Here is a 60,948-nt window from a genome sequence, read left to right as displayed (position 1 = left end):
AGTGCAGGTACAAGCTCATGGATTCCACCACCAAAAGACAAGGTTAAACTAAATACGGATGCAACACTTAAGCCCAAAAACAATTTGGGTGGTCTTGGAGCAATGAACCTGTAGTTGTTGTATTAGAATTGGTCCATTTCACTGAAACTTTTCTAAGAGAAGCCTTAGCCATGAGAATGGGAAGGTATTGATCATATCTTGGTGGAATCGGATTGTCTAGAGTTGGTGAAGTGCATTCAATATCCAGATTTGAAGACCCTCCTACTAATGCCAAGGCCATTGTGGATGACATCAAGGAATTATGTAGTACTTTTCTATTATGTAATGTGGTTTATGTATCTAGGAATTCCAATTTTCTTGCGGATTTCCTAGCCCCAGTCTATTTCGAACTTGAGTTTTTGGTTTGTTTCCTCTCCCTGGATGTTAGAGCTCTATGCTCTCTCTACCTCGGCTATAGTTCATCTCAATAAAGTGATTTTGTTAACCCAATTTTTTTTTTTTATAAGGATTGCAACTAAAACCACAAAACTTTATTAAGGTTTGGCTAGAATCATCTCGACATACTTCCCTAAGGTCCCTAAGGGCTTCTTTGCAATATGCACCTCTTCATGGGCAAAGTTGGGCCCTTTTTATGCTACTTTGATAAAGGTAACTTTGTCGGGTGCTCTTCTTTTGAGCAACGTAGTAGTCTGATGGTTTTGGCCCCGTGGTTGTGCGACTTTTTTTTCTTCTTCTTCACTTGTTGTGGTATCCTCATGATTCTTTGCGCTTGATTGAGGAGGATGCTTTACTTAGCGGACTCAAGTGTAGTGGAGATACTCTCCACCAAGGCTGCCCCTCCACCCATACAATTCACACTCACATAAATATGGGACTCACACTACCTGTATCTGTACAACTATTTTATTATTTATAATATGGAGCAAGCTCTTTCTTGTGCAGGTTGGCTAGCCATAGACAGCGAAGTCTCCATTGATTAAGCTTGTGTCAAAGTGTAGTTATTCTTGAAGAAAAAATAATTCTATGTCCTTCGTCAATCATTAGTGACAACCCAAGTGAAGTGTTCTTGGTTGAAATTAAATATGAACTCCATTTTATCTATAACATTTTGGCTTGAAAAAGAAATATTATTCCATTTATGCATAGTACTTGTCCATTACTACTTTTATTTTAACTTTCCACTAATGGTTTGATCATTCATTTGGTTTTTATTCTGATGGGAACTCAACTAGGAGTACTGAGATAGATCAACTAATCATTTTCTCCTCTGATGAAAATGAGGTTGTTAGTGGTATTACAGATTGTCGAGAGCTGCAATTGTCCTCTATAATCGACCTTAATGCTATTGGTTTGGACATATTTTGTGCAATGGAATGCGATGGAGTTTTAATGCTACCCTTGATTCTTTGGACTACTTAATTACCGCTTGTTTTGAAAACTCTTTGCCATTGGACCCTTTAGCTTGTCTATGATGAAGATGAATAAATTGAGGATTTTGTAGGCCAATATGATACTTTTACTAACACAACCAATATTTTCATATGAATGATGTATATTTTATTATGTTAATTAAATAACTATCGACTATATTTTGTTGCTGAAGAAAATATTTGAGTCAAATCTATTGATGGTCAATGAAATATTCTAGTCCTTCGGCTTAAAAGATGACCAAATAGAGTACTTGACTTCTAATAAGAAAATGTTGGAATTTTTCAGTGCTTCTGTTACTCCAAAATTTCTAAACCATAAATATTGTAGTGCCAAGAAGAATAAGAACTTTGATAACAAATTACTCACTTGTTGTAGCATCTTTGTTGAAGTGTTTACAACTTTGTCAACCATAATAATTAAAGTTTAAGATTTGACGCGTTGTCCTCAAATCTAACCCCTTGGATGATCCACGCTTGATTAAGCTTGGTTCTGGTATCCTACAAGCAAAAAGGGTGGGTGCTGGCCGACTGAGGTGGTCAGGAAGCCGCTTCCGAAGGCTAAGTTAGATCCAAATACAACCCCACCTAATTGGGCTTCAATTCTGCTTGAGAAGTAAAATTTAATACAAGTTGTGGGAGTAAATGAGAATTACTATTAAATGTGGTAGGTGGGGTAATTTATACTTGAACCTGAGGCTTGATGTCCATCGTATCATCCATATGGCAGTGATCCCTAACTTGGGGTGCCACATCACAAGAATGGAAGCTTCATCACATCCCATTGAATGTTGACAATAGGCATGGCTTCATAGGCTAGGCTTGACAACTCATTGTGTCACGACCCAAGGTTTTAGGCTAGGTGGGGGCCACTCACCACAACCATACTAGGGCACATGACAATTCACATGTCCTGTTAAACCTATCATCAGAGCATTACGATAACAATACAGAAACATGGGTAGAAAGGGGGAAATTGAAACACTCTTAACTGATGGCACCTGTCCTACTCTTCCACAATAAATACAGAGTGCTAAACTGCTAGCCTAGATTACAACTATCCTTGTACCCTCCTTAAAGCTGGATATAAACACACATCACAAGATGAGTTTTATATACTATTGAACCAAATAAGAAACCACAAAAAAGAAAGCATCACATTCATGTCAACCCCGTTGCCTTTATTCTGAACTTGGGCCTCTGTTAATATTAAAAGCAATGAACTTCACAAGCCCAATAAGCAATGTGCACAACTCGATACAATACTCTCCTCATGCCCTTCAGCTGGTGATCGCCTAGGATATACCCTTGTTCAAATTAGTTCAAGAGACATTCCTTCATTAGTCCCAAGCCAAATCACTCGACATAATCTAGTTGAGAGCCTCTGGGGTTGGTTCACCACCAACCTCCTGATTCTGTTTGCTTCAAGGGTTTATATGGTTCAAGTCCTATTGCGTCAAGGAATCCGGATTCTCACCCCCGTCGGGTTCCCGACCACACAAAACAGTGGGGCCCACGGATGAAATTTTAATTTTTTTTTTTTTTTTTTCCAAAAAATGTTTTTCACCATGGGCCCCACTGTTTTGTGTGGTCGAGAACCCGTCGGGGAGCTGATCCGAACTCTGCGTCAAGAGATTAAAAAATTGTTTTAAGTCTGCCGATTTCTAGTCCGGTTCACCCAATTTTGAACCATGGGCTCGAACCTTGAGAGGTCAACCAGCCAAACCGCCAATATCTGTTGCTCTTTTTCTTCAGACATGATCTATATTCTTATCTATTAGCAACCAATGAAGATGGACCAACTGGGATTCAAGAAATCATTACCCACCTCTTAAAAATCCCTGTTCACGATTTAGAGAGAAAGATAAGAGAGATAACAAGCGCACGGCAGTTAAAGAAAACAAAGAAGAGAAAATCAATGGCGTCCACCACCTTGTTCTCCACCTTGGCGCCGTCATCCTCCGTGCAAAAACACTACCACCACGATGCCCAAGCACATCTGACATCTCAATGTTTTCAGGGTCTGAGACCGATGAAACCCACAGGTGCAGGTCAGTTCGTTTCATCACCTTCAGCCATCAGCAACGGCCGTAAGATTTCCATTTCAAAATCGAAATCTTACAAGAGAGGGACTTGCAGAGCTGAGCTGAACCCATCGCTGGTGATAAGCTTGAGCACTGGGTTATCACTTTTTCTTGGAAGGTTCGTGTTCTTCAACTTCCAGAGGGAGAACGTGGCCAAACAAGGGCTTCCAGAACAGAATGGAATGACCCATTTTGAAGCTGGAGACACCAGAGCCAAGGAGTACGTGAGTCTCCTCAAATCGAACGATCCTGTGGGCTTCAACATCGTCGATGTTCTTGCCTGGGGATCCATCGGCCACATCGTTGCTTATTACATCCTCGCTACCTCCAGCAATGGATATGATCCCAAGTTCTTCGATTAATCTCTGAGTAGAATTGAAATTTCCATTTTAATTCCTTTTACTTTCAAATATTTCTATAGACTGCTGCTCCTGTTTGTGAATGTTAGAAATCAATGTTGGTTATGATGATGCTTTCTGAGTTTGTTGCTCACATTTGTTGCTGGTGTTCATACGTTCAATCAAAAATCCACAAGATATGTTTTTAACTTTGAAGCAAACTTTTTCCAAAAAAAAATTCAAATTCATTCAAAGAAAACTTTTTGTTAGTTAAGCAGGGCTTTTTAGCTCAAGAATTCACTACAAGATTGGGTTCTCTAGAAGTAAGGTAACATTACATTGTTGAAAGCATGATTTCAATTACTTAATTCATCAATTGCTTAGCAGGTCAGAGAATGTGGTAATTAATTTGTTTTTTTTTCCTTTCACTACCTTAATCAAAACCTAACAATACCTTAAGGGCAACTCATTTGAAGCTTAATTAAACCTTTTCCATCTTGAGTTTGTACTAGAGAATCTCAAAAGCTTCTCATGTTTGGCTGAAGAAGGCATATTTTAGGGATTCAAATCATCTGCAGGTATAGATGTGTCAATCATCTTTTAGCTAAGCAAGAATGGTGTGCCAAGTGATTCTAGGTAATCCTACACTATTAGATGATTTAAAATTTTAGATTTGAATTTATACCTTGATTTAATTCTACACCTTTGCAGTTGTATATGGTATGAATCCATATTTTAGCTAGATTTTAGTACATATATAGATCGATGAATGACTTAAATAAGACAATTAATTTTGAACACCAACTTTGATGGAACTTATTTTTTCCATGACACTGAATGTGAAATTGAAGGTTCTTTGTTTTTTTTCCTTTCCCTTTTGCTAAAAGGTCATTTTCATTAGGAAACTCTGATATGCATGCTTAGAGTCACTTAATAGCCAACTCCTACCACAACATTAAAATGAAAAATCATGTGAAATCCAAGCTTCCTACTCCACTAGGTGGTCATCACGACTATCTGTATTGATCATCATCTAAACATGAGTAACCTCCTCAATTAAGTTCGTGATCCAGCTGGTTTAGGTTATGAAAGTGGTGTTTAATCTACCTTTTCAACTTCCTCTTCAATAATTTTAGCCTAGACAACAAGATGTGCATCAGGGATCCGACAACTAGACTTCTCCAAACAATGTGCACCAATGGAAGAAACTTAAGGTGGTCATTCCAATAGTTAAGGAAACAGAACTGATGCCCCCCCCCCCAAGATGGCAGAGAATCAACCAAGGTTACAATCATCGAGCAATGGTCTAAAACATTGGGCCAGAGGAAGCAGTCATGTGAATAGGGAAACTGTGCCAACCAACAAGAATCCACCACCACTTGTCCAACTTAGATATGATTTTGCTCTCGATCTCCACTAGATTTGTCACTCCACATGAAATGAAACCTTGTCCTTCTAAGGTCCACAAGGTCGGCATTTTCCATGCAAGTAGCAAGGGGGAGGACATTTCTAAGAGTAGACTCTGCATTGTCGGTCTTCTCATCTGGATGTTGATGAGCATTGAAATCTCCAAGAAATGCCGAAGGAAAGGCAAAAGAATGAGGTAATGATAGAATATCCAAATGCATCATCTCCCTCTCAGTCTCATAATTAGCTCCATAGACCATAGTGACAAGGAACCTTCTGGAAGAATCGGGAAGCAAGACTTCTAGATGCATTAACTGAGAAATCTTCATAATACACTTCGCATCAACAAAAGTGTGATCTCACAAAACCTAGAGTCTACCCATAGGAGAGCATTCATGGTTGTTATTGCAACGCCAAAAAGGAGAAAAATGGCAAAAAAAGGGGAAAAATCTCCGATTTAACTAGGGTCCTCCATAATCCCAAACAAGCATAGATGATTACTCCTAGCCAAATCCAAGATTACACACTGCTTCCCTATATCATTTTGACCACGGGGATTCCACACTCTAAAACAATTTTCGCCCTAAGATGGATTATTTTACTCAAGTTGTCAAAGAACGTCAGTCTACGTTAGAGAATTCATTTCGGAGAAGGAGAAAGTTGAGAAGATTATCTGGAGAGTGTGTTCTAACTGCAAAATTTAAGGTTAGTTGATTCCTCCTTTCTTCTAATCACCAAAAATAGTAGGAGTGGCCCCCCAAGGATGGCAAGTATGACGATGACAATGATGAGAGTCATGATCGTCGACACCCTTAATGCAACACTTATATAATAGCCAATCATCAATTGGAAGCAGGCAAGATGGTGATGAATTGCGATTGGTCCAAACCTTCGACTAGCATCTTCTTGCGACCATCTCTTTTGATTTTATTGACGGAGGAAACCATGAAGGAAGATCACATTAATTTAGGGAACCCAAACCCTATTTTGATCTAGCAATACGAGTGACTCTTCAATCACTCTATAATGCTGCTTTTTCTTAAGAGATAGGTTTCGGAAAGAACCTAAACTATATATTGTTTGATTTTTGTTTGAATTTAAGTTTTGGATCTATTATTATGATTAGACTTTGTTTGGGGATGAGTTGGGGAACCTAATTGTTTTGGAAGTGATTTGAAACCAGAAAATGAAGTCGATGGGAACCATGTCGGGTTGGTTTCTGAGCACCCGACAGGGTCGCCCCAGCTACCCATCTCATGCCACCCTACCCCACCCCTCCAGGGTCGACTGGCAAGGGTCTCCCTAGGCTACCCACCCCCTGTTGTTTGGGAATTGTTTCTATACTTCGACGCTTGACTTTCTAAATTAATTCTAACATGAACCATCAATTAATTAGGATAATTTGAGACGTATTAGGCCATTGTTTGATTCACTCTTTAAAGGTTATAGACTACTTGTCAAGTGAGGAAATTCAATTATGTATGCTTAAGATTGAAGCTTAAATTATTATTGAAATTTCATATGAATTATATGTTGTTGTCGTGTGATTCTTTTCTTCATATTAGAATCTGAATTTACTTATAATTATGCTCTGAAATGCTGTATTGAATCATGAAGTATTATAGTTGAGTTTGGGATTAAAAATGTTATGCATGGACTTGACCTGGGGTTGTGGCACGACCATTGCCCTTGGAAACTTAGTATGGAAATGTAGTTTTGGTTGCACACCTAGGATATCTACTTGCATATGGTTAAGAATGCCCCCCTAATGTATTATGACCCTATTGGCATAGGAATTAAGGTTGAGTGACCCGTAGCAGTGACATTTGGTTGGTGGGTGCCAAAGATGGTGAGATGCATGGACACAAGAGCTCCCCCCCCCCCCCCCCCCCCCCCAAAAAAAAAAAAAACTATGTGGATGATCAATAGAATTATGGGTGTGTAGTCCGAGTTGATTGGTGCTATAGGATACAACATCCCTAGACTTGGGAGGATACTGGAACTAAGAATGTGAGATGCACGAGGGGAGGTATTTGGACCTTGAGTAATATGTCAAAGTAGAAGGCTATGCATTAGGCTAGGTATTACCCTGACACGCATCAATACTCATGGCAATGGTTGTGGTGAGAGAGCGTGGCCCTAATCCTTAACCATGGTCGATGAGAAGATTGCTATCCCTATACCTCGGTCGGGACACTCAAAATCAGCGAGACTTCGTGAGATGTCTATGTGGACTACCCAGAAGAGGCTAGTGGCATACCTTAATGCATGTCTACGTATATAGAGACTTGCATTGGTTGAAGTATATGAGCGAAGTATATGAGCATCACTACATTGCATTGCACTATCATAATCATACTCTCATATAATTATTTTGTTCATTTTTGATCATGTGGATATCTATACATTGTTGAATTACACGTTGAGTTCTTTGAAACTCATCCCTCGTGGAAATGTTGTTTTAGACTTTGCTGCAGGTCATGATGCCTTGGCACTTTATGCTCACAAGATGTTGGCGACCAATGCGTACGACATACTAGAGTATTGGAGTGATAACGTGCATGGTGACACATGTGCATGTCTGGGCTGTTCATATGGAGCTTAGTCCTACGATTAAAGAAGCCAGAGACCATTAGAGAAATTGAGACATTTGAATTTCATATCTATCCTTTAATTAAGAATTACACAATGTAATCTTTGAAAATATTAAACTCATATTTCATTTCATTCCCAGTTTGACTTTCAATTTTTTTGTAGACATTTCTTCAAGTTTTGATCATGCTTCCATTTTTTTATTTTTTATTTTTTATTTGAGATTCTTTGAATATTTTTTTATACTTAGTAATTAGTATTAAATAATTATTAGATTTATTGTTCCCTTGCTCATGATTATGTTATCATGTGGATTGTGTGTGATTGCATGTGAGCCTGATCTTGTGACTGTGGATCACTCCTTTGGGTGGATCCAATACTGGCTAGGCATAGTTGACAAGTTACTTCTTGTAAGGGAAGTGCCTCCCATCTCTTCAACTATGACCTTCGTTGGCAGCCCCTTGTCTATACTAACTAGGACGCAACACCGTGCAAACGAGAGATGTCCACGGTACATCATTCAACGATCACATAGATTGGTTTTCCAACTAGGCTAGCAACCACCCCTAGTGAATGACTTCCCACAAGTCTAAATGCAATCCAGAAAATCACAACCATAAGAGTAAGAACTTCTCATCTTTCTTCTGAAAGGAGATTCCAGGCGCCCACAGGCAAAGGATCAGTGGTTTTGAATTTATCATCCATGTCCCTTTTGACATGATTTGTTTGCTTAAAAAGTCTCCAGGAATTCAAAGATAAAGATCCAACTATCTAACCCGTATACTCCATAGCACCAACATGAACCAACTTCAATTGCATGAACTTCCTCATTGTAGTGAATGTTGGTTTTTTACTAACACGTACCCCACAAGAGTTGTATTCCACCGAGCATGCTCATTAGCTAGGTAATTAGGATTGCATGCTCATCTCTTCATGCCATCCACCACCACTAGTGGGACATACATCACTGAATCATGCTCATCATCAAGCATCCTTCTTCCCTCAAACAACGCCACCCATGTTTTCAAGTGTTCATCCCTTCCTAGGGATGAATAACGTGGCGATGGCAAAGAAAAATTAAAGACCATTTGTCACATCCCCTTAGCCGGTACTCTATTACCCAAATACCCGAAGGTGTGATCCACAGCCCCAAAGGTCAAGTCTTAAATAGTCATCCAACCATTCCAAATAGTCCAATTATGAGCAAGAATATGCCAATGATGGAATGTTAAAGCGGTTAAAGGCCCAACTTCCCTAGGGGAGGTCTTGGGTTCGCATCCATTTGGCGGCATTAATATAAAAAAGCTCCCCTGAGGATGTAATCAAGGTGAGCGCAAGCTGGCCCGAATGAACCTTAGATCCAAAAAATATATATATATAATAATTATGAGCAAGAATAAATCAATGTGTTAATTCAATTAAAGAATTAAATCAAAGAGCAAGAATAAATCAATGTGTCTTTTCAATTAAAGAATTAAATCAAAGTCTTTTCAATTAAAGAATTAAATCAAAAGTAAGGATCTCAAAACCAATATCAATGTTCTACGAGATGCTACGATTGTAAACGGATCTCAAATATCTCGTAATTGAGGGGGATCTAGTAAAACCTAGCTTGCAAGCCTCATAAGGGTGCGATCAAACTATTCTAAGTGTTACATCAGTGTCTTTAAGTAAAATGTAGTTTCTAAACTCAAAAATCTTTGCATCGAGTACGGGATAGACCAGCTCATGAGTCGAGCTAATCCTGGTATGAGCAGCCAAGACACAAACATTCTTCATCGTGAATGTCATAGTCGCCAACACCTTGTACACCGTACGAATCTTTCGTCGAGGTCTCGTATTTCTGGATCTCGGTATCTCGGTATCATCTGTACCTGCAGCAAAGTCTAAAACAATATTGTCCCTGGGTCTTAACCCTATTGGTCATCCTCACGGGTTGTCTACCAATCTTGAGAGCCCATGAGCCCATGTTTATTATGATGCCACCCTACCAATGAATGGCCTCCACAATGTGGTTATGTCCTCTCACGGGTTGGCTATCGGTCTTGAATGCCCACCCCCCACATTGTTGCCACGATCACTCGGCATCAATACCCACGCCGATAGGGTGTGATATGATGGGGTTTCTAACCAAACCCATCTAGACTTCCTAGTCATGACATCCAATGATCATTAAAAGCGCCAAGGGGCATCATAGGATTGTGTCCCATACCACCTCTACTGATGTCCCAAGATAGAAAAACACCCGAATGGTATTCCCCAATTCAGAAACACAATCTAACATTTGCATTACAATATGATTCCAATCACATTATCATATCACAATTCATTCCAAATTCAAAACAGTCACATATAGATCATATATGAATAGCATCATTACTAAACTATATTTTGAAAATATAGAGTCGTAGTGATCATTTCTAAACCATATAACAGCAATATAAAACATGCCTTTCAAGTCCTATTACGAATAAGAATGTAACTAGGGTTATGTCTAAGTGAACATCCTCACCTTTTTATCGATTCGAAACCTTTGAAGAATAGGTCAAAGGATGAGTTCAAACTTGTCAAAGAGTCCCAACAACACAATGATTCAAAGTTATAAACAACCCTAGAAGTTTAGAGTTGAAAAGAGAACAAAACCTAGCCACCAATCTGCAAACACAAGGCTTGGTCGCTTGGGGCTGCTAGGACAGGCGACCAAGGCTTCTGTGTATGGGCAGAAAGTGCCTAAATCAATAGAAAACTTCACGTTTGGATTCCAAACAACTCCAAAATTAATTAGAAAATTTTGAAATCATGGTAGGACATTATCTAGCGTGGTTTAAGGATCAACCATAGCAAAAGGAAAGAAAACCTAATGAATCCTATATTAGGTTTTTACTGAAATCATACTGCAAGATTCATGGAAGAGCTAGAGTGAATGGATTCACTCTAGAGTGAATGGATTCACTCTAGAGTGAAGAGGATAGAAGACAAATGTCTGAAATCATAATAGATTATGGTCTCACTTGGTTTAGAGATCAAACTAAACAAAAGTATGAAAATGTAATAGATCTTATACTAGGTCTTCTTTGAAATCTTACCGTGAAGTTCACAGCAGAGCTAGAGTGAATGGAACTTCACTATAGAACAAAGGGGAAAGTAGAGATAGGTCATCACAACAAGTATAGATCTTCTTCTAGGTCTATACAGTAGGTAGAAACAAGAAAAAGTGAAGAACTAGAACAAATAAGAGGATTACTAACTTTTAAGAAAGAGAATCAACGAACAAAAACCTTGATGGATACTTCCACACCTTCCTTCACCTTGGAGAGTGTATTTTTGAGAGTCTTTGACGTTCTTTGATAGCTTTATAACATAATGACACGTTTTAGAACGAAAAATAATTAAATAGGGCTTCAAAATATATATTTTCCCAAAACACCCTTTTTGCCCAAGACTAGTCGGTCACCTGAGCTGGTCGCCTGGGGGCTGGGGCAACCAAGGTAGGCTGCCAGATCCTGGTAGTTTTGATCTAAGAGGGGTATTGATGCTCCGAAAGCCCTAGCTTCTTCTTAGGTCTTACCTGGTTTTTCTGGACCTTCTACTTGTGTCATTATTGTACTCTTGATCCATCTACCAAGTTTGTCAATGTTCGAGTTAGTTCTTCTTCCATAATCTAACAAAATTCCTAACTTAGCATCATATCCATCTACTTTCATTGGTTCATAGTTTAATCCAATGGTTTCAATTCGGATGGCCCATAGTTGCCTTCTTCTTGCACTCTGGGTTTTCAGACTTACAATATGGATTTCCTGGTTAAGATTTTGAGGGATTTCACATTTAATGTCTCCTAACCGACAACCATAAGGCCCAAACCAAAAGTCTTAGTAGAAGATCATGACGCCCCCTCAAAGATGCCACCAAGATCCAACCCCTTCTTTCTTCTCGTAGAAGAAGTTTCTCCTTAGTCCAAGTAAGAGAATTTCAAAGGTACCTAAAGGTAATGTGAAAGTTTGAACTTGTAACTTTGAGATACCATTAACTAATCAACTTGACAATAACCAACTATCTACCATCTGTCATTTGTTTTTATGGGAGAAGGGTTTGGTGTGGGGTGGCATGAACTAATTTGGGCAAAGAGGAGCCAACGTAGATACTCTTTTATCCCTTGGCTCATGGTTTTGGGAAGATTCCCTACCAAGGATAGGTTGCTTTCATGGAGCATCTAAGTGGATCACTTATGCACCCTCTATAGATAGGAATCCGAGAACCACAATTATCTATTTTGTCAATGTGGCTTTTCTAGTTCAAAATTTTCTTTTGGGGGAGGGGGTGGGGGAAAGCAGTTCTTTCTCTTAATGGATATCACAAGAAGGCCATTATTATTCATGTGGATGGTGCCTGGAATAATTTAGGTTTGGGTGGGAGGGGTGTCATTATTTGGGAACGTGGTGAGTTGTTTGGGGCCGCCAAATGTAAGTGGAGTCACTCTTTCTCTGCCATGTCTATGGAAGCTGAAGCATGTAGGGATGTTGTCCTCTTCGCCATTGCTCTCTAGTTGAAGAAGGTTACAATCTATTTGGATTGCTTGCCAGTTGTTTTGCAGCTGAATGGCAGCAATGCTCTGTGGATTGGGCATCTTTAGGAATTTTAGCCCATGTGAAGTCTTTTTACTCTCTAGTTTTATTTCTATCCGGTTTAGGTCTTTTTCCATTATGGGAACCTTTTAGCAGATTTTCTAGCTATTGGCTCCTCCCATCTCAGCCTTGCTAAAGTCTGGATCAGAAGCCCTCCTCCTTTTGTTGTAGATACCTCTATCTGTAATGCGAGGTCTTTCTCGCTTTCCTCTTTCATCTAATACAAATCCATGTTTCGGACAAAAAATAAAAAATAAAACTACCAAAAAAAGGAGAAGCTATGTAATTTGTATTCTAAAGCGGAGAGCTTTTGGTGATTTCAATACTTTGTGAATGTGCAATAAATTATTGACAAATGTCCTTCCATCTTGCAACCATCTACATTTTCATGTGTCAGCCATCTACATAGAGTTTCAAATGTTCTTGGGCATGGGGAGGATCTTCCTTCGCTTGTAACTTTGTATGTACATTGTCTATAATTTTATAATATTATATATACATTTTTTTTGTTTAAAAAATATTATATAGAACTTATAAATAGGGGATTTTTCTTTTTCTTTTAGGATCTAAGGTTTGTTTGGGTGAATTTACGTATAAATATATGGCTCAAGACTTTATCCATAGTCTAAAAGATATTCAAACTCTTAAAGGTAATATTATGAGGCATTGGATTTTTTTTTTTTTGGGTAGCAATAAATGATTTGGATGCTCGTCTGCACTTTAGATTTTTATTTGGTGGAATCCACTTTATGATAAATGCTAATAATAAATGCCTTGTCCTATTATAATAAATGCTCATGCATTCATTAATTGCAAGAGTTTTTTTTTCTAAATTAGTTCTTAAAGCTCATAACAAATTTAGATCAGATTCTCTTATATTGCTCTAGATTTCAATCTAAATCTAAAAAAGCGTGAAGAATAGAATTTCATCACTAGAAGTAAAATGATATGTTCTTATTAAAATCTCGGTAAAAAAAAAAGTAGATTCTCTGCATCAAATCTACGCATTTATGGACAGAAGTAAAAAAAATCATCGAACTACCAATTTATCTATACCTAAGTCAATTCCTATTTTCGACATGTATTATTTAGTTTAGAAACTCATTCGAAGTCTAACCTCAAGCTTACATTTTGCAACCCCAATAATTATCATCATTACTAATAAATATTGTTGACAACATAGTTAATAAGTTCTTGTATTAATTGTCGTATCCAACTATTTTAATAGAGGATGACATATTTGTTATATTTCATTCACTATGTCGTTCTCATATATGACTTTGAAATTACATCGTATCGATGCTCTTATGTCATCCAGATCTCGTAATTCATTAACCTACTAATTATTATATGAATTATCATGGTTTGAGTATAACCAAAAGAACTTGACGATTTGATATCAGATTAGTTGAATCGGCCGATTCATATCGGTACAAAATAAAATAATAAAATGTCAAAAAATCACTTCTAAGAAAAAATGGAGTTATATTTTTTTCCCCCTCTTGGTTACTAGGTAGATCCGTAGATATGTCTAGACTATGAACTGAGTCGCTGACCAGGAGTCATGACTCGGAATTTGGAATTTCAAAAACACGTGTCCAAAAAAAATATAATAATAATACGTTATCCGAGTGATTTGTCTTTTTTACCCATAGTATATGTATGTATATTTAACCCTAATATTTAATAATTTATAATATAATAATAAACAATTTTCTCCTACTTCTACTTCTTTCTCTACATATAAATTTATACATCTCCATCACAAATGTATTCCAATCTGTATCCTCTCCTTCTGCGATAGTGTTTTCTTCTCCAACAAAAAAAAAAAAAATAGTGTCTGAGTCTGTTTGTCTTTCTTGGGAATCTACCATATTTTATACAAGAGTCAGCATGGTACGGATTAGAAAAAAATTATTAAAAATGAGGTAATCAAAAATTTATTTTCTGAGTTTACGAATATTTTCATTTTTTATTTTAGATGGTGAGAGATTTTCTCCAATCCCCACCCATGGATTCCATTCTCTGATGTCTCTTCTTTGTCCTCTGTGAAACTGTGATATTTTCTTTTTTTTTGGTAGAAGTGAGACTCTGAATTTTGGACTGGTTTTTTGATTTTGATGAAATTGGAAAATTCACGTTTCTTTTACCCTTTTGACGAAAAAAATAATGTCTACCTCTCTCTCCAGTACTGAGCCAACTCCAACAGCGACTGATGCGGGAAGTACGAGTGAACAAATTCCCAGCACTTCAGGTGGTGCTGCTGCTGCGGCTGCGGCTGCTGCGGCATCGACGACTGCTGCTGATGCTTCAACCATAGCCAAAGCTGGGAATTTAGACGTAGCTAAATCCTATCCTTTGCCGTCTGCTGAATATGAAGAAGTCGTTGAGGATGTTGATATGTTCATGCAAACCCTCCTAGAACTTCATCGTTACTTGGGAACCAAGTTTATGTGAGTTTGTGACTTGTTTACCTAAATTTCTTGGAGTTTATCTGCAAATGAAATGGGTTTTAGTCGTCTTCATTTCTTGCAGTGTTTCTTGATTTCTTGCAAATAGTGCAGGATTTTATGGATTTGATTTCTTGGTTAACGGAATTTATGTGCAGGCTTCTTTTAGATGGTTAGTTTGTTTATATTTACTGTATGTGATCTGTCTTAACTTCGAAGAAAGAGTTTTTAGAGGCGTTGTGTATGATTTGTTATTTCGCCGTGTTTCAGAAATGGGTTTTTATAATTCTTGGATTTTCTCCTTGTTGGTTTGTTGTTAAGGTATACTGATGATTATATTTTTTCTGTATATGATTCTGTTCTAACGTCTAAGGAAGACCCTTGGAGGCAACGTCGTGGACGCTTTTGTATTTCACTGGATTTCAGAAATTGGTTCTATTTTGCTGGACTTCTCCAATCATTGTCTCCGTGCTTGATATATATATATATATATTATTTTTATTCTTGACGATCTGTTATCGTAAGATGAAATGTGGGTTCTTTCAGGTATTTGTATCTAAAATTTGCTCTGAATTCGTAGTAAAGAAAACGGGGTTTTTTATCTAGGGATTTTGTAAATTCCCCATCTCCTCCATATGCTGCTGCTGTTTTTTTTTTCTTCTTCAGTTGGACATTTTTCGTTTTACCTTGCAGTTTGCTTACTTTAACTGCATGCATGTGATACCTGTATCGTTCAGCTTGTGGGATGGGCTGAACATGGCATTTCTTTGCAAATCTTTTTTGTTTTTCTGTTGCTTTGTTTTTTTTTGTTTCTCTGGTGAGGGTGGGGTGGGCGAGAATAAACCTTGTTTGCAAGGTATGATGTGGGGTCATTTGTATTTTATCAAACAGTTTGAACGGTTTTATGCTTTACCTATTCGTGTATTACATTTTGAATTTTCCCTTGTTTTTGTACTTTCTTTTTGTCTTTATAAACAACGATTATTAAATTGGATGCCAGTAAGTGAGCACGTGTTTTTCGGTTCTGACTCTGTCAAAGAATGTGCTTCTTTTTGCAAATACTGGACTTTGATCAATTCAAAAAGAGCAAGTTTTTTAATTGCCACTTTATCGCTGCCCCTCCTGTCTGATGGAGTTATTACTTCTATGTGATTGCTTTTTCATATGGTCAGTGTGCTCCTTGATTATGGGATTTGGAAGTCCTTGGTTGGTAGTTTCAGATTGGGAGTATTTATTATTTAGATCAATACGTTTGTATTTAACGTTGCATGTGAATGTGTTACCTTGCCAGATTGGCATGCCATGCGTGCCTTGAAATTTAATAGATGTTAGCTTCTCACATACAAACCATCTGGTTCCTACATTGAAAAAGAGAAAGCTCTTCATTTTTGTCTTCATTTCACCCTGTGATTCACTCACTTGACAGGGTGCCTACCATGGGAGGAAAGACCCTGGATCTGCATCGCCTTTTTGTGGAGGTAACATCCCGTGGTGGTCTAGAAAAGGTATGAATCATATTATTTCTCTAAATGTGGTTAAGACACTTCCTGCACTTCTCATACTATGAATGGATGGGTAGTTCAATGTAGCATACAAGTTATTTTGGCTGGGGTTGCTGGCCTGTGGTTCATCTGATCCTCCGTGATACACCATGGTCGATCTTCCTTGGCAATTGGCCAAAATGTTGTCGAATGGGTTATAGGACCCAGCCTCCAGTGCCATTTTGAAATCCTTGGTCTCAAGGATCTATTAATGCATATGCGAAATTAAATGCTAAGCATTCTGAATTATCCACAGCATATGGGTGATCCATATAATTTGTTGCATGGTTATGCATTTTGTTCTTTTCTATATGGTATGAAGTGAATGGCTAAGATTGCGCGACCAAACCCAGCTTAGCCTTCTCTAATTGGATTACCATTTTGTTTCTTTTCTTTTTTTTTTTTTTTTTGTTTTTTGTTTTTTTTTTTTTTGTTTTTTTTTTTTTGGGGGGGGGGGGGGGAGTTGTTTGCACGGCCCCCTATTCCAATTATCTGCTCCTTCCATGCCATTTCCTGATGCTGGAGCAGTCCCATGGACCAAGCTGAACCTATTTGAGAATCTAGATGGAGAACTGTGTCCAATTGTTTTTTAGAACCTGATAGGATTTTGAGAAATTTTATTTATTTGGCAAATATTATATTATCCTTTGTTTTCCAAAGTTATTAGACGTGTTGGGAAACTTTAATTTGAGTTTTATTGACTTTATAATTTTGTTTGTTCTTTTAGGAATTAATTAGGACCCAGGAGATAGATTATAATTCTATTGCCATTATAGACGTCAATTAGGGGATTTATTTTAATTTTTATTGTATAATCGTCATTTCGGTTCCTTTGTTTTCACTTATTGTTGTATCTTTGCCTCCTTAGATTTGTGCATAATGGTTGTGATGTTACCCTGGATTCCAGTGCCAGTAGGAGGATCTTTTCTATGATCACAGCAAGCAGTCTAGGGTTTAATGCTTTGCTGTTCGGGGTCCAATCTCAAAGGATGGCAACAATTAGGGAATTGTAACCTAGTTCAGGTCTGGAACTCAGGAATAGCAGCTGTATTGCACTCAAAATGCTCAAGGAACCCCATGGCTAGGTCTGATTAGGTTCCCAACTATTAGTTCTAGGTATAGGGTTGAGTTGGATAGGGTTTTAGGGTTTGACTAGGTTAGAAAGAGGTCTGAAATTAAGAGAAAATACTCTGTTTTGTATGAACTGCAATTGCAGAAAATTTCCAAGTAAAATTAGGTCTCTTATTGTGTTTTGGACTCGGTTAGGGTTAGGGTTTGGATCGAGGGTAGGGTTGGGGGGGGGGGGTGATGCTAATCCTAAAAGGGTTTAGGCTTTGGGTTAAGGGAAGTAGATTTATAGGGTTTCTAATGGAATTAGGGTTGAGGGTTTTAAAGAAGAAGATGAAGTGCAGGATAATTCTACAACTTCTAAAGGAGGGGATGTAGTTAAGTTCAGAAGTAGGAAAGGGGGAGAGGTAGGGTTGATCCTAGGGTAGGGCTAATAGGGGGAAGGGGGTAGGGGATATAGGACTTATAAAAGGGGTAGGATGCTGTTGCCACAAGGGGGGAGAAGAGGGTGAGGAAGCTTCCAAATGGGGTAGGGAGGGGAATTGAGTTGGGAATTGGGTTGGGGGTTGTACTTGTTTAGAAAGGGGCTGTTAGCTGAAGATTGAGTTGAAGAGGGCTCCAGGGCTGCTGCAGGCTTGAAGAAGATGAAGAAAGCTGTAACTGCGGAATCTCTCTCAATTCCCTCAAACCCAGGTTGTGGCTAGCTTCCCATGGCTCCAAGTCTCTGAAATTTTATTGATCTTCAACTGAATTGCCTACAATGAAGTGGGGGCTTTTTATAGCCTTACACTTGATGGAAACAGACTTAGACTCAATCTAGCAAACTTAATTGGGACTCAAACTAGAGAATCCATGTTGGATTGGGATTCCTCTTACAACTCTGAAACTTAATAACAAACTAGAAAGGAGTCTTCGAAAAATCTCCTAAATAAAAAAATAACTTGCAAAAATAAATAACTTCTAGGAGGAATCCTGCTTGAAAATTGGATCCCAACTGGGACTCTAACTCTTATAAGAACTCTAGCCACTAATCCAATTGAAAAACAAGTAGAAATAAGATCCTAAAAATATCATGGGATTTACTGGACCCTTTTGGTTTTTAAAGGGGATGGGAAAAGACCATAATGCCCTTCTGAAGGTTCGGCCAGCCCCTTGGTGCTCCAATGGGCTTGGTTTGTGGTCCAGATTTTGATGGGCTTTGTGCAGGTTGGACCTTGTTACATTAGGTTGGTTTTTGAATCTTCTCCTTACGGTCTTAGGCTTGCCACATTTATGTCAACAATTAGTTTCCACACACAATAATTATATGATGGTTCATCCGCCGCCCTACCTCCCCACACCCCAAAAAATAAAAATAAATAAATAAAAAAAAAGAGAGAGAGAGAGAAAGAAAGAAGAAAGTAATTTTATGATGATGCAAATTGGAAACCCCATGCAAGGCAATGATTAGCTTGGATTAGGGTTAGGGTTTTGGGAAATTAGGGTTCTAAATTTTGTGGTTTCTAGAGGGTAACTGGGGCTGAAATTAGGGTTGAGTGTGGAGGGAGTGAGGGGATTGTGAATTTGTGATTCTAAAAAGGACAAAATTCTGTGGAGGGAATAGGGAGTTATGAATTTTAGGGTTTGGGGGAAGAAGAGGGCTGAATGGGTAGGGAAGAGGGGAATCACGGGGTGTGGCGGAGGTAGAAGATGGGGAAAGGTTAGGGTTGAGTGCTTACCAAATTAGAAGGCTGGGGATGAAGAATTGCTGAAGCCAACAAGCTGCCGCAGGAGATTTCCTGTGCTTGGAAACCCTAGTAACCCTAGTCAATTCTTGATCTGTGCTGTAACTCTCTCTCTCTGCAGTAATTTAGTCATCAAAACTCATCTCTTACAAGCATTAGGCAATAAAAACTCCTACATTCCTACTAGAACTTAACTTCAAAAGCTGAAACTAAAAGACCTTCTATTTTAGACAGAACTCCTAACTAAAATAGGAATATAGGATTGCTTCTTAAATCTTAACTTAACATGGACTGACTGACAAAAAATCAAAGACAGAACTGGGCTCCAAACAAAATTGTGACTATGACTAGACCTAGTTGGGCTTGACTTTGACTGTCCAAAATGACAAAAATACCCGTGCTGTCAAACCATGCTGCTTGGCAGTGCTGTAGGCTGCTGGGTAGCAACCCTAGGTCGTTGGTCCTGCATCAGCACCCCAATTGATGAGGGTGTGAAGTGGTATAGTTTCATTTCAGTGCAGCTTTGGAATAGTTCAAAAACTAGGTACTCAATACCTATACATTACATACCATATAAAATTTACATTTGTGAAATCGCAATCATACCACTATAGTATGTTTTCAATGCAGTATGCAAACCATATGGAAAATGGTGCCTGTACGATATGCAAAAGGAATAGAAATGATGCACTGGATTAGTCAACCTTTAGTTTTCCCTGATCAATGTCACTTTCCCCCTTAGTTTCAAGCATTGTTCGCAAATCAAAGAAGAATATTTTCTATGGCTTGAGACTTCAGGTACAACAGGGAACTCGGTTCTCAAAAAATCAAGATCTCGCAAGATCTCAATCGAGATATGGTAAAAATCCCTGATCAACTTGCGCAACTCAAGGGCCCATCTCAGCGGGTAGTAGGTTTCAGTTTGGGCTAAATACAGTGGTAGCCTTGGAATTGTGGAAAAACAAGTATATATATGAGTTTCAACTTGGCTGTAAGTTGAAAACCGATATGCTTAAGGAGTGAACGTGCAAACTTACAAAACATGATTTATGCAACCATTACTTGATATAAATGAATATAAAGGTTTAAAGTTAAATAGTACATCAAACATGTTCTGTTGTTCACAATTTCACATTACAACATCGGTGCACCTACAAGTTACACCATGAGAGTACAAGAGTAAAATCAATGACTGAAGCTCCTCCGACTTCTGCTCCACCAGCACCTCCATCAAAGTAGAATATAGTTTTTGAAAAAAATGAAGTTTGGGAAGAACACTCACATTGCTTCAAGATTAGCTTCAAAATAGTAGGTCTTTGTTGTAGATTAGCTCAATAGGTTGTTGATGCAGCCTAGGTTTGAGATTTGACTAATTTCCTGATGAAAAATCCGGCCTAAACGCCAAAACAAGGGGGAAGAGTGTCGAGACCAGTTGAGATTGAGATATCTCAACTTGTCTTGACCTAGATGGGGTATTTATAAAGACTAGGTTGAGATGAGACCTTGCGAGATCCGAGATCTCAGCCAATATATTGTATTTTTTGATACCGTCTGAACTTGCATGAGATTTCAAGCTCCCAAAAGAGTGAGATCTCGTGAGACCTTGAACCATGATATTTTCTATGTTGTTCTGCTTCCTTCCAGTGTTAGGTTAAGCATTTAGGAAGCCCTAAAGAAACCAATGCGCATCTGACTGCAAAGAAGAAAAAAAAACTAATTGTTTAGGAACCCATCAAAATTCTTCTGATGAAGATTTTTTTTGTAGCTTTTCTTTCCATTGAATGGTAAATGCCTTGCTCACCTCCTTGGATGAAGACAAAGATTTACTAGCTTTTGTTTTCTCCAGAGGGGAATTCAGTTGGAGTTGAAGACAAATTGAAGTTTTCTCGTTGTTTTCTTTGTTAAATCTATGGGTTTGCTCTGTTGGAGAAGATTAAGGACAAAATGAATTTTTTTTCTTTGTTTATGATTTTCAGTGTTGTTGATGATATTTAGTTTTTCGTTTAATAATTCCATTAGTTTAGAGTTTTTTTGTAATTATGGCTGGGTGATTTCGTTTACTGGGACAACATTGACATTGTTAGTGTTAGGACGTCTCTTTCTCTTTGTTGGTTTGAAGTGATGAAGGTCCATCCAGCTTTAAAGAAATTGAACATGATGCTTAGGTACGGCATCAATCCAAGCCTTTTGGAAGCTAATAGACACATGGGAAGGCAGAAAAACTCCGTCTATTTGTGGAGTTTCAGGATTTTGCTATTGACAAGTAGTCCTGTACTAAAAATGAAGGAGGTTTTATTTTCTTAACCCTTAAACCGTATGTAAGCTGCAGTTTTGGTATGTAGAATGAAACCATTGCCATACCATATTGCATCAAAAGCTTCTTGAAAACCACACTTTCCCATATTTGAAACAATTTGGTACGATACAGCTTTATATGGGCTGTTTCAGTTTCAGTACCTAATTGGCACCCTTACCATTTGAGATTATCCCATGAGAACACCCATACAGCCTAACTGAAATAGCAAGAAACCCTTTCTTAGAACAAGCTGGTTCTCTTAGAAGATCTTGGTTTCCTCATTCAATTGAGGCTGCATCAGTTATTTACTGGGCAAATAGTTAATGTTAGTGGAAGCTTAAGCACGTGAGGCTTTCTTTTGTCTCCCGGGGGGGGGGTAGTATTTAGCTTTATCAATGAGCATCTTGCTCCAGTGGGTGACCAATATATGGGCCATTTTGTTGGGAACCCTTGATTCTTTGGTGGATGTATTATTACCATAATTTGATAGCTGAAATTGAATGTATTGTCAATCATTATTACCAGGTCCAAGTAATTGTAGTTTTTGTTGTGTTTTTCAGTCTTTAATTTCTTCTTTTTTGTTCCCAAACACAAACTGGTAGATTGTAAATTTCCATATGCAGAAAATGATTTGGCCACAACAGTCTTATTTCTCAAATACGGTGGTAGGAGCTTTGTGCACTGGGCATGCCCTTTTTACTATAATGACATTAGATGCACATCAGCTTATCTACTACTATAGTACTATCTATCTTTATGTTTCTTATTTTGATAATAACATACAGGGATGATTCTTTTTTGGAAATACAACAATTTTCGAGTTTGTCCTTTCAGTTTGTTGTCGTTGTGCTGATTCGTGATTAGTGTACATTCACATAAAAAAATGTCTCTCTTGGATTGGTTTCAGGTTGTTAGTGATCGCAAGTGGAGGGACGTTATTGATGTATTCTGTTTCCCAGCAACAATTACCAATGCGTCATTTGTCTTGCGGAAGTACTACCTTTCCTTGCTTCATGACTATGAGCAAGTGTATTACTTCCGCCGACATGGCTCGTTGACCTCAGAAGCTGGTGTGTTTTTACCCAGATCTACATCATGCTCTCCATTATCTGATCATTTAGTTATGTTGTTTAATAGTTCCCTCTTTTTTTCTTTTTATTTGAAAAAACAAAAAATCTTCAGTTTTCCTTATTTATTTCTTTCCGCAGTTTCTGTGGCTAAGTGCCCTGCCCGTGGGTCAGCAAGCTTACAAGTTCAAGCTGATGCTCCAGCTTCTAATGAAAAAGGAAGCTCTGTAATTGAATCACCAGGTCAGATACTTCAAACTTTACGTTTCCTTTTGGAGCATGTTTCTGATGTGAAATATGGTTTGCCATTAACAGTAGGAAAAACATATTTCCTCTCTTCAGTGAATATTTTGTGAACACCCAAAAACAGAATTTTTGTTCAAATCATTTGCCACTAAAAATAAGGCTCTTAAGTGTCTTGGTTCTGAAAGTGGCAATTTAGGTGCCACAGCATTTTATATGGTGACACGTACTAGTTTTAAGATCTTTTGGGAGTTCTAATCTTTTTAATATGGTGCCTTCTGGATATAGTAATATCAAATTTTAACAGTTTATTTGACTGAATTCTTTCTTAACTTCAAAATTCTGACGCTTTTTCATTCACAGCTTTGACCTTAGCCCTTTTGTTCCTTTCCACCATGCCTCACTCTGGTAAGGAAAACATTTTTGAGCCTCTTCCCTGTCACTTTGAATCCATCAAATCAGATAATAGTAGTCTTCAGTTGCACTGTCACTTGTCTTTGCTGCATGTGACAAACCATCTCCATCAACTCTCTCATCTTGTTACTTACTGGTGCTACTAAACTTCCTCCAGATGCTTCATTTTCTAGTTTGCTTTTCTAGTCATGTCAATTATCAAGTTCTGCTACACTAATTGGATTCATGTGTTAATGAGTAGTTCGTTAAGTATTTTTGACTCCTGATGGTATGCTCAACTGGGTCATTGATTTACACAATTTTCTGGAAGACTTCACCTTTCTCACTTCTCTGCTTGTATTTGCCACTTAACTTTACAGGCCTCCTTACATATGATTGAACCACCATTATAGGCTTTTCTTATTCCTGTGCATGCCTTAATAATTTCTGTATCTTCTGTTATGCAGCAAGTCGTCAACTGCAGGTTGGCTGTACAGTTTCTGGACAAATTGATGGAAAATTTGATAATGGATATTTTGTGACTTTTAATGTTGGTTCCGAGGTGTTGAGAGGTGTCCTGTATCATGTTCCTGATAAGTTGCAAGTGCCTAGGAGTCCTACTACTTCAATCATGACTGATCGGCCAAACCGTAAAAGATCTGCAAAAGAATTGAAGGATCCTTCTTGCCCTAAACTGAAGAGGGGCGATTACAAGTTCTCTTTTGCTGATAACTACCCAAAACTGATGTCATCCTATAATGAGCGAGAGAAAGCCATCAGTAAGGAGATTGAGCAGCTATGGAGTGAACTCACCGAAGATGAAAAACAGGTATTCCAAAGATTTCATTCCTTCCTAAATTTAATCTTAAACATCTACTTGTGGAATTACTTAATGAAATAAACTTACTAATTACTATTATGAGGAATAGGCTGCATTATTCATGAGACAGCATATGAGCCCTACTATATCAGTGGCTCCGCAATGGTTCAAAATACTCCATTGATGAGCTGCCTCATGTTGGTGGTTGTCCAAAAATGTATGCAAAATCTAGTCGAGGCACTCTCTTGATTGACTAGGGGAGCACCTTGAAACCATCTGAGACCAGCTAGGTTAAGGGGACCTAGGCCGATTGGGCAATATAATATCTGACAATTAAGAAGTCAACATAGTGTTTGCTAGGTAGATATAAAATGTTTACACATCAAGTTAGCAAAAGGCTTTTTATTGTGTACTAGATTTGATTATGAATCCATTGTATGATTGTATTTGTTAAGTTGTCATATATTATATATTATTGTCTTTTAGAGCGTTAATGTGATATGGAGTTTCACACAAGGACGAGCCGGGGAGCATTCAATGGCTCGTGCAGAAAATATTCAAGAAGGTAAACCTTTTTGAACTCCTAGTTCACTTCTTACCATGATTATATTTTGTTTTTGACACTCACTTGATTCCATAAGCTAAATATTCAACTGGTACACATGATTATTTAATTCTTTTTCTAGTTAATGAAAAACATTAAGAAACATTGACTTTTTGAATATATTCTTCTTGTGCATTGTATATATCTGCATGCTATGTAATTCTATTTTCACCCCTCTTCTTTGAGTAAATCCTTATTTTTAGATATTATATACTGTACAAGTACTCTGATTTGCTTGAAGCATCCAAAAATTCTCTGTTCAGTTCATTGAGGGACAGTATCAATACTAACTATAAAATGTGACCTTGGGTTGGTCATCTATATTTATTTTTGTCTTGGTTATTATGAATGGTGTCAGGATATGGTAATTCAATGACTTGCCCTCAACAATAGTTGTTTGTGTTTTAAGTCATCATCTTAAACTGTTACTGGGAGTTATGTTGCTTATTTTCATTGTGTTTTGGCTACTGTTCACGTGAACAGTAAATGGAGATGGAAGATGAATTTTTCATAGGATTAGGCAGCTATGGATCTTTGAGTGCAAGAAGGCTAGCTTTCTAAAGATAAACCTGTAAGTTGGTAGAAATTTCAATACTAGGGTCAGACTGTATGGTGTGCTGGGCTGACATTGGAGCTGAAGTTGGATGTATTTTCTTTTTGTACTGCTAATATCCTTGAGTGGATTAGGTGGTGATGTGTAACAAGGTCATCAAAGAGCATGAGAATGGGATAGGTGGTAGTGTGCAATCAACATATGGGGCAGATACTTGTTAATTAGGAGAATAACATGATGTATCCCTGAAATAGTTATGTTGGTTTGATGAATAATAGGTCATGGAACCTCTACCCCTTCTAAGTTCTTAGTAACCAGAACAATGTGTTTAGACTGTCTTATGAGGTAATTTGTCAATGTGAGGTTGTAATATGCGAACGGAAAACACCGCCAAAGTCCTTTACCAGAACATTACAAGGAATGGTTGGGACACAAATTAGAAAATGGTATTCAATTATCTAGAACATATGCAGGCACCTTGTTATGAGAAAGTCAGCTGTGGAGAAAAGATTTCACAAATAGTTATTACAAACATGTCTGAACCATTAGTGAATAGTGATTGAACAAATTCAAACAAGTGTACTTTTTTTGTTAAACATTGAATAGAGGATCCACTAGTACTTGTAGCAGCAGTGGTCATGGTTGTCATGGAGCCTGGGCGACTCAAGGTTTTGAAGGAAACCTGGATGCAAGGATAACAAACAAGGCGATCAAACAGCCACCTAGTTGAACAAGGAAACATTAGTTGCTAAGGCGTGTAGATCCCAAGTTGGTCACCTGTAGAACACCTTGACAACAGTGGCAAGTAGATAGTCCAGTATATCTTTGTAATATTGTCCAACTTGCTCAAGCCCTCCTTCAATCCTCCTCTTAATGTCTTAAAATATGTGAAAAAGAAAGAAACCAATCGAACAGTTAATTGGTTTTCATAAAACATGAAGTACAAATGAAGCAGGTGAGACTGTATCATGAGTTCATGACTTGTCACCTAGGTGGGGTATCCATCAACAAGAATTTTATACTTTTTGAAATGGAAGAGAATACATTTTTCTTTCCAAATCACATGGGAATTGTGAAGAAGCACCAGAGTTTGTAATCTATGGAGTGGATGATTTTGTGGTCAGTGGAGATGAGTTACAAATGTGAGCTAAAGTGGTTGTGGAGGGGGAGTAGATGGCTCAAGTTTCTTTAGATGTTTAGGTATCTGGTTATAATTGTTGAGGCTCAAAAACCGAGGAAGAAGCTTTGGATGTTTTTTCCAAGTGTTGTTTCACCAAAGTTGCTTCTAATAGAATGATCTTTCATAGCAATATCGGCCAATTCATTTGTGTAGCCTGGTTGACCATGTTTAGCCCAATATGTATCAATAATGTGATTGGGTTTGTCACAGAAGGTCCTCTGGAGAAAAGACCTGTCAATTTCCCGTCTACTTGGCCCACAAACATGACCCCTCATTAACCATGACTTTTGCCAAGCAAGGTAGAGCCTTGTCCTCAGCAAGCAACAAAAGCTGGAACTTCCCTAGGAAGGGAAGTGTCAACTCTGGATGGAGCAACAGTATGCTGAAGACTAGATAATGTCTCATTCGAGGAAGGTACTTCCTCACCAGGAAGAAGTTGATTTTTTAACAGGTTACTGGCCAAGATGTAGGCCAGCCAGCCAGAGATTTAGCCACATGAAACTCTTCCAACTTAAATCCAGTTGTGCCAAATTACTAGCAGTGGGTTGGTGAACCCAGAGTTCTTCAATGATACCTTTATGGCTGAAGGATTTTCATTCAACTTGTCCCCTGTTCTCATCCCGTTCATGGGTCTCCAATGTATCCATCTCTTGCAAATAGCTTTCCTAAACTCCATGTGCAGTGGTATGGAACATGATGTTGCAGCAATAGCTAGATCCATATTGTCCCACAACCATATTCGTAAGTTTGGATTTTTAGGCATCCATTCTTCATATGCTGTGATGGCATTTGTGTCCTTAGAACCAGCAGATGGATGATTTATCAATATTAAGATATTCCGTCTCCCCTTCGACATGGATATCAACAAGAATGGTTGAGATCATAACATGTACCTAGATTACACTGTCAAGTTACATGGATACCGAATAGAACCTGCGAATTGGATACAAAAATTAATAAGACTTAATTGCTAATAAGCGAGAACAAACTCAACGACAGATAAACCTGGTTACAATGGTGCCAATCACCCCCATGGCAAAACCAAGACCAGGACTGTAGAATAACTAAAAGTACCTCTAAAAATTGTTTGTGATGGTTGTTTCTGCCATTTGATCGTTAGCAAGTCTGTTTATTGGCGTACAAGACTCCTGTTGTGTCTTTGGAAACGGCCACGCTACTGGGCTTCAGTGAACATGCTGAATCAGCATGGCTGTGCAGCAAGCATGTGAAGACTGAAGACCAAGCTCCTAATTTTCCTTCACCTTGAGGACAAGGTGAATTTCATGGGGCTGGTAGTGCTAAGGTCCTAGGATCATGACATGTGGAGAAAAGAGAGTTGGGGGGGGGGGGGGGGTTGTCATAATTAACTCGCGGTTGGTTATAAATAGGGGCGAAGATGTGAGAAAAGGGTATGGAATGTTTTATGTGAGTGTTTGGGCAGCCTTTGGCTGTGGAGCAGCATATCTGTGGGAGTGAATGGCACCATCAAAACCAGTTTATCTTTCTTGTGTTGCTCTTGTTTGTTTCAGCCATTAAATACTATTAATTTTCGTATCAGATTGATTGGTTCTTATCAGATATCGACAATATTAAGATATTTCATCTTCCTTATCCTTTGTAGGCCCTTCAGCCATGTCTGCCAAATCTGAATTGTTTGCCTCCTTATTAAATTTTTGTCTAATCTGTTTCGCCCCTTTTCCTTATGATTCTGTCGACAGGTGATCTTCACTGACCCTCTCTGGTTTGAGATTAGTATTAGATTACTTTTACCTTCTTGTTTATACTCATATGCACCTTTTATTTGCATGTATTTTTTCAAGGTCATCTTGCTTATCAAACAATTGATAATTCCTTCTTTATTGTATCCTACCATATCTTATATTTCTTCAATCCCTACTCTTGCATATAGATGTTGTGGTGGTTTGTGAATATGGATGATAATCTGTTGAAGGTTAGTTGATCTTCTTAGTACCATCTGCAGGTTTATCGGGAGCAGGGACTGAAGGACAAGGAGAGTTACCAAAGTGAGATGTGGGCTTTCAACCCTTTAATAGGTTTATAGAAATTGATTTTCAGGACTCAAGACTCCTTTCTTAATAATTTTCCTCCCCCAACTTCCCCCCCCCCCCCCCACAAAAAAAAAAAAAAAAAAAAACCTAACCCAAAAAATAAAAAATAAAAAAAAAGAAAAGAAAAAGAAAAGCTCCCTTACATACAATTTTTGGTGTACAGAAAGGGAAAAAGGGAATCATGGATTTAAAATACTGTGTGTACTTAATGGTAAAATAGGCCTTGGTTGTATTTATTGTGGATTTGGCCTTGATACTATATCATGTTATGTTATATTATGTACATATTTATATGTCAGTTGGACAGGTTCCGACGCCGGGGGCGGGGCCCGCCCCCGTGGGGCTTTGTCGTGGTTCGTAATCTTGTTTTTCATTGTTTGGTTCGTTCCAGTGAGGTTGTAAGGTGGATAGAGGGGGGACCTATTCAAAATAAAAAATTAAAAAGAAAAGAAGAAGCTCCCTTACCAATTGTTTTTGGTGTACATAAAGGGAAAAGGGAATTATGGTTGTAAGACACTTCCTTGTACTGAGTGGTGAAATAGGCCTTGGTTGTATTTATTGTGGAATTAAAGGGAACTATATCATGTTCATAGAGTTTGTTGGTTGGTTCATAGATTTAAAAGCTATTGTTTGGTTTCTGTTTCCAGTGAGGATTGTTTGTTGGTTCATAGAGTTCATAGAGTTAAAAGCTATTGGTTGGTTTCTGTTTCCAGTGAGGGTTGTTGGTTGGTTCACAGAGTTAAAAGCTGAATCTCATGGCCATTTGGCATCTCTAAACATAAAATTGCCTTGTGATGCTAGGAAATGCATGTCTTGCCTCATGTAGTTGTGAATATTCTTTGGTTCTTGTGCATTGGCCATGGTGTGCCAAATGTGATTGCTTACTCTCTAGAGTTTCGGTGGTGGTGTCATCTTTTCCATTTTTTCTCGTTGCTGCTGTAAGCTTGGAAAGCTACGTTCTCTTCTGTTCTCTTCTCTTCTCTTCTGTGTTTGGATTTGTTTGGCTTAGTAATTCTAAAACAAGATAGAAAGAGCTGACCCTTTTGGAACGCAGGTTAAAAGATGATAATGGGAAAACGGAAAACCCCAGATTTTGGTGGTGGATAATGGAAACCTGGGAATTTTTGAAATTTTCTTTTTATAAATACTCTCTCTCCTCTTTTACTTATCTTCCCCTCATCTCCCACGTAAATTTGTTTACTCAAAAATTGGACATGACGATCAAATCTCATTAAATGACTTCCTAGATTCTGTGAGCTTGAATGTTTATCAGTTCTACCTAAAAACAGAAGTTTTTTTTTTTGATAAGAAGAAAAGTTTCATTAAATTAAAAACACTTACACCCATAATTTTTAGTTGCATTACCTGTTTTTATTAGTTCTGAATCAGATAGTGCTAACTTTTCAAACAAACCATCCAGCATTTGGGATGGAAATTTGTTAAATATTACATATTTGGTTGTCCTAGCAACCTTAATTAACATATCTATATGTTGTAAAGACCATGTTCCAAAATTTGGTTTTGGTAACAGATTTGGCTACTCTTCTATATTGAACCAAATTTCCTGTATCCCAATCCCTTGTGTTGTTGCCTTATCCATCCCATATTGTATTCCAAAAAGAGCTGCTTCTAGCTTGTCTGGTATCTGCACGGTTCCAAAATTGATGGACTTATGTCCATTCTTGTGCATCCCAATGCTCCATCCTACCATCCCTAGGTGCTGGTTAAGTACTCCTGCACATATTAATACAATATTATTAGTTTTTGGGATGATGTTGCACCAATTTAAGTTCTCATAAGTTAGGTTTCCTGCATTTGGGATTGGAGAATTATGAATTGTAATTTCATTATTGTAGTTTAAGATTTGCAATCCATTGATTCAGGCTTTTTAACACCTTCAGAGGGTTAGGATTTTTTTGTTGAAAAACTTTAAGATTTCTTTCCTGCCAAATGAAATAACAAGAGATAATAAAGATTGAGATAAACCATTTGGATTTGGATATATCCAAATGGGTTTCAAGGTTTTGGCACCAACTTAGAATTGATGAGTCTCTCCAATTTTCAGTTCGTAAGCCCAGTGGTCCAGCATCATGTATTCTTTTGGCCCATTCACATGATATAAAAACATGCCAACTTGTTTCGCTTGCTTTTTCACAGAGAGTGCATTCAGATGAACAGTTAGACCACTGGGCTAGTTTTGATCTGATTGGTAGACCGTCGTGCAGTAAACGCCAGAAAAACACCTTGAATTTTGGGTGTATAGGTAATTCCCAATAGAATTTCCACCACCCAAAAGAGGGGTTGCCTAACGAAGAGAAACGCCTCTTGATTATCTCAGAAAAAGCTTTTTAACCTGTGAATTCTCCATTTGGAGAAAGCAGGGAGGACCATGAGTCGTCATGGTCCGACAAATTAATTGGTGTTGAAATTATGGAAATAAAATATGGATGAGTTAGGAATATCTCCCTGTTGATGCTTTGGATATTGTTGAGGACCTCAGCAACTGTTGCTTGGCGTGGCCCTATTGAGAGATCATTTGTTGATGTTGGATCTGGCATTTGTGTTGGTAACCAGGGATCAAACCAGAAAGAAGTTTGTGTTCCAGCTCCGATTTTTTGTGTCACCATTGTTCTTAATTGCGGAATTATAGTCGTGAGACTATTCCAAAATCCATGATCCTTTCTTTGCACCAACTTTAGGGTCAAAAAGAGATTGATTTCTGAAATATTTTGCTTTTAGGATACAGACCCATAAAGCATCGGGTTGGGTTAGCATCCTCCATCCTTGTTTCAGAAGCAACGCAGAGTTGTAATCTTCCATCCTCTTAAAACCCATACCTCCCATCGCTTTTGGCTTGCAGAGTCTACCCCAAGCAATTAAGTTCAACTGTTTTTCTTGTTTGGCTGGCCATTCCAAAACCTTTGACAAATCGCATCTATTTTGGTGCAAATAGTCTTTGGGAATTTCAAACATTGCATTTGGTATAGCGCCATAGATTACAGTGAAGCTTGCATCAAAACTCCTCTTCCTGCGAAAGAGAGATTTGTTGCCTTCCAACAAGCCATCTTCTTGGTCATTCGCTCGAGCACAGATTGCAGAATTTTTGTTTTTCCTTTCCCAACCAATAATTTTGTTCCCAAATATGTTGTCTCTCCTCTTAGTTCTGGTACCCGTAAGATAGAAAGTATCACATTTCTGTCCTCTCTGGGCACATTCCGGATGAAATGAACCCCACTTTTCTCAAGGTTGATCTCTTGTCCTGTTAAATTTGAGAAAAGTTCTAGGACAGCCTTCAAAGCCATCACTTCTTTAGTGTCTACTTTGCAGAATAAAAACTTGTCATCTACAAAAAATAAGTGAGTGATATCTAGTGCCCCTCTCCCTAAAAACAGAAGTTAGTGAATGTATATCATACTTGTGGAGTTGAGGTTCTCCATGCAATGTTCTTTTGCAATCGTTGAACTCAATGTGTTGATTGGGTTCATACCAAAAAAAGGAAAAAATGTGTTAGATTGGGTTTTGCCTTTTTCCATCAATCTGGACCCCGACATTAATTTCCTCATAATTTTGTTGTCCATACTGGAACCGAATCCAAGGTTAAAAACCAAATCAACGTAATGAATTCCAATGATTGCCAAAAGGACCATTGCACAGAGAACCTCAGTTCTATGCATTCATTTACTTTTGTGTTTTGGTATAATTGATAAGCATTCAAGTTCACAGGGAAGCCATTTAATGAGATCTAGTCCAGATAAGAGGTACACAATTAGTTTGAATCTTGAAGATGCAGGGAAGGTAAGCATATGGGCTTTCCTAAGTGATTAGTAGTTCTTTAACCCATCGTCTTCCTGAGGAGTTTGTTACCTGTCAATGGTCCTAAATACACACTGGCAATTTCATAAAGCTGAGAGAACTTATAGTAGTAAGTAAAAGAGAGAGGGAGATCCTGTAACAATGGACAAATTTGCACCAAAAGAGAGAAAGTGACACTTAAAAAGCAAAGTGGAGAATTCAATTCTGTCTTTTGGCATCAATTTGGCATCGGTAGAACTGATAAGCATTCACTTATGGTTTTGAGAATGGGATAAGCACTATCACTTTTCCACAAAATCCTTTCATTTCCTTTTCTTCTCCCTCACCCCACTATACATGGGACCCACATGTTTTTTTTTTCCACCCCACCTTTGCAAACAAACGTAGCCTTATGGTTTTGAGAATGGGATAAGCATTCACTTATGGTTTTGAGAATGGGAAAGAATTTTTCTATTAGGCTTTTGGGAGAAGTAAATCAAAATAAAAGAAAAACAGGGTTTGGTCATGAAAAAGAAAGTTCGGTTTCAATATTTCAGGAGAAGAATCGCTGCATTAAGTAGTAGGGAAAAAATTAAATCATAAAACCTCCAAAAGGACTTTGGGGGCGGGGGTTTGGGGGGAGGGGGGAATGTGTGGTAGGGGTGGAGGTTCAAATCCATGACCTCCTCATTGCACTTATTGCCTCTATTGCCACCACTGTGCTGGAAGAACATTTATATCCTGTCATCAATTTTATAAGGACATAAAGGGACTCCGTCTATTTTTGTTTGTTTAGGAGCAGTTCCATAGATATCGAATATCCTTAATTTGGAAAAAAATATCAAATATCCTTATATGTTGAGATAAGGACATTAACCAGTTCGTGCTTGTTTTAGCTTTGTCCTTTATTTCTTGTTCCCTCTATTGCATTGAGTTTACATTCATGATGCAAGTAGAGTTGCGATCTTCCATCCATGAGGATAGATGACCTTATTTTCTATACATTTGTCTATCACATATTTAAGAAGGGGTTTATCTTTGGGTTACTTTGTCGGCTCAAAGGTAGAGCTTTCTTTTAATTTTATGGTGAGCAGATGTGAGGATTGTACAATTCCCTATACCTGTAGGTAGAAAATTTAGTATTTATGTACCCAAAAAAAGAAGAAGAGTATCTAGTCTCATCAGTCATCACTCATGTAAGCATACATTTCCTCACTTATAATATTCTTTATCGGCACGTTTTTGTGGCAAAATTGGCACATAATCTTGTATGGTACGTACGACTTCTGTACCAAAATGGGCAGTTTTAATAAAATAATTAAAAAATAAATATAAAATAATTAAAAAAATATATAAATATGTTGGTTTAGTTCATACACAGGTGCTCACATAAAATCAAATGAGATTATAATGTTTTCAAGTGATTAGTGGGAGTCTCGCTCTTGCTGCCAATTCATTTGGAATTTCCTTCATTTGCTCTTCCCTTTGTCTTGCTTCATTTTGGGTGTTTTAAGGGGGAATATAGGGGTTAGATATTAGTTTTTCAGGTATCCAATGCGGGTTTCCATACTCTTCAAACTATTTGTCGGCAACTTGCTCATCTCGGATGAAGTTATGAATAGCACAACAAGCAATGACAATTTTGGCTTGAGTACGTAATGTAAACCCGTGACACATTTTACTAAAAATTGGGAACCTGCTTTTTAAGCATCCAAAACATCTTTCTATAACATTCATTACTGAAGAGTGCATGTGGTTGAAAAGTTCAACAATAGTCCTTGGCCCTTGACTTCTCCCCTTGAAACCTCTCAAATGATACCGATTACCCTTGAATGGTGTCATGAATCCAGTCATAGTCGGGTATCCGGAGTCAACCACATAATACTTAAATACAATAATTTAAGATAATAAAAGTTAGTCCCATAAGTTTAGATCTGATGAAGGGTTAAAAAAATATCGATGAAGTAGTTGTATTAAATTTACCTAGAGGAGGATGAGGAAAATTGAAAGCAGAGTCTATAATCGCTTGACTAAAAACTTTGCAATCATTTGCAAAACCTTCCTAGCCATAATAGACAAACGTGAATTTCATGTCAAAGGAACATGCACACATGACATTTTGTGTGGTGATTCCTTTCCTTCCACGATATATTACTTGTTTTTCAGCCGGTATCATTACATGCACATGGGTGCCATCGATTGCACCAATACAATCCTAGTACAATGAACATTCTCAAACCCATTAATAGAAGTCGGTGAGGAGCATAAAATATAAATGTGGGAGATTGTATTCCAATAATGAAAGCTTGTATCATACCTTAAAGTAAAGAAAGTGTTTTGGATTTGTGAGTTTCTCTGTTGGAATTGCATCAAGGTTAGGAGGCCTTATGTTTTCTTTGCTTAACATCACAAAAGCATTTAACACTTTCTTGCATATTCTTGTGATTGTCTCAGGCGAACGTTGGAAATCTTTGGCCACATCCCTATATTTAAAGTCATGACCAAGTAAACACATAAATATATCAAGTTGTTCATCAAAACGAATATACCTAGTATCATCTAACCATGCTCGATGCCGCATTTTAGTCCCTAAGTTATAAAACACATGTCATTCCATCTTGAATTTCTCGAAGACGCGATCTATGTGTCCCTTTCATATTTTGTCCCTTTAATATTTCTCTAACATGTTCCGGTCCCGTGAGTTTGCTATCTCTTATTGGCTCAAGGACACGGGTCACTTGTGGTTGATTTATCAACAGCATTTTCAAACCTAAAAACTCGATAAAAATCTCTTCATCTAAATTACTAGATGTATCCATATTATGAATATAGTCCCTGAAAATAATCATACAAACCATGTTCAAATAGAAAGCACAACTAAATCTTCATAATGCATAATCTATTAAAAAGCACACAAATGCATAACATGCAAATCCAAAGTTTTATACTCCATACCTTACTTAAAAAAGAAGAAGAAGAAGAAGAAATGGTTCAACTTTGAGTAGGATCACTGGGGTGGTTGGGTAGCCTGAAGCATAGAATTTAGTGTAATATGTCTGGCTTCGGGGGGGCACATATTATCATTTATCCGACTTAACATGTAAGATTGCCTTGCCTAATGTGGCGGGATCCAAATTCATTGACATCAGAAGACCAAAGGTCTTAACAATGTTGATTTCATTACTATCAGTGGATGTTGCTGTACTCTGAGCTGGGTACTTGTCCCGCTTTGCCAAACACATTTATGAGAATGACTGAATTGCACTAGAATTGGAGAATCCTGGCTCTGTGCTCTTTCTCTTCCTTCTCTTTGCATTTGGAGTCTTGTCATGTCTTTCAGTAGGAGGGACCGGTCCACTGGGTGTACAAAGCTAATGGGTAAGTGACATCTCAGGATTGACATTAGAAAACATATTCAGGTTATATTCATCTAAGCTAGCATCATCACAAACTCATAATTATCCTTGCTCAAGTCCACTAAAGGTTGTAGTGCAGTGTCAGGAATAATCGCTTCCTCACCGATAGCATAAGTACCTCCATTACACAAGTCTTCCCACTCAGGAAGGCCATGCCTCTTAAACTTAGCCCAGCCTGAATTATCCTGTCATAAACATTGCAAGTCATTGTACATAAGCATACGGTTCATACTCTATTATTAAAAAAAACATTAATACCATAAACTGTCTAAATTTTAATAAATATAATATAAACATAGCCGAAATTCCCTTGATGTGCATTTCCTATAATGACTCATCATCAACAGTGGCATTTTTGGTGATAGCAGTCCACCCAAATCCTATAGTTTCCAGCAATTTCTTGAAACTAGCATACTACTGCCATAACTTGTTGTATTTGTTTGTTAACTGCTTCATTTCATAATTGATGTTTGACCTACTTCAAAATTTCTCTAGAATATTTTTCCACCCTACCTTGTTGAACGTGGATGTTGTTCTATTGGATGTCTTAACCTCCTCAACCATTATCTTAATAAAAAGTTGGATATTCTGTTGGCTCCAATAATTGGTGTTTGAGTGTTTGACGTTAACATTTTTGAAAATACTAATTCATACAAATAATGATGATATGTCATACTAGTTAACAATATATGTAATACTAATCAAATTAAACTTGATAAAGGTGCTGACAATGATTCTAACATTTATAAATTACATAAGATTAGCCATGATATCAGTTAGTATTCCATAACAATATAACAAAATACTATACTGCAAGTGAACCAAATAAGAAAGAAAGAAAGAAAAAAATACACCACATAATACAACTACTCTTATCACTAAATGTTTAATTAACACTACATCCTTCTCTATGTTCTCCATACATTTCATTCCCCTTTTTTGGGACTTCAACAGTTCCCTAATTAGTGGGTCATCTTGGCTTCTTTCAATCCTACGTAAATGAGTGGGTATCGGCACTTCTCCTATTGGTTCACACCATTGAAAAAAAATACATCCCCTCGAAAATGATGCACATACTTGATATAACCTATTAGGATGTCGAATTGATGTTGAAATTCTAACTGCAGCTAGATTCCCACAATTGCAATTTGTATTGTTGAACTTCAAAGAACTTCTAGCATCATTGACACTGGATGTTGACATCCTGATACAAATGGGCATAGTGATCCAAGGGGCAAAGACAGTTTGAATGACATCAGAAATACAATTATCAGAAGTATGCCCACACGAAAATGACCCATCAATAACATATATATTAATAGGTAGCCCAACAAACAATAACCACAAATAGTAGCTAACAGCAACATTAATAAGATTCTAATCTCGATGCGATTTGAGAGTATCTAGTTGAAACCCATTTTCGATTTTTTGATTGGAGAATGCCAATTGTAATCTCTGTGTTAAGTGATGGTTTTGGGTCTCAATGTTTGCTAAAATGTGGTTATGAAAATATATGTTCAGACACGACAATATAAAAATTTTTACTAAACAAAGAGGCAACATCTTTGTGAAAGCAGGGTTAGGCTGCATAAATTGTGACCCCTCACCAAACACTACAGTGGCAAGGGCCTCCTGCACCTTTATGCCCTTCATACACACTGCTTAGCAACTCAAACCAAGTTTTCTCATCTCATGCAATCAACAAATGGATCATATCATGAACAACTTAAACCAAATTCTCTCATCTCATGCAATCAACAGTTGGATCATATCATGAACTTACATTTTTTAAGCCAATGATATACATCAAGAAGAACAATTCCAATATAGGAAAACAAACAAAATAGAGAAGCCATTCCCCCAAGTGAATAAGAAAATGTTTCCCTACTCAGCAATTGTAAAGACAAACAGAAATACAACAAATATACTTAACACATGCAGAAGTGGTAATGTAATGCCATTGCAAAAACATAAACAAATAGATGCACTTGCATATTACTTAATCAAGACAAATAAGAAATGGCTCATAATAACCACTACCCTCTGAATGTTGGACTAATAAAAGCAGCAACTACCCATGCATTTTTCAAGTTATTACCATTATTTTCTTTGTTAATTTCATAGCTTTTCATTCAGCTACATGACAGACCCCATGCATACATGAAACTAGATTTGAATAAAGAACATTTGAAGGACCTTATGTTAGTTAATTTAGTGATAATACATAGGAAATATTTCACATTCATAAAGGTCCAGAAACAACAGTCGTATAACGCAAATCTGATACCTTCATAGCCAAAGCCAACATGATAAGCAGGGCCAACAAATTACACAACCCTTTTGAAAAACCAAAAAATAGTTTAGGAGAATGATTTGTAAACAAAACATTTTCAATGATAAAATATGCATAAGGAAGTGGAAAATACCTCGAATCATAAGCAAATGAATGAAATCAAAAAGTGGGTTGTAGATACACGGCTTCGATTGAAGAGAGATCGGTTGCAGAGACAGGGTTTTGCTTGCACAAGAGGGCTTTGACTTATGATAGAGAGATCGATTGCAAAGATGCTTCCAAATAGAGACATTGATTGCAAATATGCTTTCAAACAAAGAGATCAATTGCAGAGATAATCCCAAACACGAGAGATCGGTTGCAAAGAAGCTTCCAAACAGAGAGATTGGTTGTAGAGATGCTTCCAAATAGAGAGATCGGATGCAGAGATGCTTTCAAACAGACAAGAGACACGATAGAGACAACAGAGATTTCTGAGACGATTTTATTTTTGAGAGACTCGCTTTGGAGTCGAAATTACCTTAAGAGAAACCAGAGAGTCTAGAGAGTTGAGAGAGACCAGGGAGAGATAAGAGACATGAGAGGCAAAACACGAGAGATAGTGTAGAGAGAAAGACGAGAGAGAGAGTGCAGATAAACGAGATACATTAGGTTTTTGCATAAATTACATCGATGTCCTTGATCACCGTCAGTTGAGAGGTTGTGCCCGTGCGTTTTCACTAGAAGCAATTCTGTGTCAAAGAAGCTCCAATTTGGAGCTTCTTGTTGGCACAAAATTTGTGTGCCAAACGCCCGGTTTAGCACAGTTTTGTTGAACTAGCACACAAAAGTTGAACCGGTTTACCATACATACTTCTGTTGACTTATGTGCCAAAATGGGCAAATGGCACAGAATAAGTGTGCCATAATTGTTACCATACAACCCCTAAGCTTTGATGGTTTTAATGCATTTTTCTATTAGAAGCATTGGGACCTAATTGGATCTAATGTTGTTAATTTTTTCACCTTTATCTTTTCAAATGGCAGTTTACCATTCGGTGTTAATCATACCTTGTTGTGTTTTATCCCTTAAAAAGATGGTGCGAATCTTACCTCTGACTTTAGACAACAAAGTCTTTGTAATGTTAGCTACAACGAAAATTCTAGTGAAGCTTTTGAAGTCATACTTGCCCACTTTTATTTCTCCCTTTTAAGGAGCCTTTGTTGCTAGCAGACAGATTTCACGACAATATCATGCTCGTTCATGAAATTTTCCTTTTTATGGGAAAAACCTGAAGGAAGGTAAGCTATGTTGCGTTAAAGCTTGACATGTCTAAAGCCTATGATAGAATTGAATGGGAATCATTATCAAACTCTTTCATTTTTTGGGTTTTGATACTCATTGATGTCATCCAATCCATTCCCTCATTTCCTTTGCCTCTTTCTCTATCAAAGTTAATGGGTCCCTGTATTTGTGGTTCTCTGGAACTCGTGGATTAAGACATGGTTGCCCACTTAGCCCATATCTCTTTTCTATTAGTAATTGAAGTTTTATCCAGATTCTTAAATGATTACATAGCTCTTAATATGTTCCAGAGTATCAGACTTGGGAGAGCTTCTCCCAAAATCTCTCATTTTTTTTGCAAATACCTTTCTTTTATGCAAAATCGAGACTGATGGCATAATGACAATCAAAGGGGTGTTAGAACTGTTCTCAAACCTGACAAGACAAGAAATCAACTTTGAGGAAAGTGAGATTTTCTTCAATTGAAATGTATGGCAATCAACTCATCGTCAAATCTAGGGCGTGTTGGATGTTCCTGAAATACATAAGGATGCCACCTATCTTGGAACCCATCTGTTCTTGGGCCGTACAACAACTCAAAACTTCAAATTTATTTTGGATGGAATGGCATGAAAATTTGCGACTTGGAAGGCATCAAATTTGACGTATGCATGACAGGGAATACTGATGCAGTCAACACTTCAATCAGTGGTTTTGTATCAAATGTTGTGCTTTCGATTTCCCAAAAGTATATGCTAGAAAATGGATTCAATATGTCACAGATTTTGGAACGGAGACATAGATAAGGTCAAATCAATGACACTTGTCTTATGGGATAAATGTTGTTGCCCAAAAGAATTGGGAGGGTTAGGATTTAAAAGAATTGAAGATTACAATACCGCTTTATTGCTAAAACAGGGGTGAAGGATGCTAACAAACCCAAATGCTTTATGGGTCAAAGTTTTACATGTATAATACGTCAATGGAATCTCTCCTTTTCATCCAAAGGTCATGAGTAACAGAGGATCCCAGGTATGGAATAGCATCAAAAGCATTTTGCCAAAACTCAAGACAGTGGTGGATCGAAGATTGGGAATGGACGAGAGACCTCGTTTTGATTTGATCCTTGGACCCCCTCCATTGAAAGCAGGATATCTCAACATCAAGATTTCTCCATTTGGCCAAGAAATGCTACAGTGGCACGTGTGGTAGGGGACTTTGAAGAGCTCAATAGGGAGTTATCTGATACCGCTGATACCTCTACTCTTTATGTTTCCTTACCTATTTCACTTTCTAATCAATTTGACTTCTGGTTTTCTAGTCTCTCCTCAAAGGGCAACTTTTCAACCTAATTGGTAGCTTATGCCATTTTGAGACCAAGATTCCCTAGCCTTTAGTATGAGTTTTCAAAGTGGTGAATTTTTTTTTTAGAAACTATCCATTGACCCAAAATTAAATTATTTTTTTTTGGCAATTATTGAATGCAGGCCTGTCGCTTAGAGATATCTTATCTCGGTGGTCACAATAGCCTGGGGAATGCCTATTGTGTAATCGAGGAAGAAAGACAACATAACATCTTTCTTTCGTGCAATTGGACAAAGAGAATCATGTAGCTGAACCACTAGGGTTGCAAACGGAAAATTGACATCATCACTCACTCTTACATCTATGCAATACATTTCTCTTTGGTCACCAAATGGATAAGAAGACTAAAACTTGGTTTCTTTTTGTATTTGCAATAATATGTTACTTTATATGAAAAGAGAGAAATTATGCACTTTTTAGGAAAGCTCAACCAAATCTTGCTAATGTTTTAGGGCAAGTATCAAAATGGATTTTGGATTTAAAACTCTTACCCCCAACTAATTAACATGTGGAGTATCATGAAGAATTGGTTGAGAACCATACACAATATAGATTCACTCTATGTATAAACTACACTAATCATCTGATGTTGCTCTGTATGGGGATATCTAACGAACAACTAGGGAGTGCAGGATCGAGTATGGGCACTTATAAAGACAAGCATATCCAATATTTTAGTTATAAGAGATTAACTACTACATATGAAGTTGAGGTGAATTTGGTGGCAATTCAAGAACGAATGGGCAAAAGCATGACAATTGGGATTAGATATCAAGAAAATTTGGAGCAACAAACCAAAACGTTTGACCCTTTTACCTGAACCAGATAAGCCTTGGCCTATAAGTATTGTTAGTATTTTGGTAGTGGTTGCTTTGGCAAAGATCTGTTAACTATTTTATATTTCAGTCCCCCATGCTCTAGGAAGTGTATGCTAGATGACGTCTAAAATTGTAAATTTAAATTGTAAATATCTCTCTTTTTCATTTTGTAATAAATCATTAATTGATTGATACGTTATTACACTTATACCAAGTAATAAAATCTATTAATTAAGGAAACGTTTCTTAAATTTACATAGGAAAAGCAAACATTTCTTAAATTTCAATGGTATTATGAAACTGAATAGACACGTTATACACTTATACCAAGTAATAAATCTACTAATTAAGGAAACGTTTCTTAAATTTACAACATAGGAAGAGCAATCATTTCTTAAATTTCATGGTCTTGGCCATTAATTAATTGAAGTTGAGTTGAAACCCACCTTGTTGGGGGGGAGTTTTGACGAACAAAAAAAAGAAAGGAGAATGAAAACTTCATGTTTGATTACTTTGGGTTTTTTGCCTAACTCACTTTGGTTCTCCGATATCTGTTTTGGGTTTTTTTTTTCATTTTTCTTGCTTCTTTGTCCAAGTTCTTATTAACAATGGAGATTATATTTTGTATCTGCACTAGGAAGGTGATGATGACATTGGAGATTCTCTCTTGAGTTTTCGTCTCGTTAGAAAATGGATCTAAATTCTGCTTTGACCGGCGTGTTGTATAGAATTCCATCGTTGGAGAGTTATTGGTTGTTTTACTCCGAAACTCTAACCATAAACTTAGCGGGTTCTTCTTCGTCACTCGTTCACGATTGCCAACGCCGCAGATCTCCAGTTTGTAGGTGTTCATCTTGCTGCAGATTCATCGCTCCGAGCCAATTCACTCGGGTCGAGCTTCGTGGGCTCAAATCCAGGTATGTTTTGCATCTTCTTTGTTGATTATTTTGCGACGGGAGGTGATTTATGAATTGGGTTATGTTTGTTTTAGTTTATATCCTTGAAGACTCAATCGGCTAGTGGTTGTTGGAGATTTGCCTCCGTATGGCCAAATTGAAGGACTTCAATCGGATGCTCGCGAAGAGGAGTCTCCGTATTATGAGCGAGTCTTCGATATGACGATGGATCGGTGTTATGCTTCTCCCCAAAAGGTGGTTGAGCTGTTTGAGTAGAGTTCTTACATTTTTCTTATCTTTTTTTTCTTGTGTATCGGTGGCAATGTTTGAAACTTATCTACGTGCCGGCAATATGTTTGTTTGACTACAATGAGGTTGCTTTTACTAATCCAATCCCTCATTCAATCTTGATGAAAGAAAAGAAGAAGAAACCTCAGTTCTGTCTCTATATTTTACATTGGAGATCTAACCTACTATGTTTCTGTGGATCCATAGCCTCGAAGAAGAACATATTCATCTTATCTAGGTTGAACCGTGGGATGTTGAACCCTCTGTTTCAAGACCCAAAGGTAGTTGCCTTGCAACTCTGCACAATTTAAGGCTGGGTATGTCATTCCCTTTATTCGTAATTCACTCCTTTGAAATTCTACATAGCCGCATGGCCGAGTTCTGTGAAAGAATGAAGAGTGACTGGCATGCTTGTTTGGACAACGGTTGGATTCAGGTGAGGTGTAGCTGCATATGCATGTGATGGTTTATTACCGATTATGTGTTTGAGTGGACTTCATGGCACCAAAATTATTTGGTTTTTAATCTTTCCTAGGGGGAAGGTTGTAATTCTTGGTGCCGTTGGTTTTGAACATCCGAGACTCGGGTTTCCCGGGCTTTGAGTGAAACTAGGACAAAACTGGTATTTTTGGTGCAATATAATTCGGATGGTGTCGAGCCGATGATGTAAGGTGGTTCAAAATTTGTGCGAACATGGTATTTTTGGCATCTACGGTTCAAAATTTGTGCGAACATGGTATTTTTGGGTTGAACCTTGTTTGTGGGTTGGTTGGTCAATCAAAACGACTAATATTGTTTTCTTGCTTTTTCTTTTCTTTTTTGTTGTTGGGGGATTTGGGCACCAATCAGCGGGTTGAGCCTGCATACTAGCCCAAGCGAATATCAAGAGGGTGAGGTGGGTTGAAGTCAAGGTGATAGTAGGAGAAGCCATGGCAATCCGTCTGCAATATTCACCGAACTCCGGAATGTATCTTGATTTCATCCGAAACTTGAGCTAAATGTTACCAAAGTATTCCGGTATCTTGGAACTCACTTGTGTATGTGATTGAAGGAGAGGGTGTCTTTGAGACACTGGGTTCGGCATCAGTGAGTGTTCATCATATCCTGGTATTGGGTTCAGGGGATGGTGTGAATATATGGAACAAATCTACTAAGCCTCTCAAGTTCGTCTTTAATTGGGGCACCACTTATGACTCCGCCTTCTTCGTGTGGCACTCGCGAGATAAATCTATATGCAAACTTATGTTTACAAAGAAACATTTAGGTTGTACACTGAAACTTAATTCAAATGAAATATAATTTTAAATTCACGATCACACTTCTATAAAAGGGCACATCCCGTGCTTGCCGTGCGTCATTACTAGTCTTAAAAGTGTATATTGTTTGGTTGCTTGGGGTGAGAAAGTTAGAGATCTCGGTGAGGTAATAACCCAACTTTTCCCTCAAGCCTTTTCAAAACCCCACAAAATATGTGGGACTTTATGGAAAAATGTGGAAAAGTAAAATGTGGGACTCAGAATTAACACTTCTCCGCATTTTCCTTTAATTTCCTTTCCTTCTCCCTAACTCCACTACATATGAGGCCCACATATTTTTTTCCCACCCCACCTTTACAAACAAACACAGCCTCAATGTTTTCAAGAATTCCCATGTGTAAATGTTTTAAATAATGAGTTTCTTTTTCTCAGGAAAAAAAAAAAAAAAAAAGAAAAAGAAAAGAAATAATTGATGACTCAATGTCTCAATCTTATCTTCGAACTACTTTGGCTGGGCCCAACAGTTTTCTACAGTTCCAGCTCAGAAGTTGTACTGCTTCCTTCTTCTTCGGTTCTTTCTCAGGTCTCCTCCATTCAAGAGTTAGACTTGGTAGAGTCTCCTCTTTCTCCTGGACTCTCTTCCTCGGTTTGTTTCTTCGCTCCTTCGGCCCTCCTTTGATGATCTGACACTCCGGTCAATTGCTTGTTGCAGACTAGCAGAAAGCGAGGTCCTTGCAGATACGCACGCTGAGACGAATTGGAGCTATTTCCCAAGCCAGGCTTCTTTCATCTGCTCAGTCTCTTCTTTTGAGGTGGAATGCAAATCTCACAAACTTATTATCGCGTTTCTACAATATTCTTTCCCCCTCAAACACACAGAGACGCTTCCTTTATTTCTTGGATTTCTTCTCTTTTCTCATATCACTTCAACCCTTCCCTCGTCTTCCTCTTCCTGTGATTCAGGCAAGGTGAGCTTTCTCACTTTCTGTTTCATTCTCTCTCCTTCCAACCCCCATTCTTTGTTCTTTCTCCCTGTAACTTCAGTTCTCCATGGTAGTTCTCCGGATTCGTTGTTACCCTCTTGGAAGTATACTTCTGTTCTTCATTGATAAATTCGTTATTTTGTTTAATTTCCTATTCGCATGATGGGGGTGCATATCAGCTTAAATGAGTTATGCATCTTTAGCTCGTTGGATTCTCTGTTTAAGTTCGTTCAGATAATTTATGCCTTCTATTAAATAAGGTTAATATTTTCTAGTGGGTATTTTGAATCCTGATAGGTTGGTTTGCATCCTTAATTGGATTATTTGAAATCGATATCCTTATGATTACCCCTGCAAAATTAATTTGGAAAATCTGTCATTTTTCATTTCTTTGTGACATGTATATCTGTCTGAATTTAGGGAGTTATGGCTAGCAAAAGAATCCAGAAGGAACTCCAGGATTTACAGAGAGATCCACCCACTTCCTGCAGTGCTGGGCCCGTCGGAGAGGATCTCTTCCACTGGCAGGCTACTATCATGGGACCGGCTGATAGCCCATATGCTGGTGGTGTGTTCTTTGTCATGATTCATTTCCCTCCTGACTATCCTTTCAAGCCTCCCAAAGTCAACTTCCAAACGAAGGTAATCTGGGGCTGCTCCTTTGCATGGACATTTATTTATTTACTGGAGAACAAATAAATAAAAAGTGATCCGTTATTAGCTGTAATTGGAATGAATCATCTTAATTTACCAATTCAAACATTTCTGAATTAACCTAATGTTTTAGTGACAGTTGTGCATCGATTTTAGTAATAGCCTTGACCTCCATGTATATATTTTTCTTTCTCACATGAATTGACTTAACTGCTCTTCTATGTACGATGTCATTTTGTCATACCTCATAGTGTGCTCCCTTCTGCCACTTGCTCAGATAAACCTTTTCCTTTAGATATTGACCGAAATGAAACTATCCAGGGTTACGAGTTTACCCAAAGGATTTGTCTATGTCCAATGTGATTTTTTGATAGATCAATACCCAAAGGGAACATTCAATCGGATGCAAATCTTTTGAAACAGAATCTTGCCTTAGAAGTGGTGAAACAGAAGCAGAACAACTATGCTTGTAGGGAAATGATTCCCTTTTTAATTGTCCTTGGGGCAGATGGGCAATTCATCCTCCTTGATGCTCAGGTGTGGACTTAGAATAACAAATAGAGCAAAAAAGTTCACCCTAATGGCGTTACTCAGTTGGCGAGGACCTCACCTCACAACTAGAAAGTATCCAGCTCTCCTTGAGGCCTCCTCCCACCGACTTCCCCCTCTCCTAAAAGAGGGGGAGTTCCTTTTTGGTTATCAAAGAAGGATTTGATCAGAAAATAAAATACAGATTAGAAGGTAGGACAGTATTTGTTAATCTTTGGAAGGGAGTGAAAATAAATATAGGTAGAAGATCAATCTGGATGGTACTAATTAAACCATAGATCAATATTGGTGATGAAATATACTGCTGCTTGGCTGATAGCGAATGCGGTCATAATAATGGACAAGTTATTTGTAATGCCTCTCTATAGGTTAAAAAAAGGGCGAACCTGGTGCTGAAGGCTTCCTACACAAGCAGAGTCCCCCCCGGGGGGTTGCAATCTTCCTACGCAGCCTTGCCCCAATAATTTTTACTGAGAGGTTGTTTTGATACCTTGACTTCAGGCTGTATTGCTTCTCTGTAGGTGTGGGCTTATAATAGGTAGTATACATCTCATAAAATATGTACAATTTATATATAGCTAGTAATTGGATTAAGGAGATTGGGTTTGGGTTCAGTAATGACAACCCTTCTTGGTTCATTTAGGATCCTGAGTAAGCATCTCTAAAGTCTACAACAACAACAACAACAAGCCTTGTCCCAACTAAATGGGGTTGACTACATGGATTCTTGCCTTCCAATCAGTTCTATTCGAGGCCATGCTAGATACTAGGCATAAGCTATGCATATCCTTTCTCACCACTTCTCTTAAGGTTATCTTAGGTCTACCTCTAGCTCTTCTTGTTCCTTCAATTTGGATTATATCACTTCTGCGTATAGGGGCATTTATAGGTCTCCGTTGAATGTGGCCGTGCCACCTCAAAAGACTTTCTCTAAGCTTATCACTCTTGGGAGGAACTCCCAAACCAACTCTAATATGATCATTCCTTATCTTATCCATCCTAGTTTTGCCACTCATCCATCTTAGCATCCTCATTTCTACCACACTGAGTTTATCTATATAATTCTTTTTAAGAGCCCAACATTCTGCATCGTACATTATAGCTGGTCGAACAACGGTCCTATAAAATTTTCCTTTAAGCTTTAATGGAATATGCCGATCACACAAGACCTTGGACGCACCTCTCCATTTCATCTACCCTATTTTAATTATTTGAGAAACATCATCCTTTTAAATCACCTCTTTTACTTATGATTGAACCTATGTACCTAAAACAATCACTCTGAGGAATCTCCTTATCATCAAGTATCACCACCTCATCGTCTACCCAATCATGACTAAAGTTACAAACTAGATATTTTGTCTTCGTTCTACTTTGTTTAAAGCATTTTGATTCCAAAGCTACTCTCCATGATTCTAATTTGGTATTAATCCCCACTTGAGTCTCATCAATCAACACAATATCATCAGCAAAAAGCATACACCAAGGAACCTCATCTTGAACGTCTTTGGTTAATTCATCCATTACTAGTGCAAATAGATATGGGCTTAAAGTTGATACTTGATGTAGCCCAACTGTAATTGGGAATTCATTACTTTGTTCCCCCACTGTTCTTACACTTGTCACCGAACCATCATACATATCCTTAACTATATCTACATATTTACTTATAACACTTCTTTTCTGTAGTAAGGATCTCTAAAGTTTGAACTGTGTAAAAACATGAAGATCAAAACATACAACCATAGGTGTGCCTAGTGGATATGAAAATAGGCTGCCTAAATCTAGATATATGCTCATATGATATTGTTTTGTTGGAAGAGATGAAACACAAAAACACTGAAGTTGAAGAGTCTAGCCTATGGAAACAGTGAAAGGGAAAGGAGAAAACTTTAAGCCCATATCTATTTGCATTTATATGGATGATTTAAGCAAAGACATTCAAGATGAGGTTCCTTGGTATATGTTTTTTGCGTATGATATTATTTTGGCAGATGAGACACAAGTAGGGATTAATACCGAGTTAGAACCATGGAGAGCAACTTCAGAATTAGAAGGCTTTAAACTAAGTAAAACAAAGATGAAATATCTATGTGTAAGTTTGGTTTTGATCAGAACGGATGATGAGTTGCTGACACTTGATGAGCAGGAGATTCCACAGAGCGATTGTTTTAAGTACCTTAGCTCAACGATAAATAAAAAAGGCGTTGTAAGATTTGAGAAAATTCTGACTTATGTTTGGGTGAAATAGTAGGGCCTTTATTTATATTAGAAACTTACCAAAATAGGAACATATCTTCCCAATGTGGGATTATTACAATAAGAATAATAAAAACAACTTAACAAGATAATTCTACCTTTAGTGACTTTGCCTTAATCTTTTCTTTGATAAAATGTTTGTCAATCTCCACACGCTTGGTCCTGTCATGCTATATTGGATTGTGAGCTATGCTGATTGCTGATCTGCTATTTGAATATAGCTGTATAGGTATCTTTGAATCTGATCCAAGCTCTCAAAGCAGCCCCTTTAGCCATAGCACTTTGCAAGTACCTTGAGCAATTGCCCTAAATTTGGCTTTTGCATTGGACCTTGCAACCGCTGCCTACCTTTTGTTCCTCCAAGCCACTAGGTTGTCTCTTACTTACAGATGGTAACCAGAGGTAGATCTCCTATCATCAGGACACCCTGCCTAATTCGCATTTGTGTATGCCTCAATTTTTAAGTTTCCATGAGCTGAGATTAGAATTCTTTTTCTTGGAGTAGCCTTTAAGTACCTTAAGATCTAGTATACTGCATCCAAGTGTGAGGAGTAGGGATCATGCATGTATTGGTTAACAAGACTAACTACAAATGTCATATTTGGTCTAGTGCATGGTTCAAATTTCGACTGAAACAGTTGAAATTTTGACTGAAGTTTCGGCCATTTGGGTTATTGCAAACCTAGGAGATTTTCTAGGGATATAATGTTTTAGTTGAAATAAACGGAAATTTCAACTGGAACTTGTTGAAACCTTCGTTCGACCAGTTTCGGTCAATTTTTCGATCAGAATTTGCGATATTTTGCAGGTTCTGCCAACGAGATTTCAAGCTTCTCTTCCCCCTTTTTTGATTTTTCTTCGTTTCTACCCCCATTTCACCTCATTTCCACAAGTCCTCTGCATTCAAACACCTCTCTTCCTCCTCCATTGGGATTTTTCTTGAGATTCTTGTAAGGTGAGATTACATACTTCCCATTTTTTGATTTTTGTTTTGTTCATGCCTTAAATCATGTTATATTGCTTTCAAATTAATAAATGTTTAGTCTAAGGTGTTGATCTATGATTCTGTGGTGTTAAAATTATTTTTTGATTATTGCTACTTTTTTCCCCCTAATTTAAAATTTTTGTAAATAGTGATAAAACCAGAAAAAGCTACTCAAAGTTGTTACTATTAGCTCCCGAGACTGAGAGGTTGTAAGTCATCATGAGAAATGTTCGCTTACATTATGCAGATTGGAGATTTCCTTTTGTTGTTGATTTGGCAATGATTCTTTTTCTGTTAAATTCGGAGCTAGTGCATATGCCATATTAAGTATACTTCCTTTTCGGTACAAGGTTGGCTGAATTATTGGAGTATATGACATGATAGTCATCTAATTTTTCTATCCAATAAATTGTTTTGTAGGTGTACCACCCAAACATCAACTCTAATGGCAGCATCTGTCTTGACGTCCTGAAGGAGCAGTGGAGCCCAGCCCTAACAATATCAAAGGTCCTCCTCTCTATTTGCTCGCTTCTCACTGACCCCAATCCTGATGATCCACTTGTTCCTGAAATTGCCCACGTTTACAAGAACCAAGTAAGTCGATATGAGGAAACAGCAAGGGCATGGACCCAGAAATATGCCATGAACTGACATCAGCCCCTGTGGATTGTCAGTGGACCTCATTTCCTGAAAATATATAAAAAGAAGAAAATAATGGAGGTGGGGGTGGAGGGGATTGATGCAAGCTAATGTGTGGTGAACATGCTTTTTGACGAATCAGACTGCATAAACATCGAATGACTTATTTGGTTTTGTATATAATTGAGTGTAGGATATATGGTTCATTGTTCTATTAGTATTATGTTGATACATTTTCTTGATTCTGTGAGTATATGTCAAGAAATTGACTCCTGAGCCATGTATGACTGATTCCACTGTTCTGGTGGTGATATGCTTGTGGATATGTTGGTTCTGTAGGTAGAATCCTCAGAAATTTGCTACTAAGCTATTTATCATTGGTGTTACTAAGGGTTAACTGTTATATTGCTGGCCAAATACTTCAGATTAAGGTGGCAGTTGGAATTTATTTAGGAGTTTATAACCAATTAACCATGTTGGTTATTAGTGGGATAAGTCATGCATAGGGTGGGGTAGTTGGGGTTTGAGTAAGTCATTGTAATGGGTTGTAAGTCCAAGTCTTAAGCAAGAAGTTAGGCATGGGTAGTTGTTAACAAATGAGAGATTTTGTAGGAGGTTAGCTTTGCAAATGTTGATATTTATTGGGAGTGTTTGTAAGAGGATTTTCATAAGGAAAATTATCTAATTGAGCTTTTGCTTATTGGGTTTGGTCCACTCGAAGAAACGGTTCCTTGTTTCCCTTTTATCTAAACAGTATAGGTTGTAACAGGATTCATAACAAAATGGCATTAGAGCCAGGCTCCACTAAACAGTGGCTCAAACATGTGGAAGTTCATTTGGGAAAGATGGTTGTGGCACAAGATTCCAAGTCTCAAGGGATGATGAGTTCTATGCGACAATTTTTTGCAGCAATCAATACGGGGTTGACAACGTGGCTGGTAGCAGAGAGGATGGGGAGTCTTGTCATAATCAGTCACGCCAATATGGAGGTTGCACCCATACTGACCCAACTTTAGGATAGACCAGTCGAGTTGGATCTGTTGTGCTGATCAATTCTTTGATTTTCACCAAACTGCTGAAAAGGGGAGAGTTCCACTTGCATCCCTCAATCTGGAAGGTGATGCATAAGTATGGTTCCAACTAATCAAAGAAGAGCAAGGAGCCATCACATGGAGGGTGTAAAGAGGTGCTCCACATGAGGTATGGTCCCACTTTATTTCAAAACCTTTTTGGAGATATAACTAAGTTGCAGCAAGTTGGAACAGTTGAAGATTATCAAACCCAGTTTGAAAGATTACTAATTCGAGCAGGTCGGTTGACGCAAGTGCAACAAGTGGGTTGTTTTGTTTGTGGTCTCAAGGACAGTTGAAGGTGGATTTACAGGCTTGTACACCAACAAGCTTATCAGCAGGATTGGGCTTGGTCACCTTTATGAGGGCAAAGCCCAATCCATGAAGCGTGGTGCATCAGCAGAGTGAAGAAAGACTGTCAACTCTGGCTAGTTCCGGTCACCCCATTATGCCAATAAAAAGATCTCACCCACTGAACTAAGTGAGCGGTGATCTAAGGGCTAATGTTTTAATTGCAACAAAAAGTGGAACCCTGGCCATTGATGTAAAAAACCTTTTTTAATTGAAGGCATGTGGCCAAAAAGTGAGAAAGATGAAGCAACTGTCAATGAAGAACTAGAAGAGGCAGTACCTGAAATATCTATTCATGCTATCTCAGGAATGCAAATCCTCAAACAGTGCAAGTCCATGGGATGTTGGGTCACAAAAGGGTAACTTTCTTAATTGGCAGTATGCATAATATTTTAAATACCCATCTTGCTAATAGAATGGACCTGATTTCTAATGGTGAAGTCGAATTTGAAGTTGCAGTTGCTAATAGGGAGAAATGTATCAATGCTGGATGTTGTGAAGGAGTGAAAATGACTTTGCAGGGAATCCCAGTTGTAGTGGATCTTTATTTACTACCACTAGAAGGGTATGATGTGGTCTTAGGAGCCCAGTGGTTGAGCACCTTGGGTTCATTTTTGTGGGATTTCACAAAATTGATCATGTCATTCAACTTGGGTGAATGAAAGGTTGAGCTATGTGGCATGAGGACTTTGAAAAGGAAATTTAAAGGAAGAAAGAAAGGCATTTACTTCCCATTTATTCTGTCTTTGCGCAGCGATCGTGGTACTGAATTACATCATTCTCATGCTTTTGATGTTAATCCTAACACCCAGTTTCAGCAATTATTTCCGCGCTATGAGGACGTGTTTCAAGACCCTAATTGACTTCCACCCCATCTTACCCTGGATCATCGAATCCCATTGAAGGAAGGACATGGGCCGGTATCCAATAAACCATATTGTTACCCTTATTTCCAGAAAAAATGAGATGAGAAAATTGTGGCAGAATTATCAAAGAAAGGTGTGATTCATCTGAACACCAGTCCATATTCTTCAGCCATCATGCTGGTCAAGAAACATAACAATTCATGGTGAATGTGAGTAGATTACAGAATGCTTAATCAATTGACGGTAAAGGATAACTTTTGTATGCCTATGATTGATGAATTGTTAGACGAACTACATGGGGTGAATTATTTCACCAAATTGGATTGAAGACTGGGTTGTCATCAAATTTTTATGCACCCAGACAATGAGAAGACAACATTTCACACTCACCATGAGTGTTACGAATATTTGCTGATGCCACTTGGGTTGATGAATGCTCCAACTTTCCATGCTTTAATGAATTCTGTGTTCCAAGATTACCTCAGTCAGTGTTTATTAGTATTTTTTGATGACATTCTAATTTATAGTAAGACTTTAGAGGAGCATCTGGAACATGTAGAAAGGGTTTTTTCTATTCTGTGATCTAACCAATTGTATGCAAAGTGAGAAAAATTTTGATTTTTGTCAGACACAGGTGAAGTATTTGGAACATACAATCTCCAATGAAGGAGTGTCATTGGACCCGGAAAAAATAATGGCTATACTTGATTGGCCAAAACCACAATTTGTGAAGGCACTACGTGGATTCTTGAAATTGACGGGATATTATCTAAGTTTGTCCAACACTATAGCAAAATTGCTGCTCCACTCACCAGCGTGTTAAAGAAGGGTTGCTTCGATGTGGAGCCACAATCTGAATAGGCGTTTGAGGCACTCAAATGAATCATGACAGAGACACCAGTCTTGGCGCTTCCAGATTTTTCTAAGTCACTTGAAATTGAATATGATAGTTTGGACTTTGGATCAGGCATTGGAGGGGAGTATTGACCCAAGGAAACCAACCAATAGCTTTCTTTAGCCACACATACAAGGTAGAAATCTATTTACCACTTATGAAAAAGAGATGTTAGCATTGGTCCTTGCAGTTCAATGATGGAGACATTATCTACTGGCTTGCCAATTTATTGTAAAAACGGATCAAAGAAGCTTGAAGTAGGATCAGAGTGTTACCACCCCAGCTCAACAAAAATGGCTTGTCAAACTGATGGGTTATGATTTTGTGATCATCTACAAGGCTGGTAAGGAGAAATCGGTGGTTGACGTGTTACCTAGAAGGCTAGAAGAGATATAAAAGGAGAGAATTAGGGTATTGGCAGCCCCATTCCACACTGGGTTACTCCAATTCACAAGGAGGTGGAGAGCAATCCTGAAGTAGAAGATCTTAAGAAACGTATAGAAGAGTGGGATGTCTAAGACTATCGTTTGTGATAGAGATTGAATCTCACTAGTCAATTCTGGAAGTAGTTGTTTCGTTTGCTAGGAACGAATTTCAGTTATTCATTGGCTTATCATCCTCAAACTGATGGGCAAAGTAAGAACATTAATCTTATAGCGGAGATGTATTTACGATGTTTCTTACCAGCCGTAAGCCAAAGGATTGGGTTCGCTGTCCCTTGGGTTGCATATTGCTATAATACTAGTGAACATTTGGCAAAGAAGATAACGCCATATGAAGTGGTCTACGGTCGCCCACTCCGGACATTATTATCCTACATCCTGAGGACCACCCAAGTGGAGTCTGTGGATAAGGAATTGAGGGATCGTGAATGAGTTCTTGCACAACTTTGAGCACAAATACAGGTGGTGCAAGCTCAAATGAAAAAATATGTCATAGCCATCGCACGAAAAGAAGCTTCAACAAAGGAGATTTAGTCTATTTACGTCTTCAACCGCATAGTCAGACTTCTGCAGTGCTTTAGAGGAATCTCAAGCTATCACCATGTTATTATGGACCATTTCTAAAGGCTTAAAAAAGGTGGGTCAAGCAGCATACAAACTTCAATTGCTGACACGTCTAAAATTCCCCCTATATTTTTATGTATCATGCCTTAAGAAGAAAGTGACAGAGATCTACAAGGGGAGCTACTCAATGTTCTGGAGGTAGATAATGCCTTCACTATTCACCCACAAGCATTATTGGTCCATTGAGTGCGCAAAAGGAGGGATTAGGTTTTGGTACATTGGGCTGGGTTGACACCTATGGATGTGATCTGGGAAGATTGGGAAAACCTTAAGACTAGATTCCTTGAAGTATCCCTTGAGAACAATCATGGTTTGAGATCTCGCGAGATCTCTCTTTTTTGGCTTGGCGAGATGAGACTTCGGCGAGTCCCAAAAAGTTAGAAAACTCTACCAAGATTATTTTCGAGTCTAGATCTCGGTTCAAGATTTCGGTTCAACCTAAGATCTCAGTCCAACCAGGTTTGTTTTTTCACATAACCTCAAGTGAGACAAGTCGAGTTTAGTCTCGTCTTGACCTTGTCTCACTCTTGCCTCCCATCTTGCTAGTGATCTTTCAAATTGAATTTTGGCTGGATTTTCTGCATGATTTTTTTCTAGATCTTCACCTACAAGGCTAGACACTCCCTAAGCAAGGGTTAACACATCTACATCAAGAAAACAAGATCAATCAAGGCTATTTGAAGGAGTTCTTCAACCAAGGTGAAATTTCCCCCCAAATTTTACTTTTTCAAATTCTATATTCTAGAATAGGTCTTTGAATGTGGAATAAACTTATGTTCAACTTTGAGTGGTGTAGGTCTTTATGAACTTATGATGGTTGTACACTTGTACTATTGGATCTCGAGAGTCGAGAATGATGAGTTGTATTGTACTCCTATGGACAGAATTTTGAACAATTAAAGTTATTTGATGTATCTTATCACTTTTCATTAATATGCCCTAGTGGTTCTATATTTCATGTTTTTATAACCTTGCATGTTCATTCCTGTAGTATTTCGATTTCAACTTAGGGTAGAGTTAGAACTCATACATAGGTTTGTTTTCTCATAAGCTTAAGGCCATCAATGTGTTTAGAAGGCTTGAAATATGCTAGTAACCAATTTTGAGCCCAACTTGACCCTTAAACCCCCAAGATGGGCCCTTGAGTTCACTCGAAATTGGACCCTAAAACAGATTTCTCCGGAGATCTCGCCAACTCAAGCGAGATCTTGGTTTTTCTCAAGGGCGAGATTGCCCTCAAGAGCGAGATCTTGAATCATGAGTACAAGGGTGTAATTTAAGGGGGATAGCATTCCTGGCCACATACTTCAGATTAAGGTGGCAGTTGGAGTTTATTTAGGAGTTTATATGTTAGTTATTAGTGGAATAAGTCATGCATAGTGCAGGGTTGTTAGGACTTAGGGATTGAATTAGTCACTGTAATGGGCTGTAAATCCATGTCTCATGCAAGATGGTAGGCATGGGTTGTCATTAACACATAGGAGATTTTGTAGGAGGTTAGCTTTGCAAACATTGATATCTATTGTGGGTGTTTGGAATGAGATTTTTATAAGGAAGATATTATCTAATTAAGCTTTTCGTGATTGGAAGCATGGCGGGAGATCTCGCGAGATATCTCGGTTTCTTCATAAACCGAGACGAGATCAAGGGCGAGATCTGCGAGATGGGATATCTCGCTCGAGATCTTGCCATATCTCGCTATATCTCGCCATATCTCGCCATATCTCGCCCCAAATCTCGCCATATCTCGTTGGAACTCTCAATTTTTACCAAATTTTTGTAGATTTCAGCCAAGTTTCACTTGCAACTACTCTTAGCCATCTACAACATCAAAGAAACTCAATCATCCTCTACTTGTCTTATGACTTATGCATTAATGACTTAAAACTTCCGGTTGTATACTTTATCATTCTTTCTTGGTTAAGATTGTGTTGTATACTCATATGATGTTATCTTGATGACATTTAAGTTTTGTGTTTTGATACACTGTTTTCATTTATTGCCTTGGTTTTATATTACATGTTATATAACCTTGCATTCTCTAATCCTACGCTTTGGTTTTATATTATTGTTATTAACCTTGCATTCTCTAATCCTCACATTTCGGTTTCACAATATGGGTGCTTAGAAATCATACTTAGGGCTGTTTTCTCACAAATCCAGGCCACTGTGTGTTCGGCATCAATAGGCTAAAACCGTTTTGCCTCTGGGACCTAACCCACCGAGTGGTCTCCGGTTGGCCTGGCCATCTCGCCGGATCTCGCCGGTGGTCGGTCTCGCCGGTGGTCGAGTCTCGGTTTTCATGGTGCGGTCTCGCTCGGGCGGATCTCCCACCATGATTGGAAGTTTGTTCACTTGAAGAAATTGTTTCTTGTTTCCCTTTTATCTAAACAGTATAGGTCGAAATTGGATTTGCTCAATCTAGCTTGTGTAAACGTAACATTAACTGATTTCGATTATGGGGAAAACTTTGGAAGCATACTTCGAAACACCATCCACAACCCCCTCACTCTAGCACCAATGCAGTGCACATCACAGTTAATTTAGACATTCCATTTCTGCATAGATGAAGTGCAGCTGCTTCTGTGGTGTCTCAATCTGACTGAATATGAGGCATTCTTTCAATATTTGGCTACTTTAGTTTGCAGCAGGTTTGGGTTTTTTCTTTTTTCCAGGAGTGTCATGCTGGAAACAAGGCTTGGTTGTAATATCGAGTTTTTAAGTTTTTGCTTGGAGAAATGTTTAGGAGTGAAAGTTCAGCAATTTAATTTATTTGAAGGATGTGTAGTACTACATTCTAAAAATGTCAGCAAAATTGTCCATTAGCCCGTTAGGAATGACGTTTGTGAGACAATGTGTACCCATGTGACTTAGCAAGTCAGGTCATCGATGTAGATTTTCCATCATCTGGGTATTCGGGTATTCTAGCATCATGTTCAATGGAGAATCTACTGCCAAAGGCAAGCCAGGCTGTGTAAAGAACTACAGATAACATAACTGAAGGTTTATAGGGAATAATACAGATCAAAGCTTTAAATATAAGAACAAGGTCTTTAATAATGTATTAATAAGAAACTGCAAGGGACTAGTTGACTTGGCATGGACACTGGTCTTAGTCGACAAGCGATTAGTGTTTGTTGAGAATTGCAGCAGCCTTGGTGCACAAGTTACTCAAGTTCCTATTTTGGAGAAGCTGTCTTGGTAAACAAGTTTTGAAAAATCAGGGTTTCTATTTTGGTTATTTTCTATTTTAGTTACTTCTAATTTTGGTTACTTTATATTTTGGTTATTGCTTGGTTGACAAGTAATCTTCCTAGGATAGTTTTCTTTTTGGTAGATTTGAGACATTCTACGCAATACGTAATTTTCTTCTTGTTGTAACTCAATTTAGGAAACTTTCCTAAACTAAGAATTGATTTTACATTATAAATAAAGTACCAGGGAAGAGCCAAAGCACACATGTAAGCTTTCCCCCTTCTTCATTCGTCTCTTGTTGTTGTTGTTCTTCTTCTTCCTGAATTTCCTTTCAGTCCCTTGATTGATAACAAGTGCTGAAGTCCTAGCATGGTATCAGGGCGGGTTTAATCAGCCTAGGGACTGCTTATTCTCTCTCAGTATTCTCTGTTTTTTCTCTTTCTACCTGGTGTGCAGCCACCCTTTGCTGCATCAATGATATATTAGATCTTTCTTCACAATTCATGAAGTGATCTATGTACTCGATTCATTAAGTCTCTATGATCTGGAAAAGAAAAAAATAATTCTGTTGGTGCCGTATCAAATTCTGCTGCAAGATATACAACTGCTGCCCATGATATATTGAAATTCTCTGCTATGAAAAATTCTATCGATGTTGTATTGCCTTCCTATTGCTTCTATTACTTGTTTCAAGTAGTTGCTGCTGGTTTTTTGATCACATGAAGCAATTTTGTTTAAGAAAGAGTTCTCCATATCAGATGCCGAGTTCCATGCAAGCTTGTTCTCTTGTTGATGGTTAGATCTACTCATAGTGAACTGCCCTACGGATTTGGAAATACTCTGTGTTTTATCTAGTCTTCTATTAGTACCGCAGGGAATTTACTATACTGCTTCGCATGGTCGGTTAGACTATTAATTTCATGTTTCTGTATCAACAAAATACTCTATTTTCCCCTATTCTTCTTATTATGGTTACTACTACCTTTGCTAGTTAATATTCTATTTACCAGAATCGATTTCAGTTTCATGTTTCTGTATCAACAAAATACTCTATTTTCCCCTATTCTTCTTATTATGGTTACTACTACCCTTGCTAGTTAATATTCTATTTACCAGAATCGATTTCAGCCTCTTATCTTCTAATAAATATGGGTTTTGATTGGGTATTGTTTGGCTTGCTGTTTGTTATCTATTTACCAGAATCGACCTCAAATTCTCATTCTTCTGTACTATTTCTACTATTTTTTTATTGCTACTGCTATTGCCTTTATGAAGTGATCTATATATACTACTACAATTTTTTTTTTTTTTGGTACAAAGGGGCTTTATTAAGCCGGGGGTTGCGGATATAATATGCCTCAGCGAGAGTCCAACCCACGATCTCTTCATTAAGAGGTGTTGGTTTCAACTACTAGAACAGCTCTGTGTTGGCTATATACTACTACAATTACTGATACGACTTCAGATCCAGATCTTATGGAATTTTGATGAAGATTCACGTGTATGGCAGCACAATGGTCTAATGAAGATTCATATGCTCTGTTTTGGATCTCTAGAATTGCGTCATTAACCTTCACCAAATTTTAGGGTTCATCTAAATTATGTTACATACTTACTGCCTCTTTGTGGTAATGTTAGGGTTTCATCTTTTGCTGGTGTTACTCTCATGCTCACTTGTTTTCTGCTGCTCTGGTTAGTGTTTTGGTGTAAAAAGGACATGATCTACTAGGTTTGATTTATTGCTGCCCTTTTCATCTTATTTGGTGAATAATAACTTGTTCTACTGGTGTGATTTACTATGTTGCTTACTTGCGTTATTGGGTTCTAAAGGATACCTTAAAGGCTACCGTTGCTTCTGCAATCCTATTTATCAGAATCAACTACAGTTGTTGCCTACCAATGCATATTATTGGTTGTCATCACACATCCACATGTAATGCTACACATGAAGGAGAGATTGGATACTTCTTCTGTATTTACTCAAGATTTGTTGAGGAGTATTATTTTGTGAAGATCCTCCTGAGATGGTATCTACCAACATTTACCTACTTGGTCTTCTTTACCTATCGAGTTGGTCTGTAGTAACCTATACTGCTTCTTACCTACCTAATTGATCCGCTGTAACCTATACTGCCTTCACCTTTTTACTTGGTCCACAGTAACCAATAGTGCCTGTTGCCTACCCATACCTTTGTTTACTACTTTGCCTTCTTGCATGAGGTTATGTGTAGACATTAGAGCTACAATTTTTATCTATTAGTGTGGAGATTCCTCCCTAAAATTGGCATTATGCATAGTGCCTTGGATAATGCTATGCTAATGGATTTTGTTCGTCTTCAATATCACTGATTGCTTTCATTATTTGGATGATTTGTTCAACATGAAGAATTGAAGTTTTTTTTTTGTTTAGTTGATGTTGATTATCTCTTGGTGGAGTTCTCTCAGTGTTTATTGGCATCTGCTATTGTTACACGGTGTTGCATTTCAAGTGTTTTCTTATTGTTCACGCTGAGGTTTTCTTTGTGTATACTCCATCTTGAGGGGGAATGTTGAGATTTGCAGCAACCTTGGTGTACAAGTTGCTTAAGTTTCCATTTTAGAGAAGTTTCTATTTTGGAGCAGCAGTCTTGGTGCACAAGTTTTGAAAAATTAAGGTTTTTTATTTTGGTTATTTTCTATTTTAGTTACTTCCAATTTTGGTTACTTTCCATTCTGCTTATTGCTTGGTTGACAGGTAATCTCCCTATGATAGTTTCCTTTTTTAGTAGATTTGGGAGATTCTATGCAATATGTAATTTTCTTTTTGTTGTAACTCAGTTTAGGAAACTTTCATAAACTAAGACTTGATTTTACAATATAAATAAAGTACCAGGGGAGAGCCAAAGCATATACATGTAAGCTCTCCTGAATTCTTCTCCCCCTTCTTCTCTTCTTCTTCTTCCTGAATTTCCTTTTAGTCCCTTGGTTGATAACAGGTGCTGAAATTCTAACAATGTTTATCATCTCTTGCTTATTTTTCATTGAGAACAATGAAGGATTGATTAGTGAAGTTAGTTTAATATCTTCGAATATCAAATGTTCTATCTATTAATCCTAAAATGCTTCTTTCACAATAAAACCTTGTGGAAGGCTTAAAGCTTCACGACAATCTAAAAAGGTTGTCACTTTTCTCCCTTGTGATTTCCTCTTTGTTATTCCATTGTTTGTGTTACCTGAACACTTGTGTTGGCACTCCTTTCTACGTGGTTCTTTATGGTGGCGACATCTACTCCATGTGGACCTCGAGTGGGATTTGGTCCTCAACTCACTTATACCCTGATTGCCCAAGCCGTCTGGCTGAGTTAGTAGAGATCATTATTGTTTAGAAAAGGTAAATTTTTGTCTTGATCATGATGGATGGTCAATTAGATCCTGTTCGATCCGAATCAAGTAACAAAACATGACTCGTATAACTTGGTCATTTGCTAAGGAATCCATATGGTGTCACAAGTAAATATTGTTTGGAGTGGACGGTCTTGGTAGGTGAGGTTACCAAAAGTAGTAGCAGAAGAGGTGTTGGAGCAGCAGTT

General features: G+C 37.9%; 3 protein-coding genes across 4 annotated transcripts; all 3 read left to right on the top strand.

Annotated features, from left to right (window-relative positions):
- Positions 1 to 3,270: 3,270 nt before the first annotated feature.
- PSAG (photosystem I subunit G) lies at positions 3,271 to 3,981 on the top strand. Its single transcript, XM_089144967.1, has one exon. The coding sequence runs from the start codon at positions 3,346 to 3,348 to the stop codon at positions 3,871 to 3,873; it is 528 nt and encodes a 175-aa protein (XP_089001093.1). The 5' UTR covers positions 3,271 to 3,345; the 3' UTR covers positions 3,874 to 3,981.
- Positions 3,982 to 14,528: 10,547 nt separating this feature from the next.
- On the top strand, positions 14,529 to 28,527 carry LOC149024756 (high mobility group B protein 10-like). The gene is made up of 7 exons (XM_089144966.1): positions 14,529 to 14,923; positions 16,347 to 16,425; positions 22,457 to 22,619; positions 22,758 to 22,859; positions 23,720 to 24,081; positions 24,559 to 24,637; positions 28,391 to 28,527. Exons 1-7 carry the CDS (start codon positions 14,640 to 14,642, stop codon positions 28,435 to 28,437), a joined length of 1,116 nt encoding a protein of 371 aa, XP_089001092.1. The 5' UTR covers positions 14,529 to 14,639; the 3' UTR covers positions 28,438 to 28,527.
- A 15,879-nt stretch (positions 28,528 to 44,406) lies between these two features.
- LOC149024755 (ubiquitin-conjugating enzyme E2 5A-like) lies at positions 44,407 to 55,775 on the top strand. Of its 2 annotated transcripts, XM_089144964.1 has the most exons (4): positions 44,407 to 44,476; positions 44,579 to 44,678; positions 45,270 to 45,491; positions 49,717 to 55,775. In XM_089144964.1, the coding sequence occupies exons 3-4, from the start codon at positions 45,276 to 45,278 to the stop codon at positions 49,945 to 49,947; spliced, it is 447 nt and encodes a 148-aa protein (XP_089001090.1). In that variant the 5' UTR covers positions 44,407 to 44,476; positions 44,579 to 44,678; positions 45,270 to 45,275; the 3' UTR covers positions 49,948 to 55,775. The 2 variants fall into 2 exon arrangements, with proteins under 2 accessions (XP_089001090.1, XP_089001091.1); XM_089144965.1 differs by lacking the exons at positions 44,407 to 44,476; positions 44,579 to 44,678 and adding an exon at positions 44,687 to 44,834.
- The last annotated feature ends 5,173 nt before the right edge of the window (positions 55,776 to 60,948 follow it).

This window comes from Hakea prostrata, chromosome 2 (assembly GCF_041222555.1).
Source record: "Hakea prostrata isolate BN-2017 chromosome 2, UWA_Hpros_2, whole genome shotgun sequence".
Classification (NCBI taxonomy): domain Eukaryota; kingdom Viridiplantae; phylum Streptophyta; class Magnoliopsida; order Proteales; family Proteaceae; genus Hakea; species Hakea prostrata.
The sequence above is the reverse complement of the archived record's forward strand: the minus strand, read 5'-3'. Positions and strand labels throughout refer to the sequence as shown.

Excerpts from the sequence above, each read along its gene's own strand:
- PSAG (XM_089144967.1), top strand. The coding sequence starts at position 3,346 with ATGGCGTCCACCACCTTGTTCTCCACCTTGGCGCCGTCATCCTCCGTG.
- LOC149024756 (XM_089144966.1), top strand. The coding sequence starts at position 14,640 with ATGTCTACCTCTCTCTCCAGTACTGAGCCAACTCCAACAGCGACTGAT. Across the intron at positions 14,924-16,346 it reads TACTTGGGAACCAAGTTTAT|GGTGCCTACCATGGGAGGAA; the intron begins GTGAGTTTGTGA and ends CTCACTTGACAG. Across the intron at positions 24,082-24,558 it reads TCACCGAAGATGAAAAACAG|AGCGTTAATGTGATATGGAG; the intron begins GTATTCCAAAGA and ends ATTGTCTTTTAG.
- LOC149024755 (XM_089144964.1), top strand. The coding sequence starts at position 45,276 with ATGGCTAGCAAAAGAATCCAGAAGGAACTCCAGGATTTACAGAGAGAT. Across the intron at positions 45,492-49,716 it reads AAGTCAACTTCCAAACGAAG|GTGTACCACCCAAACATCAA; the intron begins GTAATCTGGGGC and ends ATTGTTTTGTAG.